The sequence below is a fragment of the Magnolia sinica genome, chromosome 3 (genome assembly GCF_029962835.1).
Source record: "Magnolia sinica isolate HGM2019 chromosome 3, MsV1, whole genome shotgun sequence".
Taxonomy (NCBI): domain Eukaryota; kingdom Viridiplantae; phylum Streptophyta; class Magnoliopsida; order Magnoliales; family Magnoliaceae; genus Magnolia; species Magnolia sinica.
This window is the reverse complement of record NC_080575.1, coordinates 63,766,177-63,838,265: the sequence shown is the minus strand read 5'-3', so window position 1 is coordinate 63,838,265 and position 72,089 is coordinate 63,766,177. Positions and strand designations below refer to the sequence as shown.

Here is a 72,089-nt window from a genome sequence, read left to right as displayed (position 1 = left end):
ATGTGGGTCTACCTCGAGTCTGGCTTAACTTGGAGACCTCATTTTCTCTTCTTTTTCTTTCCTTTTCCTTTCTTTTCTTTCTTTCTTTCTTTTTCTTTTCTTTTCCTTTCCTTTCCTTTCTTTTCTTTCTCTTTCTCTTTCTTCTTTTTTTTCCCTTTCTTTCTTCCTTCTGCTTTTCTTGTTGATATGTCCAGCAGGGGGCTGGTCGTTGCTCTCTCTCTCACATTTCATCTTCTCTCTTTATTACTCTCAATTTTTCTCATGTTGTGAACATCCTCCAGTGGTAGGAGGGAGTGTCTTTTAAAATGTTGGAGGATTCCTAGGCTTCCTACGAAGCTCATACGCAGAGTGCATCGTGTAAGAATGGACTCTGCAATCACGGTGTTGTTGCGCACAAACAGAGCAAGGCTATCGCTATCCATTTCTTGTTGATCACCTCTTTTCCTTCCGAGATCTGGTCGGATCTGCAAGTGTCATTGTCTGGATGATTTAGATCCTATGATGGAGTCAGCATCCCCATTTAGATCGTTACTTTGGATGAGGAAAATGATTCTTCTTCAAAGGCAGATTGTCCCCTGATCTATATTCATTTAAGGAGCTTCTTCTGGATGGTCCAGATTCATCAAGGAAAGCTTGGGATCTGAAAGGGCTGACCTAAAGTCCTAGAGGGGGTGAATAGGACTATGCTAAATTAAAGTTTAAATGCAAAATAAAGAAGGAACTAGAACAAGATAGCACTTAACAATCCCAATTAGCAGAAATAAATAACAACCTCAAATGCACAAGTATTGAGAGGTTGATACAGATGTTGTTTTAAGGACAACCTTACACCAAAAACCAATGGCTTGTGGTAGGACAACCTGATTTCTAGAGTGGTCTGTGTATCAAAATCCCAAACCGATACAGAGGAAAAAAATAATAAAACAGAAATAAATTTCTACTGCTATTACAACATTCACCACATATGCAGAAAGAAAATTACAATCATTCACCACAAATGCACAAAAATAAACATTCACCATAACTCCAGCAATTATAGTGGTTTACTTGTGTGTACACCAACTGTTAGAAAATAGCCACACAACTACTCTACTCTCAATATCCTCACCCACGAGATATTAGCTTTCACTATGAAATAGGTTTTCCAAGGTTCACCCAAAACCTTCACAATTGTGTTTTCAAAGGGCTACTACAATTAAAAACCCCACTCACTGAGATTTTCTGGCTATCTCAGTCAAAACCAAAAATGAAAGATTTTCTGTCAATCTTACAAACCAAGTACAGAAAGTTGAAATGTACTTATATGAAGATTCTCCTTCTGATGAAGCCCGATAGAACCAATTCGATGTAGATGTTTAATGTCCAATCTCACATATGAAAGGGTTCTTAGGTCTAAATGATTTTTAGATTAAAACAATCCTGGGCTAACTTGATTTGATTTTGATCTCACAAAGGGTAAAATCAATATTCCATTTTCAAAAGAAATAAAATTGAATAGAGATCTCAAAATCAATTGCAAAAAAAGCTATTAAAAGAATCTTAAATACTAACCAATTAGCTTCTAGAATGTGGGGACAAGTTTCTCAAAGTTGTGACTTGAATCACTTTGAAATGAATTGAAAAACTCTGAAAATCGTCCTCAATTTATAGGCAAAAATACTGTTCACTCGACTGGCCTAGTGGTCAACTCGACTGGCCTAGTGGTCAACTCGACTAGTCGAAGGACCAACAACTTTTCAAAATTTTTGGCACGATAAGATAAGATCACTACTCGACTGGTCGAGTGGCTTGCTCGACTGGTCGAGTGGCCTGCTAGACTAGTCGAGTAGGACTCAGAAATGTTGTTGAACTTTGAGTCGAGCCTGCTCGATTGGTCTAGTACTGTTCACTCGATTGGCCAAGCAGTCTCCAGGACTGGTCGAGGGTCCAACAAAAAATTCTAAAAATTCACAACAAACCTTGGACTGGTCAAGAGAATTCTTGGACGGGTCGAGCTAGTGTCTGGACTAGTCGAACCATGACTAGGACTGTTCAAAAAATGGCCTATAAAATTATCAAATGATTTATGATATTGTATGACCTATGCTAAGGTCAGTGTAAGGTCAAACAAACCTTACTTGTGAGATTGATTCATCACATATCATTCTCTTGAAGTAGTTGAAGCTTGAAGACTTGATCTAGTACTTGAACTTCTTGTTCTTGAACCTCTTGAACTTGTACTTAAACTTCTTGATGTTTTACTTGTACTTCTTAATGTTGTACTTGTACTTCTTGTTCTTGTACTTGAATGACTTGATCTTGTACTTGAATGTAGATAAGGATGACATAAAGTTAATCTTACAATACCCACTAAACAAGATACAGATTCTAAGAAGTTTTGGCATTATAAAATTTGACAAACCTAGGAGCTAGATAAGATAGCATTTACAGGATCTCCTACAAATGAAGGTTTGGATCACTCCGGTCGATGGGTCCCGCGACAATGCGCAGCCTCCAATTCTAATGCGGGTTGCAGAAGGATTTCGGATGAGGATACATTCATTTTCTTGATTGGTTTCCAATTAACAAAGACCAGGCTCTGGTCGGTTTTGATCCGTTTACAAGATGGATGGTCCAGATCTTTCAATTGGTCGATCATGGTGGGCCATAGTAATCACGATCAGGTGTTGTCTGTTCAAGTTCTTGTAGGTGAAACTTCTTGCAACTGTTGTTGCAGGCATGTGTGCGTGCATGGGTGCACGGGGCCAGCGAGGTTTTGATTGGGTCGAGCTCCTCTATAGGATGGACAGTGTCACGCCCCAAACTCAGAAACCGGGCTCACAAAATTTTCGATCACCGAATCCGATGCCGACAACCTCCGTAGTACCCCATTCTCAGCTCCCAGCGCGCATGCATCAAATTCTGATCCTGGGATCCTACAAGGAGGATTTTCCAACGTGCATTTGTCTCATAAGAAGCATAACCACAAGTATACTAAAATCACAAGAACATCATCATCATCCCATATCCACTAATATAAACATTTGAATATAATGCTGAAAGGGAAATACATATGTCAAAAATCAAAGCTCCAGAAATCCACTGCACGCTCCAATCTCAACGCTGCTACAACCTAACGCCACCTGCACGCATCTATCGTGCATAAGCTTATAGAAAGCTTAGTGGGTGGTGAAAGTGTGTGCACAAGGTAAGTGTCTAGTAAGCAATATCAGAGTAATCAGAGTAAGCGAAAATACTAACAAGTTCCTGAAGCATACAAGATCAAAAATACTAGCAAGTTTATAAATCATACGATATCAAAGTAATGCGAAGACATGCTAATAGGCCCATAAATACCATCAGCCTTATCCAGGCTATGTGCAAAAATATAATAAACCAATATCATATATTGATAAAAGAATGTAGATCAGCTAGGCAATGTGGAGGCAGTAAGCTAAATACTATGTGTTGAGGATGCAATGCAATATGCAATATGAATGAAATGAACAAGCTGAACTGTGAAGTCGGGATGGTAGTACGTAGTATCGCAAGCTACGGGGTCCATCACAAGAGACTTCTATCCAAACTAGTCTCATACCTAAATTTGGATAGTCAGACTCAATGTGGTAAACTCCTAGTCTCAGGTTAGTTGCGCGCCCAACTGAAATCCTGGCCATACGAAGTACACGTAATAAATAGTTACGCACCACCAGCCCGAGTGGATAGTGAATAAATAAATGAATGAATATGCAATTTATGCTCAATAAGTCCACATATCAGTACGGTTCCTCTCTGGAAAATCACCGGGGTCTATTACACTCCAAACCAGATTGCCGCCCCATCACGCGCAACAAGGTGAGTGGAAGAGACCTCACTATCCACCTGCCAATATCGGGCCCGGCTCGTAGATAGCGGACCCATTCCTCGAGCTGGTCAGACTCAGCCTAGCATTGCCCCCTCCTCTCGGGCAGGTAAGGTCGTACCCCCTTTCAACGGACAACGACACAGTAGGAGACATGGCCTAATGGTATATGACCCTCATGCGCTCATGCATCCACTCGGTCTAGATGTTGAAGCAACCTCTGGAACCAAGAGGGTTTAGGGACTTTCACCTAGGGATATCTATAGCACCCCATGTAGAACAGATTTTTGGTGTCCCATCTGGCCATCCACAAAATACCTGTGGAGGCTATGGCCCTAATGTCGCTAGGGCGTACGGTGGTCATGTCACACAAATGCGAGATGCATGAGTCACACAGTCCAATCATGCATCAATCCTGCACATGTCGTGCTCTCATGTGGGGCAACTGCTCCTATCAGGAAGCCCCATGAACAACCTACCCTATAGCATATGCAATGGTCAATCACATCTCATAACAAACATGCAGATGATGCGTATGGGCATGTATCATGATGCTATGTTGTCATATACTCATAATCGGTATCAAGAACCAGCATCGACAATCGATCTCGACAATGTGGACATTTAACCAGCATTACCCTCAAGGAATGACCCGCATAAAGCCTAATATATAGTAGACTCATGGCCTCACACAAGGACCTAATATATAACACCATGGGCCTTACTCAAGGGCCATATATACAGAACAGGTGGGCCCTGCTCATGGGCTTCAAATACATGAAATGTGAACCCTATACATGGGTCACGAATACATCAAATGCGTCATACATCATGGGCCTAATACATATCACAATGGCCTTGCCCATAGGCCACGAATACACCACAATGGGCCTTGCCCATGGGCTATGAATACATCACAGTAAGCCTCGACCATGGTTCGCATATACATCATATAGGTCTTGACAATCGGAATTGACACTTGGAATCGGCCTCAACAATCGGAGTCGGCCTATACAATCGACCTTGACAATCGAAATCGGCTTCAATACTCGACATCGACAATCGGGATCGATCGATAATCAAAATCAGTAAATCGGTCACGATAATTAGCCTCGATAGCTAATCAGAATCGGTAAATCGGTCACGACAATCGGATCGATCGATAATCAGAATCGGCAAATCGGTCACGACAATCAGGATCGATCGATAATCAGAATCAGCAGATCGGTCACGATAATAGGTTCGATCAATAATCAGAATCGGTAAATCGGTCACGACAATCGGATCGATCGATAATCAGAATCGGCAAATCGGTCACGACAATCGGATCGATCGATAATCAGAATCGGCAAATCGGTCACGACAATTGGATTAATTGATAATCAGAATCGACAAATTGGTCATGACAATCGAGATCAATCGATAATCAGAATCAGTAAATCGGTCACGACAATCGGATCGATCGGTAATCAGAATCGGCAAATGGGTCAAGACAATTAGGATCGATCAATAATCAGAGTCGGCAAATCAGTCACGACAAACGGATCGATCGATAATCAGAATCGTCAAATTGGTCACGACAATCGAATCGATCGATAATCAGAGTCGGCAAATCGGTCACGATAATCAGATCGATCGATAATCAGAATCAAAAAATCGGTCACGACAATCAGGATCGATCGATAGTCAGAGTCGGCAAATCGGTCACAACAATCAGATCGATCGATAATCAGAATCGACAAATCGGTCACGACAGTCGGGATCGATCGATAATCAGAGTCGGCAAATCGGTCACGACAATCAGATCGATCGATAATCAGAATCCGCAAATCGGTCACGACAATCAGGATCGATCGATAATCAGAGTCGGCAAATTGGTCACGACAATCAGATCGATCGATAATCAGAATCGCTAAATCGGTCACGACAATTGGTATCGATCGATAGTCAGAGTCGGCAAATCGGTCACGACAATCAGATCGATCGATAATCAGAATCGGCAAATCGGTCACGACAATCGGGATCGATAGATAATCAGAGTCGGCAAATCGGTCACGACAATCAAAATCAATAATCGGTCATGATAAACGGCATCGATCGGTAATCTACCTCGAGACTCAGAATCGACAATCGGTCATGATAATCAGCCTCGATCGCAAAACGGGGTCCATATGTGAACGACCGATGATGGACTAAGTAATATCAATGAGGCTCATTCGTTTGGGTTAACCCACTAGAGAATGATGAGGATGGGCCTTATCAGGCCTAAGGAAAAGTCACAATGTAGAATTTAACCATCACTACTCAACAATGTGGACATCTAACCAACATTGCTCCTAAGGAGTGACCCACATAGGGTTAAACATATAGTGGGCCTATGGTCTCTTACACAACATAGAGGGCTACATACAATTTCAATGGGCTACATGCATGTGCCTCATATACAACACATCGGGCCTTATCCATGGGCCGAAAATACATCGCGATGGGCCTTATCACATAGGCTGGAAAATACATCACATCAAGCCTTGCCCATGAGCCTCGAATACATCACAGTGGACCACATTCAAAAAGGGCCATATGTCCATCAAAATGGACAGACGACGTAGTTATAGAATACGTACAATCAAGGTGAGCCCGTCCTTCAAATGATATGGAAAACTGGATGGACGGCATAGATGTACAATACATAAATCACGGCGGATTTCGCATATAGCCGGCATGGATGCAAAACAGGTGGATGGCATTGATGAATTCAAAAATCATGGTGGGTCCCACTGATCTGGATAGATGGATGGGGTGGTCTTAGAGTAAACACATCAAGGTGGAGATCTAAAATATACACATCACGTGGGTCCATGTGTACAACAGATATACCAAAGTGGGACCCACACGAATGGACAGTTAGGATATAATTCGTACATTAAGGTGGCCCATACGGTGGACAGATGGGCGGTATGGATATATGGAACATGCTTTAAGGTGGCCCACGTCCCTGTAATGGACAGTGAATAAAACCCATACGTCAGTGGGTCCCACACGGATAGACAGTGGGATAAAACCTGTACAATCAAGGTGGGACCAACGGAACTTTGTGATCTATTATTATTATTATTATTATTTTATTTTTTTATTTTTTTTTATTTTTTTTAAAGGAAAACCACTCCAGCGTCCAGGTCTGTATCAGGGTGGAATTCATTGTTTCCAAACGGACGGACGGCTAGGATGTAAGGCATGTAAATCAAGGTGGGTCCCATCCCACACGTACAGCACGTGTGGGATGGCCCCACATGAATTAAAAATAGATGGACGGTGTGTGTGAAACACATACATCACCCAGGCGTCCACCGTCCTGGACAAGGATGGAGTGGATATAAAATAAATACATCATGTTGAGTTCCACAGAACTTGATAACGTCACCACCTGCTCCACCTGTCAGTAGCTAATCTGGTGGGTCCCACATGATCTGGACGGTCTGGATCATAGTACGTGGGACCCATGGAAAGTATGGATGGAACGTACATGGTATGGTGCATCCAGCATCGTCCCACGTTGGACCATGTGGTTGTGAAAACACATACATGAAATGACGACCCCACCGTCCAGGGGTCTGAACGATGTGGTAAAACACATGCATTCCAGTGGTGCCACGTGTGCAACTAGCACGATGCCAAGTGGGCCCCACATCCCATGTAAGGACGAGGTGGCTTTCATCTCAGTAACGACTCACCGTCCAGCAACTGCTGGACGGTGCAAGATACGGTCACACATCAAGTAGGCCCCACACGTGTGGCCTACACCACGGTGATAAAACCCCAACATCACAATGCGTCTCTCACGTATGGACGGCGTGGATTCTCCACACGTGTATGATGGTAGATCACGTGGATGGGATCCATAGACCACCACTTCCATATATATATATATATATATATATATATATATATATATATATATATATATTATCATCTGTACTATCATTATTATATTATTATTATATTATACATATAACAAGAAAATCAATCATCCAGATGGTTTGATGGCTGGACGTACTGATGGAGGGGTGGAGCCCAAAGAACTCGCTGACGGTCCAGCGGCTGCATACTGGACGTCCAATTGATGTACGGCCCGGATTCAATGCTCGCACGAGGTGGGTCCATGGGGCCCACCAGTAGCTTTAGATAAGCTGATATTTATGTCTTCCTCCAATCAGGCTTGTCCAAACGGTGGGCCCACTCGGAAGGCGGCATTGATAAAAATACATTCATCATGGTGGGATCCATCCGGGTAGGCCACACGGCCACATCACCGCTAAAGAAATGAAAGAGAGGGAGAGAGAGAGAACGGTGGAGATGGGAGGGACCCCCGCCACTATGGGTCCCTCTTTAATACAAGACATACATCAAGATGGGTTCCGCCATATGTAGGCCTTCAAATCATTAATATTACACAAATCAAATCATAACATGCACCCACCTTTGATCTTCTCGGACTCGTCCTTTCACCGATGCAATCTAGAGTTCCAAGGGTTGGATTTTAACCGTTGAGATGGACTTTGGAGGGTGGGGATGAGAGATATGAAGGTGGGCCACACCAATGTTCTCCATAGAAGCCATGGACGTTGGAGTTGCTTGTCTTTAGAGAATGAGAAAGAGATGGGTGATGGGAGAGAAGTGATGGGAGAGAGGGATGGTGGAGTGACATGAGAGGTGAGGTGCTTGTTGACTTTTTAGGGTTGCTTTTGTACTTGGGCATGGAGAGAGTAATGGGTTGAGTGATGGGTGTACTTTTGACAAGTGATGTGATTGATGTGATGGATTTGATAGACTCTCTTGAAATTACAACGTGCGGTATTTTTCTCGAACTGAACGCAGGCTTACATCTTCTTGCCTGGGTATCGCCTTGGCGCACGAGACGTAGCATCGGAACCGCGGCGACGGCGCGGTCGCACGGGTATAAGTCTTGGGTCAAGCCGACTCTGAATAATGGGATATGACTCAGGGTTGTTCGTAAACCCCGATAATAGAATGCGGGTCGCCGGAATTTGACTAGGAGGACCGCGAAAGCCTACAGAACGGTACAGGTTAGGATACGAGCCTTACAGACAGTCCTGATCTTTCATGTAGGCAACGATGGTGGCCCCTAGATCGTCACAGTAGACGATCGTCCGATGTTGGCCGGAGAAAGGAAACTAGTTTCCTTTCCTTTTCACAAGAATTGTCAGGTCAAACCTTGTTTAACCTGACTTCTTGCTTAGTGCACTACAAGTGCATGTGCGATATGCACATGCATTGCAAGAGGGCCTTCATACCTCATGTTTAGTCCATATAATGTCAAATCCAAGTTGTCCAGGTGACTAGAAACATCCTACTATGTCCACATACTGGCTTTTCTCACTATATGTAGCTCAAAATCAACAGTCAATGGCTGATTTTCCAATTGGGCCACTACTACGATGATCCAACGGCTGAAAATCGACATGTATGGTTAATCTATGCTAATTAGGCCTGATATAAGGTTTCACATGAATTGGATCATGGGAACCATGTGATTCGGAATTAAGGGTCAAGGTTAATGGCATTTTCATAATTATTGTTGATATGAGAGTTTTGGGAAATCTAATAGTTCTACATGGTTGTAGGAACATTTCTAAATAATTCTTATAAATGAACTTATGTTTAAATCATTATGGATGAAAGGCTATTCATTGATTTAGTTAGGGGACTGTACATGTATCAAACCATTAACACCTCGTCCATTCCGTACCATTTTCTATACTTATGTACACAATGATCTATGCCCTTAGCCAAACCTGGACTAGTCGTGCATAGTGTACACCCAGTTGGCCGGAACCACAAGGCCTCAAAACCTATTTCATATCGACCGCCTCGTCATCAAGATCATGTAGGTACCACCCGTGCATCTGTATGATGCTCCGTTAGTGAGATACGCCGCGAAGTATCGTTAGTGTATCATGTGCGAGTGGCATCATGTACTCCATTCCACACATGTACACAACAAATGCCATGCACACATGCACATGCCACACATCGGTGAGAAAATCTTTACCCATGTGTGTGATGTCACACACCCATACCTCCCCTCTCTCATGTGCATGCGAGGTCAGCTCTTCTCCATTCCATACCCCATGTATGACATCCTCACACCATGCCATCCCATGTCCTTTTAATCCACCATTAATTACAAATCATGAATTAATTGCCATAATCCGAGTCTAAGCTAACTAAGATCACATTAATTGAATATAACCACATTTTAACAATTTCTCTACAAATAGTCCTTCATCCCTTAGCATTTCACCATTTTTCTACACAAGGAGAGAGAGAGAGAGAGAGAGAGAGAGAGAGAGGAGTGATTTTGGTGGACCATCAACTTTAACAATCCCATCCCTTCCATCCATCTCAACCATCGAATCCATCAAGGTGAGTACACCCCTCCACTCTTATGATTTGTTTTCTTTCTTAATTATTCGGATGGTTAATTGTGGGGATGATGTGAGAATAATGATGATGATGATGTAGGACCTGTTGATGGTAGGACCCATTACACACTATAGATGATGGGATGAAACAAATATTAGCTTGATCTAAAACTTCTGTGGGACCCACTAGCTGTGGGCCCAGCGTGATGTTTACTAACCATTATAAATGGGTATACAGTCACAATGACCTGGATGAAGAGAAAACATAAATACCAGCTTATTTAGGGCCAAGGTCCACTATGATGTCCAGGCACAATCCAAGCCATCTATCCATTTTCCTTGATCATTTTAGGTGGGACACACTGAAAACCAAGCCAATCAAAGATCGGTTGAGCCACGCTTTTAAAAATAGTAGGGACAGTGGCACCACCGTTGGAACCATGGGAACCCACCTTGTTGTTTGTCAAAAAAAAAAACAACAAAGAAAAAATAATAAATAATTAAATAATTAAAAATAAATAAATAAAATATATATGTGGACGCTACAGCAAGCAGCATCCTAGTTGCTTCACAACAGGGGCTGGGGTGTGGGTCCACAACGGGCCCCACCCATGACGTAGATATTTAATCTATGCCATCCATCCGATTCCCCAGCTCATTTTAGGCATTGAGCCGAAAAATGAAGCCAATCCAAATCTCTGGTAGGCCACACCATCAAAGAGACTATTTTAATAGTGATAAATTGTTAGGGACCGTTATGATGTTTCTGTACGTCAAAAAATTCTGAATATTGGGCTTGTTATATCCGTACCGGGCCATAGAATCTAATAGATGGAATGGATCATCCTAATGTGCACCCCACCTATGAAAAACTATTAAAAAATAAAATAAATAAATAAATAAATAACAACTGACGCTGTTACTGCCAACGTCCTGCTGCTTGGAATGTAGGCAAGGACGGTGGGTCCCACCACAGGCCCCACCATGATACATGTCGACCATCTACACCGTGCATTTGATAGGTCCCCTTTAAAAATGGGTCAGTCCAAAAAATCAGCCATACATGGAACTCAGGTGGCCCACACCATCAAAAATCACATGAAGACATGCCTAAAATATATAAAGGCACTTGTTGGGGCCCACCTGAAATTTGGATGCATCTGAAACTTGGACTAACCCCTCAACCAAGTAGGACACACATAATAGATGGGCTGGATTCATGAACCACGTCCCGGTGGCCCAATAAATGATTGTGAATGTTTTAATGGAGGATAACCCTCTCAACCTTTGTATGTGGTGTGGCCCACAAGACCCACAGATTGACTTGATTTTAAGCCCCAGGCCCCACCATGATGTATGTACTAAATCCTCACCATTCATCCATCTTACCAGCCCTATCCATTGCATGGTATCAAAAATCAGACTCATTAAAAGCTCATGCAAGCCATGTCACTTGGATACTGGAAATAGTACTCAAAATGCTAAGATTTTTCTGGGGCCCACCTTGGTGATGAAAAGTATATCTGGGCCATTCATCCACTCCTTTAGACCATTTTAAGACATGAGTAAAAGAATGAGGCAAATCCACGCCTTAGGTGGACCACACTATAAGAAACAGTGGGAATAAAAATCCCTACCATTAAATCCCTTGAGTTCTATGGTGATGTGTAACTGCCACCAAAGTTAGGTCGGTCATTGGACAGCAGAGTCAACTCGTTACATATATTTTATATCCAGGTCATCCATCATTTAGACCATCCATGTGTTGTGTTATGGGCCCCTCCCGAAGCATGTACCTTATAGCCATGTCATTCATCTAGTGGGTGGTATCAATTATGATGTTGTTTGTTGTACAAAATGTTCATGGGGTGGACCCCACCATGTCAATGGGACCCACAATTATATAAAATATAATAATAATAATAATAATAATAATAATAATAATAATAATAATAATAATAATAATAAGGAAAGAGAATTGCATGCTTACCAATGAAAACTTATGTGTGACATAACATGGTGCATGTGGAGCCCACCTAGGTGCATGTGTTGTATACCCACACCGCCTATATTTTCTAGTCACTTGGGAAGTGGGCCCACTCCTGCCCATGGACACAAGATAGAGTAGAATTCAATTTTAAGTGGGCCATGCTGACCATTGGAAATTCTTAGGCTCTAGTGTGGCCCCTATATGATGGGACGCTTCCTTAACCATAGACTTCACCTTGTAGTATGATGTAGATCCATGCTATTCATCGGTTCATCCTTATCATTTTAGGGTATGGTCCCATAGACTAGTTAGATCCAAATCTCATGCCACAGGAGCAATATTGATCACTTGTCCACCATTAAATATTTCGTAGAGCTGCAGTGATGTTTGTGAGAAATTTATCCATCCTTTTTAACCGATCATGGGCCACCTAATATACATGTTTTACCAAGCCATTCATCTATTTTGTTAAATCATTTTAGAGTGTGGGGCTGCCTATATATTTATTGTAATCTAAGTCATTTTCATGGTACCCATTGTAATGGTTATTCCTCATTTAGACCGTTAGTTGGTAGAAATCATGCGGATCACTACACCATAGGAATTTGGGATTTTGGGTGGCCCAACTAGTTATGTGGATTGGTGGAAGTTGTGTGGACCACCACACCATATGAGTGCATGTTTTTTATAGCCCACCTAACTGTATGAAATTGGGGCAATTGTGTGACTACTTGTCTAAGTAAATTTATAATTGTTGTAGCCCTTAACCATATGCTCATTAACAGGATGAATGGCAACTAGATTTAGCAAAATGGTGTTGAATATGCAGCTCATAAATCTTGTAATCATGCGTGACATGGATAGCCGTAAATCATGTGGGTATTTGGGGAATGTGTGGCCCAACCATATGATCATGAGGTGCTTAGGTGACTGCTAAACTAAGTGAAATTGTAGTACTGGCCGCCTGACTATGTGAAAGTTTAGTAAAGTGGTTGCCCCATTATGCGAGCTATGATATAAAATAATAATAATAATGATAAGTAACCATCTCACCTTAAGTCCCTTATTATGACAAGTAGAGTGACATTTGTGTGGCCACTCAACTATATGGACTTCTGATAATGGAGTGGCCATAAGACTATGTGGGCATATGGGAATTGTGTGATTACTCAAACTCGTGGACTATGCTGATGGTGTAACCTCATGGGTATGTGAACTTAGGACGCGTGTCAAATTGACTATGGACCCTACCTTAATGTAAGTATTGCATATTTCACCATTTATCCATTAGGCTAGCTAATTCTAAAACTTGATTCCAAAATGACCTAGATCCAATTCCTAAATAAGTTAGACGATATGAAATAGTGTTAATTGAACGTATAACTTTTGAACACTTGTAAACCCACTCAATGTTCATATTTATCTGCACTATTCAATTGTTTTACCAACCAAATAGTTCGATCATGGAACCCGCTAACATGTGCCTTGTACATCTGAACTGTTCTTCCTTATACTACCTTAATGTATGTGAGTTACCTATACTATCTACTTGTTGGGACCCACTATAATGTTTATTTATGAACCCATCTGCTTGCAGTACAACTTGGAAGTAGGACCCACTACGTTATATGAGACAAACCCACGTCATCCAACCATGATTAACTCTTATGTGTATATTATATACCTAAGTCGTCAACTTAAGACTCAATGTATCTTATGACGTTTACCCGTGTCTTCCAAACCATTGTAAAACTACTATGATAATTATTTACAAATCCAACCTACTAATAACCCACTTAAAGGTGAAGCCCACTACATTATATGAGTTTCACCAGCACCATCCATCATGTAGCTCATTTACTATATGTTATATCTATGCCTTTCATCTCATAACCACTTAGTGCATGTACTTTGCGTCATCACCACTCGTTAACCATAAGGCCCTGTTAGGGTATAATCATGTGGTTCTAATAGAAAAAAAAATCATGTTGGGCCAAAGCCGCTAATGGAATATCTATCTTGTGAAGGATATGGTGTAATTCTTAATACAATTAATGCTTGTGATTATGATAGCTATGGATGATATTAGTGATGTTAGTGATTACGGTTAATAGAAGTATATGATTTAATATCTTGATTAATGTTGTTCCACTTCCTAGTATACTAAATTCATCTACTTAATCATGTTGATATTGATCATACTCATGCACCATAGAATGATGGTATGTGCAAGTGTACTTCAATACATTTGTTCATGTGTAAGATATGTCCTCTTCAGTTTAATCACATGATTATGGATTGATATAGTTGATAGTGGCACATGATGATTATATGTCATTTTTAGCTTAAAGGTTAAGCAGACCCTAAACTCATGACATTATATGCATACCACATGCCCTTGAACGTATGCCTTATCATAATTGCTTGAATTCATGCATAATCATAATATACATGATGATCGAAATACCACAATCATGTCGTATAACATGAGTTGGATCTTGACAATGAAATGTACATCTATGATGATGACTTGGGTTATCCCTAAAAATGAACCAGACACCGGAAGTGTGGAAATAGTAGGGGATGATGTGCCCCTTGGGTTGAAAGTCCCTAAACCCCGATGCTAGCTAGGGATATCTCACCATCGGACTGAGTGGATACATGGGTCATGGATTTGACTCCCATTAATGAGGTTGGGTTGAGAAGAGGTGGGTCCAGCCTGCTTAAGGGTTGAGGTGCAAACAGGGACCGGTCTGACTCGCTAGTGAGGAGAAGCATGAATGAGGTCCGCTACTGGCATACCGGGTGGAAGTCCACCGCAGGGCGGGTATGCGAGGTTGATTACTGGTGTCTGGTGCATAGGTGTCGACCACGGTGTTTTCCATGATATACAGTTGGTGGAAGTTCACCGCAGGACGGGTATGCGAGGTCGATTACTAGTATCTGGTGCATGGGTGTCAACCACGGTGTTTCCCGAGATATACAATTATGATATGGCATGACAATATGATGATGATGTGACTACGGATGTGTGTAATATGGTTATGACTGTGGTATAGGAGAAATGAAAATATGAATTGGTAATGCTGGTAGCATTGACTTGGAGTATTACTATGTTGCATATGTATTGCATTGGCATTGACATCATACCTTACGTACTACACGCCTTTCACCATAGATGAATTTTTTGTGGTATATTTATCTTACTTGCATGTAGGACACACTTCACATGTATGTGTACTCACTAGGCTTTTTGCCTAAGCTTCCTATTTCTCATTTTTTTTCATGGCAGGAGTAACTCGGAAGACTTAGCTTTCTCGATGCATTGTATCTATTTTTCGATTTGGCAATGTTGACGTTATGTACCTTTTGGAAAGCATTATACTTATAACCATCAGGATTTATAATGGAGAGTATTGCTTAGTGTTTTAATCATATATCTTCATGCTTAGGTATTATTATTATTATATATATATATTAAAAAAATTAGTCAAAAATCTTCCTTGTGGTGTGCTAAACTCGGGACTTGGTGTATGAAAGTCGAGTGCTGAATTCGGAGCATCACGGAAGTTGTCAGTCCTTGGATTTGGGGCGTGACAAACCGCGTGATCAACGGTCGGATGACTTGATTTATGAATGGAGACTATTCTCAAGGGTTAGATTCATGTCAGGGAATAGACGTAAAGTTATGATAGTTAGCTTGGTATCGTACACATGTACATATTAAATTAACTTTATGGTAACACTCAAGAACTTTCAATACTCGAGTATTGAAATGTTCGGGGTGTTACACTATTATTCAAACGAAAGGGCCAACGCCATCCCCATACTGGTCGTCACGAGACCTCTCTTAGATTGTTTAGGTTAAGATCGACCCTTAACAGCAACTGATTTCTCATATTTTCCATGACCACATTGACCTTGAGGGTGAATGGGAATGGGTTTGTATCGATCAACATGTCTATCTCACATTTTTCAAGAAATTTCAGCAATTTGTGGTCAATGTAATCCTGGATGACGTTCTTGAAGACAACACATTTATTAGTTGAATGAGATTGAGTTTCATGCCATTTGTAATATTTTGTCATTTGCAACTCGTCAGTCGAGGGTTTCTTGTGATTCACAAGATTTTTGATAAACTTCCCGGTCAACAGAATGTCAAATATTTCATTAGCTCTTGCGATGTCAAAGTGTAAACCTTTTGAGCTTTCTGTGCGGTCGATACGGTTGATTCTGCTTTGATGAATGCCGAACATACCAGTGGCTTCATAGCCACCACTTTAACAATTATAACCTCATAATTTAAGTCATGGTAATACGTCCCTAATGACAAGTTCTTTTCTCTAGTTCCTTCTTCTAGTCCCTTCTTCATATTGAGAGACGTTTTTGGTTAAGTCGTATAAATCTGTGAACTCCGTGCCTATAAAATTCTTACGAAGTTTATACTCAAGCCCATCTTGTGCAAGTTGCACAAATTCTACCACAGTCGTGACTACCATATGTGGGCTCATCACCCATTTGAACCATGTGATGTAACTCTCACATGTCTCTCCAGGCAACTGCTGAAAGCAGGCAAGATCAACTATCGTTATCTCTCTACTTTTAGAGAAAAACTGAGTGTGAAACTTCTCCTCCATCTCTTGCCAAGTGTGTACTGAGTCTGGCAGTAGGTTTAAGTATATATCATGTGAAGGCTATTGCTTTTAGGGAATGACTAAACAATTGTAATTTATAATAGTTAATATTCACCAATTATCCGCATTGCATTGTAAATCGGCTGACGTCTTTGATAGTTGACTGACCAGGTTCACCTGAAAATAAGGCAAAATCCAGTCAATAGTTCCTTGGCAATGAGTGTTACTGATCTATCCATTCAGGGTATGGTTTATGATACATCGGGATAGTATTGTGGCGAGTACTTGACCAACAACTTTTTAGATGATTTGTACAATCTAGTCGCGCTTCATCCACTGAGGTTCAAAGACCAACGGCGGGTCGGAGCCGAATCGGTTCAAATTATCTTGGAATATAGGTTTCCTTGGAAATTGCTAAGGGTTAAATCCTTCAAGTAACCCTAAATTTTGATTCTTAGGTACAAAGTTCCTAACCTCTCGCTCCAGTTGCCTAGCCTCCATAGGAGGTAGAACATTTCTCAGCTCCTAAACTAGGTCTGGTGGTGGATTTCGTTATGAAGGCGGCATCAATGGCAGTGGAGCTGCATTATCAATAGAAACTCCCTTAGCATTGTACTGCATTACCGATGGCATTCGCTCGACCATCATAGTCATCAATCAATACATGGCCTCGATCTAGCTAGCCATATATCAATTAGTATTTTCAACTTAAATACGAATTGCTCTAATTGGGCCCTTCCATATTCTTATACAAGCTGAATGCTCAGTTGTACATATCGAAGTATGACAGCTATCTCGTTTGGAAGGACAGTCTGAGAAGTCGATGCTCCTCCCCAATCTCTAGTACCAGGCGTTGGACTATTATTTAGATTTAACGCCTCAAGGGCCGCTGGAACCAGTACGTTCTCAACTGGAGGTGGTGTGGTTGACGTAGAGGGATCGATCCGAGCAGTGTTAGCACTTCTTATACTTATAGTTAGCAATATTACGCTGGTAAGTTAGAGAGAGGTTCCCACCAGACGTGTTAAAAACTGTTTACGTGGTTCTATTTTTGGCTGTTCATGTGCAGGCGTGCCAGAATTGGAATTGTGTCTCAATTCAAACCGCTATGACCCCAAATGCCAAGATAGGTAGACACATGGTGTATGACCGAGATCTAATGAGATCGGCCACCTATTCAGCCATTCACTCAATGTATAAACATGATGGGTTGCACCTTTACCTTCCGTACAAAATAACTTTTCAATACAAATAAAGTGAAATGAAAAGGGGATTCTTATGGTCGGTCGTGGAGAACAACTGCAAAATATCTTTTTGAGTGAAGAACTGAATCCAGCATGCAAGCGTAGACTCAAATTATAGCTAAAATTACTAGCTACTTAATTAATGCTATGGATTACACTACGGAATGTAAACATAAAATTGAAAGTAAAAAAATTACACTAAAAAAATGTAATTTCCTTGGCGTGTTTGGACAGGCCCATCCCACGGGATTAGATTGTAATAGGGTGGATTGCATTCAATGATGGCTGTGTCAGTGGATTGCAGGCAATCCGATGGGATTGCTAAATCCAGGGGATCTACCACCAAGTATGTTCGGCCGGCCTGGTTAATCCCGGGATTACGCCCAGTCAATCCCTTCCAATTTGTTCATCCAAACATGTCCCAGGCAAAAATCATGGGATTAGGTGGGATTAGGAGGGATTGGGTGGATTTCAAGGTAATGATGGTGATGCCAGTGGATTGCTGGCAATCCTATGGGATTGCTCCAATCCAGGCAAAATTTCAACGTGCTTGTTTGGCACGCCTGGCCAATCCCGGGATTACTCCTTCCAATCCCTTCTAATACAATCTAATCCAATCCAGCCTGCCCAGCCAAACAGGCCCTAATGGTTCGGCGTCCGAAGCTTTTTTTTTTATTTTTTTAGTGAGCCGTGACGTGGACCAATGAGGATTAGGGTATCAGGAAATCTCAGTTGACCAGAGATCCGGACTCATTAAACGTCTCGAGCTCTTATGCATTGGCCATACTCTCTCTCTCTCTCTCTCTCTCAGATGGGAAAAAGCACAGCTTCTGATGTTTCCATGGCGCCAACGGCAACAGAGAGGCCTCGAAGGAACAAATACGCATTTGCATGCACCATGCTAGCTTCCATGGCTTCAATTCTCTTGGGTTATGGTGAGATCCTTGCATCTTTATCTTTTGTCTTTACCTCAAAGGAAATGGTGGAAGACTCACGGCTTTCTATCTTCCGTCTTTTCGTCTTTTTTTTTTTTGGTGGGGAGAGGTTTGAGGGGACCGGGCACGACTTAGCTGGAAATCCGGAACCGGCGATGGCGGTGGTACCTTGACTGTGGGCCCACGTCGATCTATGCCTTGTATATCTACACCGTCCATCAGTTTTTACAACTGATTTGATGGCCCCTGCCCAAAATGAAGCAGATACAGTTCTAAGTGAACCACACCATGGGAAACAATGATCATCGAACGCCTACCATTAAAAACTTCATAAAGCCCACTAGAATGTTTATTTGCCATCCAACCTGTGGATAAGGTCACACATGCATGGATGAAGGAAAAAACATAAATATTAGATCGATCCAAAACTTTATGGCCTACAAAAAGTTTTTAATAATCACTTGCCTTTTTTACTGTGGTGTGGTCCACCTGAGATTTTGATATTGTTCATTTTCGGGATCGTGCAATAAAATGAGTTCATAAAACCGATGGACGGGATAGATATACAACACATCTTCGAAGTAGGCCACACGGTCAGGCCCACATCACTGGTTGCGAGGTACCGGCCAAGTCGAGCCCTGAAAGACCACCACATGTCATCTCCTTTTTGGAGCGCAGAGCAGGGAGTCCGGTGTAATAGTTTAGTGGTTGATTCCCTGACCGTGGATCCAACCTCGATATATATGCTGTATATCTACGCTGTCCATCGGTTTTTCCGTATCATTTTAAGGCATGTGCCCAGAAATAGAGGAGATATAAATGTCATGTGCGCCACACCACACGAAACATTGGTGATTAACCGTTAGAAACATCTGTGGTACACCAAAGTTTCGGATCAATCTCATATTTTCGTTTTCCCTTCATCCATGCCCGTGCGACCTTATCAACAGGTTAGATGGCAAATAAACATTACGTGGATTCTAAGAAGTTTTTAATGGTGGGCGTTCAACTACGACTGTTTCGTTTGGTGTTGTCCGCCTGAGAATTCTATCTAAATAATTTTAGTTCCATTTCCTTAAATGAGCTAGCCAAACGAATGAACGGCATGGATATACAACATATACATTAAGGTGGGTCCCGGTTAGAGGATCTACCACTAAGCTTTTACCCCGGACAATTAATCCGCGCCCCTCATTTTTAGGAAGCCGATTGCGACCTACCTCCGTCCGTCACTAGCCTGGAACAGGCCTATCTGTTTTGGAGGCCACCGTGATCACTCTGTTTATCAACACCGTCCAACCCTTTTCTCGGAATGAGACCAAAGATGAGGTAGATCTAACTCTCGAATGGATCACACCAAATAAGTAAGCCTGGGTTGTATTAAATGCAAGAGTCATCTATAGTGTCGTCCACTTGAGCATTCGTTCTGCCTCACTTTTGAGCTCGTATCTTAGAATGATATGAGAAAAGGGATGGACGGCATGGACGAACAGATACGTCATGGTGGGCGTCACACAAATCTGCCTGTTCCGGGTTAGGACGGGGTAGGACGCAAAACCGCTTCCTCAGTTTCAATGTGATTTGGTTTCTTTTAATTTTTAATGTTTTTTTTATTCATTTTTTTTTCCTTCTATATTGAATGAGGCTCCCCGGAGATTCCTTGATTCTCTAACATAAAACAAAGACGGGCTGTTTTTTATTTTTTAGGTTTTATCCTTATTTTGGTTTTAGCACTCACAGACCGTAGATTTGCACACCTTAATAATTGTGGAGAGTTTTCTAACCATACGCTTGGCATAGTGGTGCACCAATCTAGGCTGTCTAACTCGCGGACGCAACTGTGGAGCATGGCCAAAAACTTATACCGAGAAGATATTATTAACAATTTGGCTTTTATCTTAGAATTTGGACCACTCACTATTAAATGGTTAGGATTGTCTAATAATTACTTGATCCATGTGATTTGAGATGTACTCCATCCACAATGGGACCCATAATTTCGATGGTTTGGATAGCCGTGAATCAGTGTCACCTACGAGGGGATGAATCACAACCATTTTTTTATGAACTGTGCAAAACTAACATAAGAGTCTAGCCCTTAATAGTTTATTCCTGTTTATGCAGTCTTCTGATGGTAAAGAGAGAGAACCTCTTTTTAGTGTCATTTGTAAGAACTCTGTAAGGTAGGCCTTATTGATCAACGGTCTAGATTGTCCTATTGTTGGACTGGATGATTGGTTAAACCAGTGGGCACAGTGTATCTGCGCAGGTATGCGTCTAAGGGTTGGAATGTTGTTGTTGTATTACGCAGACAACAATTTGTGTTGTGCTGGGATTGTGAATGTGTGGAGCCGGATGAAGAGTGTTGTGATGGGTTTCAAACTCTCTTCACTTCAATCATTATTTAAGAGAGCTGGGTCCCCGATCCTACACCACGGCGAATTCGAGTCCCATCTTTTGAGTTGCAAAAAGGGTGTGAAGGAGAGGAAGATCCTAAGCTATATGGATATTCTGGTATTCTTATTCTCAGCAATGGCGTCCCACTTAAGTAAGCCACCCTAACCGTTCGATCTCTATGTCCTATGCACAATCAGATCCTTGTGATTTCCGCATTAAGCTATTTTACAGTTGGTATCAGAGCCAACGTACATAGGAATGGATGATCGAATTCATCTATTTCAGATATAGATTCATTCACATAACTAGGGATTTTGGATTTTGATCCCCAAATCAGGATAATTAGGGATTTCAGAATCCAGATCCCCAAAATTAAGAAAATTAGGGATTTAGATTCGAATCCCCAAATCCAGATTCAGAAATTAGAGTTTCCAATCGAAACCCACATCTAATTAGGGATTTTGGTTTCCAACCCCCATATACATGCAGTTAGGGATTTGAATCCCAAATCAGGATATCAGGGATTTTTCATCTAATTTGGGATTTCGGATTTGCATCCCCAAATTCGATTAATAAGGATATCAAACCCAAATTCGGAATATGAGATTTCAGATTTCAGATCTCAATTTGGGATTAAGATTCCTTAGTTCTTACCTACGTCTTCAATGGAGCAGCTAAGGTCATCCCATTCACTGCCGGAGTTGTGCATCATCTTTTACACCAGCAGATCCGAGGTTACAACCTCCATTCATGGCCGAATGGATTCTTGTATCCACCATCTTCCATCCATGGCTGAGCGAGTGTAGATCTTGTTCAAACCCTCATGATGCTTCATTGAACACTGGTAGCGTTCTTCCCTAGCTGCGGTAGCCATCATCACGACTGGAGATTTCTCAAATCTATCTTGTGATGGATGTCGGTCGTTCGGTCCCAAGGATGGATGGCAGCGGCGACTGCTTCGAAAAACCATGAGGCTAGAGCGAGCAGCAACATCTGTTTTTAGAACAGCTATTAGAGGCAGGGATTTAATCTACCCGAATTTTTGGTGACGGGTTTGCGAACCCAATTGAATGTTAGCCGGGTCTGCAATGCAGGACCCGAACCGGATATATTAGGATCCATATTTCAATCAGTGGGCCTTGATATCATTCAAGGCCCATTGATCTGATAATCTGGTCCACTTGATATCATTCTATTATAATTTTTGGTCTGGGCCATATATGGGTTCAATCATGAATGTATAGTCTAACTCATTAAGGAGGATATGGACCATCTATTATGATCTGACCGTTTATTAGTTTGATCAGGAACTTTCATCTGACTTTTAACTCATCTGTTCAACTTATGGACAGCCATACATAGATCTGCCCATCAAATTATTCAGTCCATGCTATCTATCTATCATAAGAATGTCAGGAGCTCAATTTAATTATGCTCATTTGAACAAGTACATATCAAATAAGAGTCCTGATTCGGCCCTATTATTGGCCCTTCATCCATCTTTAAGTGTTGATATGGACCATTGGAATATAAGGTGTGAAACCTATTTATATGTTTCACTTTAAGGATTTCCAAAAGGTCAGTATCAACTAACTTATGGACAGCATTGGGCTAATTAATTTATAATCCATTGAGAGGTGGGATTGTAATTGTGATCCTAAGTCTATATTTGTAGTAATGGATTCGGTTGTGTTAGCCACCATAGTGACCTCAATCGATGAAAATTCTACAAGTACAAACTTGTAACATTGGGATAAGAAGGATTACATATAGTTGCGTTCACATTTTCCTGCATACGGTAATGAAAACACAGACGATTACCATTTGGCAGTCACATGAACGGGTGAAGTAAATGGTGATGGTAATGTAAGGCTGAAAGACTCATCTCACCCATAGGTGTCGCGTGTCTCAGATTTACATGACTGACATCACTTAGCTTTATGTTCAGGAGGATCACTGGCATGTCATTATTACCACCCACAGGAGGAATGATGATGATGTAACAGATCCTCACTAGGATGTGATGGTTGGGCCCATTTTCATCGTAGATAATTCAGTTGATGCCTCCCTTAACAACTGAATTGATTAATTTTGTCTGATATTTGTTTACATTCACGAAATTGTTTTGTGAAATTACGAACTAATGTGAGTGTATGTGTGTCTCTTTTATTTCAGTCTCAATTCCAACTAATCCGAATCAAGTCCCTACCCTAAATGGATCTAATTACACTCAATGGAAGAACGTCATTGAAGTTGTACTGGGCTATTTTCAATTAGATCTGGCCCTAATAACACCAAAACCACCAGAACCATCTGATAATGCAACTGAAGCTGAATATAATCGATGGGTTGCATGGTTTAGATCAAATGATACATGCTTGAAAGTCATAAAGTATTCGATTTATGAATCTATGAAGGGAGCCATGCCTGAAACAAATAAGGCCAAAGTTTTCCTAACTAAAATGGGAAAGCGATTTAAGAAATCTGATAAATCTTAAGTGGGTATTCTTTTGAATAAATTGACTCGCTCATCCTACGAAGGAAAAAATAATATCCATGAATACATGTGGACAAAGTTGTATCTAAGATCCGTTCTCTAGGGCTTATACTCACTGATGATTAACTAGTTCATTTAATCATGAACAACTTACCTCCCCAATTTGGTATGTTCCTGGTAAACTATAACACTCTGAATGACATGTGGACATCGGATGAACTTATCACCTAGTGCATCCAAGAAGAAGACATAATCAGGCAGATGGTTAAAGTTCAAAATGTTAATATGGTGACCTCCAATCATGGGCATGGGCAAGGGAATAAAGGTAAAAGGAAAAGGAAACAAAGTTCTATTAATGGATTCTCTGGTCCTCTATTTGGAAATCATGAGAATTAATATGGAAATGGATCTAAACGCAAACGGGTTAAAGGCAAACCGTGCTTCTTTTACAAGAAGGTGAGACATCTAAAGAAAGACTGCGAAGGGTTTAAGAATTGGCTAATAAAGAAAGGTAATCATTCTGTTCTTGTATGTTTTGAATCTAATCTAACCAATGTGTCAGTGGATTCCTGGTAGATAGATTCAGGAACTACTATTCACATATGCACTTCTATGCAGGAATTACTACAGGCCAGGCCACCAACTGATGCAGAGCGCTCAGTATATGTAGGCAATGGTGTCAAGGTAGACGTGGAGGCAATAGGAGTCTATAGGCTTAAGTTGAAGTCTGGTTATTTTTTAGATTTACTAGATATATTTGTGTACCGTCTATAAGACGCAATTTAGTTTTAATTTCCTGTTTGGATAAATTGGGATATTCATTTCAATTTGAAAATAAAAGTTTAGTATTTACTTTAATTTGATTAAAGTTGGGACTGGCTCTATAGTAAACAACTTATACCAGTTAGACTTGATTGCCTTTCACGTTTATAATATTAATACCTTGCATGGAAATAAAGTGGGATCCAAGCGAAAGCTAGACTATAAGAATTCCTTTATGTTGTGGCATAGGCGGCTATACTATATATCTCATGAGAGATTAGATAGGCTTGTGCGAGAAGGAATTTGACATTCTCTAGACTTTTCTGACTATAAATTGTGCAATGATTGCATAAAAGGAAAACAGACCAAAACTAGAAAGAAAGGTGCAACCAGGAGTATAGGTCTATTAGAGGTGATACATACAGACATTTGTGGATCATTTCCTATAGCTTCATGGAGTAGATGCAAATATTTTATTACCTTTATAGATGACTACTCTCGTTTCGGATACCTCTACCTTATTAATGAGAAATCAGATGCCCCGGATGCTTTTAAAATCTATAAGGCCGAAGTTGAAAATCAAGTTGATAAGAGGATTAAAGTTGTCAGATCTGACCGTGGTGGTGAATATTATGGCAGATATGACGAATTAGGATGTAATCCAGGGCCATTCGCTAGATACTTATAGGATTGTGGCATTGTCGCACAGTACACTATGCCTGACACTCCAAAGCAAAATGGTGTAGCTGAGAGGCGTAATCACACCCTTATAGATATGGTGTGAAGCATGGTCAGCAATTCGACATTGCCAGAATCTCTGTGGGGTGATGCGATCAAAACCACAATTCATATACTAAATAAGGTTCCCACCAAAGCAGTAAGCAAAACTCCTTTTGAGTTGTGGAATGAGAGAAAATCAAGTCTCCGATATCTACATGTTTGGGGTTGTCCTGCTGAGGCTAAAATTTATCACCCGCATGAAAAGAAGCTTGATCCTAGAACAGTAAGCTGTTTCTTCATTGGATACCCAGAAAGATCAAAAGGCTATCGATTCTACTGTCATTCCCACTCTATTAGGATTGTTGAGACTGAGAATGCCAGACTCATTGAGGACACTGAAAACAGTGGGAGCAAAAACATAAGAAATTTTATATTTGAGGAACAAAGGACTGTGACTCCTGTCATAGTTAATCCAGATCACGTGGATATTAATAATGCAACCGATTTTATAGTCACTACAGAACACCACGTAGAACCTCATATACCAACCACTGATGAGGAAAATAAAGATAACACCTAACAAGAAGAACCATTGAGAAGATCTGAAAGAGAGAGATGACATGTAAATCGAGAGGATTACATCGTATACTTATAAGAGCGCGACTTTGACATAGGGGTAGAAAAGGATCTTGAATCCTTTACACAAGTCAAACAAAGTGTTAATCCTTCTTGTTGGTTTGATGCCATGGAAGATGAGTTGAAATCCATGAGGGACAATAAAGTATGGGATCTTGTAGAGTTACCCACTGGAATAAGGCTGATTAGTTGTAAATGGATATTTAAAACCAAAAGGGACTCCAAGGGTAATGTCGAAAGATATAAAGCCAGACTTGTTGCCAAGGGTTTTAACCAATATGAGGGCATTGACTTTAAGGAGACGTTCTCACCAGTATCTAAGAAAAACTCATTCAGGATCATAATGACTCTTGTAGCTCATATGAATTTAGAGTTACATAAGATAGATGTAAAGACTGCATTTCTCAATGGGGATCTAAATGAGAATGTGTACATGTTGCAACCCGAAGGTTTTGTAGCTACTGGCTCAGAACATTTGGTTTGCAAACTAAAGAAATCCATCTATGGGTTGAAACAAGCATCGTGATAGTGGTACCTAAAGTTTCATGAAGTAATTTCCTCATACGACTTTGTAGAAAACACTGCTGATGAATGTATCTACATTAAAATCAGTGGGAGTAAGTTCATTATGATGATTTTGTATGTTGATGACATTCTGTTGGCTAGCAGTGATATCATGATGTTGAGCGACATAAAGAAATTCTTATCTCAAAGATTTGAAATGAAAGATCTTGGTGAAGCTTCTTATGTCATTGGTATTGAGATTCACCGTGACAGAACACTTGGACTGCTTAGCCCGTCATAGAAGGCTTATATTACTAGGGTACTCAAAAGGTATGGCATACAAAATTGTGCTTCCTGGCAGTCGCCCATTGTGAAGGACAACAAATTTGGCCTATTTCAGTGTCCAAAGAATGATCTGAAAAAAATCAAATGAAAGAATTTTCGTACGCATTAGTAGTGGGGAGCATTATGTATGCTCAAGTCTGTACACGACCGGATCTTGCCTTTGTCACTGGAATGTTGGGAAGATACATATCTAATTTAGGAATGCAACATTAGATAGCTATAAAGAAAGTATTACAGTATTTACAGAGAACGAAAGACTTCGGACTCACATATAGAAGATCTGATCAGTTGAAGTTGATCGGATATTCAGATGCAGACTTCGCAGGCTGTGTTGACACTAAAAAGTCTACTTCAGGATACATTTTCATGATGGTGGAAGGAGTTATGTCGTGGAAAAGCATGAAACAGTCACCACAACCTCATCCACCATGGAAGCTGAATTTATTGTCTGCCATGAGACATCTAATCAGGCATTATGGTTATAGAGTTTCTTCTCAGGTTTACGAGTACTGAAGCATATCTTGAAACCATTGAGTATATTTTACGATATTTCAGCTAATATTTCCTTCTCTAGTAACAACAAGCATTCGTCAAGGTCGAGGCATATCAACATCAAATATCTTGTTGTAAAGGAAAGAGTTCAGAATCATCAAGTGTCCGTTGAATTTGTCGGCATTAAGCAGATGATTGCAAATCCGCTCACTAAAGGGCTCCCTATCACGCCATTTTAGGAGCATGTGACATCCATGGGAGTCATTAATCCCACAGATGTTTTCAGTTAGTGGGAGTTGAGCGTGTTCTGATTTTCACAGACATTTAAAGATCTCATTTTATGCAGTTTGTTTTTTGGATGATTTTGATATAAAGATTTATTTCTGCTTCTCTATATATATTGTAAATTTTTGAGTTAGTAAAACTATAGTCGCGTCTTATATGAGACATGTAAATGCTTCAGGACCTCTTAAGGATTGACACATATTATCACACTGAGTGTGTAATCCTTATACCACATTTCCTAGCATCAGATCTATGTCGCCAAGGTTGTTGATATTTGTGACCGTGCTTAGCCTCACTTTGCCTAAATTAAATGTTGTGACGACTATCGCGATTCGATACTGACAACTTTGATGGACCAACTGAACAGCATAACCCATATTGTCCAACAATTCATTGGTTAACCATTTGGATTTTTTCTTAAAATCAAAACTTGTTTTCAAAATTGTTCTATATACGACAATCATTGACATTACTCAAAGAGGCCCAAGTGGGCCTTATTGATCAACGGTCTGGATTGTCCTATTGTTGGACTGGATGATTGGGTAAACTGGTGGGACCTATTTCATGTGATATGCTCGCAGTGTATCTGGGAAGGTATGCGTATAAGGGCTGGAATGTTGATCTTGTATTACGCAAACAGCAATTTGCATTGTGCTAGGATTGTGAAAGCGTGGAGCCAGATGAAGAGAGTTGTGATGAGTTTCAAACTCTCTTCACCTCAATCATTATTTAAGAGAGCTGGGTCCCCGATCCTACACCACGGTAGAATTCGAGTCCCATCTTTTAAGTTACAGAAAGGGTGTGAAGGAGAGGAAGATCCTAAGCTCTATAGGTATTCTGGTATTCTTATTCTTAGCAATGGCATCCCACTTAGGTAAGCCATCCTGACCATTCGATCTCTATGTCCTATGCACAATCAGATCCTTGTGATTTCCACATTAAGCTATTTTACATACATTAGATTGATAGGCTGTATCTCTAAGGGACGGTTTGGATCATAAGTTGCTTAAGATAAGTTACTTATCCTACAAATAACTTATATTAGTTTCTACTTATTAAAAAGATAATTATGTTTAGTAAACAACTACTTATCAACTTCTCCTCTCTTTTCTCTCCTATGCCACTCTTCAGGAACTTATAAAAAGTCAATAAGCTAAAAAATAATAATTGAAGTTGTTGACTACTTTCAAGTAAAAAAAAAAATACTTATAATTGTTGTTGATGTCTTAAATCTGTCAGTAACAGGGTCTCTTAATGTCATTGACAGACCACTAGATATCATTGAGCAGATGTAAATGCCATCGACAAATGCTCGATCCCATCAAGAAAATCCATGTTGATTGCTGAAAAGTTTTGGTGTTGCTACTCAATAGCATCGAATGAGTTCAATGCTATCAATAAATCCTCAATGGGATGTCGATGCCATTAAAGGTCTCATCAAATAAATGCGCAGAATTGCATAAGAGCATAAGTTGTTTCATATTACGGTTGTAACACTATATATATCAAGTATAATAAGGATTTAAAGGGGGCAGAGAGAGAGAGAGAGGTGTTCTGTAGCATTCTAATTCATTCCTAAGGGTTCAAGGGAAAATTCAAGGCTTGTTCGAATTAGTAAGATACTATCTCTTGTAATTTCTGCTTTCATGGTGCATTACTTGTCACTTTGTGCCATGGTTTTTTCTCGCAAGGATTTTTTCACATAAAATTTGGATTGTTCTAGTTTGGAATCAGTTGTACGATTGTGTGTACTTTGCTTGATTTGTCTTTGGGAGTTTCTGTGGTTTCTAACAATTGCTATCAGAATTAACATTGGGAAGCAAATCAAATTTGAAAGCATGGTATCAATGGTATCTAACCTGAAGTTCGATGTAAACAAATACTCAGGTAAAAAAAAATTGAACTATGGAAAGTTAAGATGAACGGTATCCTAATTCAGCAAGGATTAGACGAAGTTCTCCATGAAAAACGACATGAATCTATGACAGAAAAAGAATGGAACATAATGGATAAGAAAGTTAGGACCTTTATTTAATTATGCTTAGCGGATGAGGTTCTTTATAATGTTATGAGAGAGAAAATTGTAACAAGTGCGTGTGAAATTAGAGAATATCTATGTGAAAAAATCTCTTAAAAATCATTTGTTCTTAAAGCTATAGTTGTTCAATCTAAAGATGACAGTGGGGGCTGATGTTAAGTCCCACATTAGTAACTTCAATAGGTTGATTTGTAAATTGTTTGATATAGAAGAGATTAATGTATATTATTAAATTCTCTCCTAGCATTATATGAGTTGTTCAAGGACTCTTTGTGCACCAGTAAAACAACCATTAGTGTTGAGACTACTATCTCAACTCTTCAATTTAAGGCGATGAGAAAGAAAAATAGTGATCTGTGTTGCTTCTAGAGATGCACTAGTTACATGGGGGGAAATTATGAGCGTGATAGTGGATCTTCATGATAAAGGTCCAAACCTAAGGGCAAGGGCTGAAGGTAAGTTGAAGTGCTAGAACTGTGTGGCATGACCAGGCACATGAAGAAGAATTGTCAAAATCCTAAGATGAAGAATGAGAATTTAGATAGTTCTTCTAGGGAGGCCAATACTGTGGAATCTAATGAGGAAACAAATGGTAGTGACATGCTGAGCGCATTAAAATCTGGGTACTTTGACAAAGAATAGATTTTGGATATGGGGGCTTCATACCACATGACCCCTCATCGGAGCTGGTTTGCTAGTTATAATGAGTGTGATGATGGCCAGGTGTTTATGGGCAATGATAATGCATGTAAAGTGGTAGGTGTTGAATCTGTGCGCATCAAGATATTTGAGGCATTGAGAGTATCTTGACTGAAGTGAGACACGTTCTTAATTTAAGGAAGAGTTGGATATCTCTGGGAGCACTCGAGGCACTGTGGTGCAAATTCATTGATTTCGATCATATCTTCAAAGTTTCAAAGAGGGCACTCATAGTCATAAAGGCATGGAGGAATGGAAACCTTTACAGGTTGGTCAAGAGTACTTTATCGGGTGGAGTTGTTGCATTTATAGTGAATTTCACGTCTACACGTATGTGTCATATATGCTTAAGTCACATGAGAGAACAAGGTATGAAGGTACTTTATGACTGTTGTTTAATTCTAGCTTTTAAAAAGCATTGATTTGAGTATATATAGACATTGTATATATAGTAAACAATCAATGTTATCTTTTAAGTCTATGAAACATGTTTTTAAGAGGATTCTAGATTATGTGCATTCTAATGTATAAGGGTTGACGCCGGTGGTTTCTGGTGGAGGGTCGTCATGGTTTATCACATTCATCGATGACTACTTCAGAAAATTATGGGTTTATTTCATGAAAAATAAATCTGATGTTTTCACCAACTTCAAGCAGTGGAAGGTGATGGTAGAAAAATATTTAGGGTGAAAGGTGAAAGTGTTAAGGATAGGTAACGGGGGAAAATTCACTTCTGGGGATTTTAACCAGTATCGTAAAGATGAAGGGATTGAGAGGTATAACATAGTGCGTCACTGTAACGCCCTGAAATTCGGGAGTCGAGCATAACTCAGCTCTCGAGTTCCAAAACATCACTTATGCAACATATTTAATGATGGATGTATGTTGTCTGTATTAGTGCATAAAACATGGAATAGATTAAGCCAAATAGCAAATATAATTCAGGGATAAGTGAAGAACGCAAGCGAAAGACTTAAAGAAATATATGTGTACATGTGTAAATCCCTGAAGTACATATACATACCGGGTCGTAATACAAGTGTTGCTATCAAAATTACAAGTATCAAATTACATCATTTAATTCCCAAAAGAAATCCCAACATCCCGCGCATCAGAACAAGGCTCACTAGAACCCATCTGAAAACTACATAAAAGAGAAAGCAGCCTCATCATCCTCGATCTCCGGCTCTGCCTCAAAGGTTGCATCAACATCTGCAACATCAGCAACTAAGACAGAGTCTGGTAGGTGTTTAACACCGCCCCAGAACGTGGGAGTGAGTGATCAACTCAGTGGAACAATAAAGCAAAGGTTAACATGTTATCAATTCAATCAAGCAGTAATGATAAAGCAGAACAATCAAACATGTCCTAAGTACTCTTGTTAATACAAGAATGTATGAAGAATGATGCGTGCCCTCACACGTACACCCTCAGCGTCTTCATCTTACGTTACGTATGACATCGCCTCAAAGTGTGCCACATCTACAAAGCACATGCAAATGCGGTGTATGAACATGATTACCAAGTTGTTATTAGTCCTTTTCATATAGCAGGATTGGGAAGCTAAAGTACCTTCCTCATATCACCATCCAAACAGTAATCCATTCTAGGGTCGTCAGTCCTAGACAATCTCATATGATCATATGTTTTTAGGTCGTTGCAAAGGGCTCGTCACCAATCAATGCACGCCTATCACACCTTCGTTACTACACTAAGGCTCGTCACCTCAATGCGGCATCCAGGCATACTCGAGGTCACTACAAAGGGCTCGTCACCAATCAATCTAGGCCGACAGCACGAATATAGTGTCCCATACCACCATAATCGGCTCACGAGTTTGGTTGCTCACTGGTCACTACGGGGAGGCTCGTCACCCCAGCGTAGGCCAACAACTCGACCACGGTGTCCCATACCACCATGTCCGGCTCATGAGTCGTAGCGGATCAAGGTACTATGGTTAATAGGATTTCATCGGTAAGTTTGGTACCCTAGATTCAAACAGTAGCGTCTATACATGGTGAACATACATCGGACAATCGGGTTACTTGACGAACTCGACTAGCACGAGTGCACGTTGGGTTGAACGACATAGAGTGCACAAACACCCCGCGTAGTCAAACCACTACCGACAACTCTAATACGACTCGGGTTCGTCTAATCACGTCCTACGTGGCGAATGCAACCTCAGCCATGAACTTAAGGCCAATTACCGATTTCCTGGACTAACTCATAGTCCCACACACATTCCACTACAACAGATATTCATATCTACAATTTAGAATAGTAATGGAACAACAACTCAAATCATATGGTATGTAAGCATCTGAAGAATATCAACTTAACATGGATTTAAGCATAAGTAAGACTTGAAATTAAACAACAAGGAATGTAACTTGCATGAAGGAAATCATACACACTAGTGGGAGAGTTGAGAATCGCTTCTCAACGCCCATACTAGGTTGATATATCACACTTTAGATCATTCAGACATTTCTACAAACACTTAGAATACATAATACAACATACATGACGTATGTTGAAATACACGCATTTGGACAATTCCTTTTACCAAGGAGTTGCCGCACTTACAATAAGCATAAGTACACGACAAATAATCATGGCAATCACATGTTCATATTTTATACGCATACGGTACTTCCTACATACACATAGAATACATAAATCTCAATGTAATACATGCATATCAGGAACGCAAAATAAACATAACATTTGGCATGTGAAATCTCATCCATATCAAGAATAAACCATTCACTGGCATTGAAAGCCTTGAAAACCATAACCTATACGATTAAAGTCCGCACCTTAATCCAGAAAAGAACACCGAACTGATTTTAGACGATTTGTCTTCGTCAATGGCGACAAGATAACCTAAGGCAAGAATAGAAATGAGCTACAACAACACAAAGACTCTTCTAAGCTCTAACACAGATTAGGGTTAGGTTAACTTACCCAAGGATGAACTCAGAATCGCCGGAATAACGATTCAAAAGTAAAGGTTTAAGGATGAAGAAGAACAGGAAAGAATCTAAAATGATTCACCAACTTCTCTCTCACTTTCTCTCTCTGTTCCTCTCTCTTTCTTAGCTAGGGTTAGGAAATTCGTATGGAAAAGAGAGTTAGGGTTTTAAGGTCTATATATAGGCCTAACATTGATGAAAATAACCCCAGGGCCAAGGTATACTTAGGTTATAACCAAAACAGGCCTCTCTCGGTCTAACGAAGCACTTCCGGTGAGCCTATTACCACGAAAGGTCGGACTTAAGCTCACTGACCATGGATCTAGGTCAAGCTGAGTTTTCGTACCGATCGGATCTTCAGATCAGCCGTGGCTGACCACACTCAAATCAACGGTCACCGAATCTCGATCAGGTCCACAAGCACAAGGACATGCCTGGGCCACCTTTCCTGATCAGAGGGTGAAATTGGGTTAGAATTCAACGGTCAGATTGCTTAAAATCGTCGCGCAAGCGACATGACTCAGATTTCATAAAATCTCATTTAATTTCCAACCGTTCTCACACTCTTCATTCCGGACTCAATCAAATCGACCTAGAACATCACATGGACTTGAATTTTGAGGTGATGGCCAAGTCCAACATGGTGACCGCAACAGCCTAAGATCATTGCTATCGGACTTTCGACGCGTGGTCCAGGTCCGATCTAGAACTTCCAAAAATTCCCAAGAGCAACTAGCTTTAGCGATGAATCCCAGATTTCAGAGTAACCTAGCGCTAACTATTCTACAGATTTTGAGTCATGCAGATCCAATTTAAAGTGATTGATGCAAATTTCACAAGCAATCGAGTTTAGCGCTAATTACCCCAAAAAGCTTCTAAAGAAAACAGAGGTAATACTCGGGTGTTAGCACAAAATTTTCAGGGTCATTACAATCTACCCCCCTTAAAGAAAATTTCGTCCTCAAAATTCATACCTTCTCATATTCCTCAAGGATCTGAGGGTAGCTCTTTCTAACCTCAGCTTCAGATTCCCAAGTAGCCTCTTCCTCACTATGATGCGTCCATAGCACCTTCACATGAGGGATAACCTTGCTACGCAATACCTGCTCCTTCCTGTCTAGAATACGCGTCGGTCGCAGTACATATGTAGCATCCTCGCTCAACTGCACCTGCTCCCAACTGATAATATGCGAAGGATCAGGAACATACTTCTTCAGCATAGAAACATGAAATACGTTATGCACGCCCGCAAGAGGTGTGGGCAAAGTAAGGCGGTATACTACCGCTCCCACTCGATCCAGAACTTGAAATGGACCAATAAATCTCGGCGTAAGCTTCCCCTTCTTACCGAACCGCAGAACTCCCTTCATAGGAGAGACCTTCAGAAATACATGGTTTCCAACCTCAAACTCAAACGGTCGCCGCCTCGTATCAGCGTAACTCTTCTGCATACTCTGGGCTGTCAGAAGTCGACGTCGAATAATGTCAACTTTCTCTGAAGTTGCGTGCACCAACTCTAGGCCAATTAAACTACGCTCGCCAACTTCTGCCCAGCAATGCGGTGCTCTGCACGGGCGACCATATGACGCCTCATAGGGAGTTATACCAATACTCGCCTGGAAACTGTTATTATACGCAAAATCTGCATACTGGAGAAAATCATCCCAACTGTCTTTGAAATCCAAAACACAAGCTCGCAACATGTCTTCCAGGACCTGATTCACGCGTTCCGTCTGCCCATCTGTCTGCGGATGAAACGCGGTGCTGAACTTCAATTTCACACTCATCGCTTCCTGGATACGAGTCCAGAAGATAGATGTGAAACACGTGTCTCTATCAGACACAATCTCCAAGGGAACTCCATGTAGACGTACAATCTCCTTGATATACAGCCTAGCCAACTCGTCTGCAGAGTTTGTGACTCTGATCGGTAAGAAATGAGTCGACTTCGTCAATCGGTCGATGATCACCCAAATAGAGTCATATCCCTTCCTCGTTATCGGCAACCCAGAAATAAAGTTCATAGAGATGAAGTCCCACTTCCATTCTACTATAGGCATGGGCTGAAGCAACCCAGGAGGTCGGTGATGCTCTGCCTTGACCTACTGGCACGTGAGACAACGAGAGACAAACTCAGCAATATGGACATTCATGTTGTCCCACCAATAAGATCTTCTCATATCCTGATACATCTTCGTGCTACCTGGATGCATCGCAAGTTTAGAACTATAGGCTAACTCGAGAACCTCCCGTCTCAAGTCAGGGATGTCAGGAACACATAACCGACCACGAAATCGTAGGCCCCCATCAAAATTAACACTCCAGTCAGAGTTCTCATCTGTACCAACCCGCTTCCTCATCTTCGCCAAAAGCTCATCATCTGCCTGAGCTGCAACGATCTTCTCGTCGATAAGGGGCTGTACACGAATGTGTACGATAACCTCATACGGCTCTTCCACCATAAGCTTCTGCTCAAAGTCTCGCACAAACTCCAACATATCCCACTCTGCTATCATCAGCGGAGCCACAAACTCAATAGCCTTCTTGCGACTCAACGCATCTGCCACAAGGTTCGCCTTGCCTGGATGGTAAGAAACATCGAATTTAAAGTCTTTCAATGTTTCCATCCATCGGCGCTACCTCATATTCAAGTCACGCTGCGTGAAAATATACTTAAGGCTCTTGTGGTCGCAAAAGAGCTTGAACTCCTCTCCATAGAGGTAATGTCTCCAGAGCTTTAATGCAAAAATGACAGCTGCTAACTACAGGTCGTGCGTAGGGTAATTCTCTTCATGTTTCCTTTACTGACACGAAGCATAAGCAATCACCCTGTCCTTCTGCATAAGGACACAACCTAGACCAACGCGAGAGGCATTAGTATAAATAATATACTTAACCCCTTGCTCTGGCAATACTAGCATAGGGGCGGACGTCAACTTGTCCTTCAGCTCTTGAAAAGCTTCCTCCGCCCTCTCATTCCAAGCAAACTTCAAATCTTTCCGTGTCAACTGCGACAACGGTCTGGCGATCTTCGAGAAGTCTTGAATGAAGTGTCGATAATAGCCTGCAAGACCCAGAAAGCTCCTTACCTCAGTAACTGAACCAGGCTGCTTCCAGTCCTACACTGCAGCTACCTTAGCAAGATCGACAGCTATCCCTTCCTTGGACACCACATGTCCCAGGAACTTGACTTCCTCTTTCCAGAAATCACACTTCTTGAATTGCGCAAAAAGCTGATTCTTCCTGAGAGTATCCAAAACTGCTCTTAAGTGCTCCTTGTGCTCTTCCTGACTCGCAGAATATATCAAGATGTCATCGATAAAGACAATGACGAATCGAAATAAGAATGGCCGAAACACCCTGTTCATCAGATCCATGAACACAGCCGGTGCGTTCGTAAGACCGAACGACATCACAAGGAACTCATAATGACCGAAGCTAGTCCTGAAAGCAGTCTTCTGCACGTCCTCATTCTTGATGCGCAACTGGTGATACCCTGACTGCAGATCAACCTTCGAAAAGTACCGTGCCCCCTTCAACTGATCAAACAGATTATCAATCCTGGGCAAAGGGTACTTATTCTTCACAGTTACTAGATTCAACCTGCGATAATCAATACATAATCGCAAGGAACCATCTTTCTTCTTCACAGACAAGACAGGTGCTCCCCAAGAAGACACACTAGGCCGAATAAAACCCAAATTCAACAAACCATCTATCTGCTTCCTCAACTCCTCCATTTCACTCGGAGGCATACGATAGGTGGGCAAAGAAATGGGCGCTGCACCAGGCATGAGATCGATAGTAAAATCAATCTCGCGCTGAGGAGGTAATATAGGAATCGACTCAAACACATCTTCAAACTCCCGAACTACCGGCGTGCTATCAAACTCCGAATCAGCCATACTCTCTAACAGAGAAGTATAATAATCAAGACGAAAAGGGTGACTGACCTGAACTGGGAAAGTAACTGTCTCGCCCTCAGGTCTATGGATTGTCACCGACCTTGCTTCACAATCGATCTCTGCTCGCATCCTCGTGAGCTAATCCATACCCATAATAACATCGTAATGATATAGAGGTGCGACAAAGAAATCAACACGGATCGATCCACTTCCTAGATCGACCAAACAATCCATACAACGCTTGTTCATAGCAGAGGAAATCCCCGTAGCGGTAGTAAGCATCACTCCTTGCATAGAAACAGTGCTCAAACCCAAACGCCTAACTGCCGCATATGATATAAAAGAGGTAGTGGACCCCGTATCCACCAATATAGAAACGGGAATACCTTCAATGTGTGCTGTAAGCTCGAAGGATCTCGGCACCAAGTCAGACATAGGCGCTTCAGCTGAGAGCGCATGAACTCGAGCCTACTGCTGATGATTCAGCGGAGGAACCATGGGCCGCTGAGGTGGCCTGAAGCTAGGTACTGCAGGTCTGAAGGATGGATGAGCTGGCGCTAAACGAAGAGGTGGAGGTGAAATAACTTGAGGCATCGGACGGCTAATCCTCTGTGGTAGAGTAAAACCACTGGCCCGCATACGCGAAAAGCAAAAACGATCCAAATGCCCCATCTTCCCACAATACGAACAGCGAAGATCAGCTCGCATCTGCTGAGCGGGCGGCACTAAACGCCTAGGAGGAGAATCTGCTCGTGGCCTCTTGTCGAGAAAAGGTGCACCCTGAAAGTCAGGTCGTGGCCTCGGAACCATAGGTGCTCGCATACGGGACGACCTGTCCCCATCCTGCTCTGCTCGCAAGGGCATGCTCACCAACTCTGCATAGGAAGAAATGCTAGCACAGCATATCTTCGATCGGATCTCAGGCCTCAATCCCTCAAAAAAGTGCCGCATCCTCATCGGCTGATCGCCCAGGATCAAAGGAACATACCGACCAAGCTCAGTGAACCGATTCTCATACTTCGTCACCGACAACCCTCCCTAGCGGAGGCGAAGGAACTCACTCTCCTTCTCATGTCGGTACGTAACCGAAAAATACTTCTCGTGGAAGCATGCCTCAAACGCCTGCCACGACCACTCAAATCCTTTCTCGATAGTGTGAAGAACACTGTCCCACCATAGACTGACCTCCTTCTCAAACATGAAGGAGGCAAGCTCGACCTGCTCAACCTCTGAACAATGCAGCGATCTCAGCATCTTCGAGATGCGATCGATCCAATACTTGGCCTCCTCGGGTCTATGAGAACCCGCAAACGTGGGAGGTCGTAAGCGCTGGAATCGCTCAAAAGTGCCGCTCGCACTGGCGCTCTCAGATGGGGGCATAGGTGAAGCAGGAGGAGTTGCCCCCACTAACTGAGCAAAGATGCCAGCCATGGAAGATAGGAACTGCTGGTGCTGCTGCTGCTGTTGGTGGTGGTGCTGCTGAATCTGCTACTACTGCATCAACAGCATCATCTGCTCAAACCTATCAAACGGTGGAGCAGACGAAGATGCACGGCTCGGCTCAGGAACCGAAGGCGTGACTGGAGGAGCCATAGGTGTCGGCCCAACACCAGCATGAGACGGGCCCGTCTGTGGATCCGTCTGGCTATCGCTCAAGGGAGGAACCCCAGCAAGCGACTCAACCAAGGAGAGACGGGCTGAAGTCTTCAAACCCTTAGGAGGCATACCCTACATTCAACAGAGGATGCAACCTGTAAGATTCTGCGTCCACATAATCCATCCACACAGCATTCACAGCACACTCCAAAGATAAACAACATGCATTCCATTAGATAAAATTGTCGCAATACAAGTAGTGCAGCATTACATGAATCACGACAGGGAAAGCATGTGAACTACAACATCTAAAACTTCAAACAACAACAAATAACTCCAATTACAAGCCAGCAACGGCTACACACAGAAAGAAATAACAAACAAAGCAAAGGACGACCACAACGACAACTACTCGTCGGAATCAGGAGATGGAGGCGGGGCACCCTTATCCTGCAAGCAACACAGGATAGACTTCAGAGTTCGAGTCACCTTCTTAAACTTATGCTTCACAAGGCCTCGAAAATCCATGATATCCTGGCGTAGAACAACCTGCCCTTCCTCAAGCCGAGCAATACGGGCATCCCTGGCAGCCTGATCTGCGCTTTGCTCTGGTGCCACAGGAGGAGAGCTCTCACTCGTATCCTGTGCCTCAACCTCTTCCTCGTCCTGCTCTGTTTCTTCTTCAATCTCAGCACCACCTTCAACATAACTCTCATCCTCATCACTCTCTGACTCATCCTCACTCTCTGAGGCCTATCGACGAGGACCAATCTCCATCTGCTTAAGGGTCGTCAGATTAATATGACGAACAGGAACCGACTTCTCTGCTCCAAGCCTATAGCCAAACTCATGTGCAAGCTTACAGATGAGTCAGCCAAAAGGAAGCGATTCGGTCCTCCTAGTCGAACGAGCGATAAGGATAATCTGACGCAAGATGTACGTCGGCACACATAACTTCGCTCCTTGCCCCACCTGATATAGAAAATCTACCATCAGGCGCGTACACTCGCTGTGATTACTCCACCTCGGATATACATTAAACGTACACATGTGGTGAGGTAAGCGAAAGTCGTCCGTCATGTTGGTAGCTAGAAGACTTCTATTAGGCTGCCATTCGACCAGACGACCACAAAGGAACCGGATGCGACGATCCCTCTCGTGCATACTGTTTAAATTCTTCTCACTGGCATGCACCTCACCAAGTGGCACATTCAGGAGTCGGGATATCAAAGCGACGTTGACCGTGGCCTCCCGACCGTTACCACAAGGAATCTTGAACTGCAGAGGCTCCAACGAAGGATCACAAATATTGGCATAAAAAGCTTGAACAGTACTTACATTCGCGCGATACTCACCCTCAAACAAGGGACACCAACTAGCTTCTTCCAGGCGCTTCAACAACAGAAACTCGTCATATAGCCGCGGATCGACATGAGCCTTAAAAAGGACCCTACGGCCTTCATAGACTCCATGCGATAACTCTGCAAATAAGGTTCTACCAATGGGAGCTCGAGGATTAAGGTCCCGCTTAGTCTGGAATTCACGAGCGACGGTCGTGCTCGCGGCAGCACCTCTCGGCCTCCGTGCACGGGTTGGGTGGCTAGGCTCGGCTTCATCCACGGGCGCTCTCTTCTTCCCCATCAAAGAAAGAAGGGTAGAGATGGAAAAGATGGTCGTGATAAACTCAAAGAGGGCCATGAGAAATGAGAGAAAGAGAGAAATAGGAAGAATGGTGAACCTTCCACACACTTGAGATCCCAAAAGAGGATTTGAGAGACCAAATGAGAAGAAAAGGAGATGTAAACAGCAATGGGAGGTGAGGTTTTGAGATGGGTTGGTAGGGTGTGCACGAAAATGTAAGAAGAAGAAGATTTGGAAGAGATTTGGTGAAGTTTGGAGAAGAACTTGAAGGAAAGGAGAGCTTGGGAGGGAGGATTGTGAAGGAAGTAGGGTTTAGAAGAGGTTTTAATCAACAAACTGTGGAAGGGTGGGCCACACTAGGCCATAAACTCGTTGGCCCGAGCCGGCCCCCCCGACCTGGCCCGCTGATCGGCGAGGCCTCGCCGAACCGGCGAGGACATCGCCGGTCTCTGGACCGTCCGGCGATGGCTCACCGTTCAGGCGAGGTCCTCCTGGTCCCTTAGCTCCAAAATGATGTGGGTCCCCCTTGGGCCCCACTGGAAATGCCCCGATCGGCCCCATTGCATGATTCGATGCCTATCGGGCCATTCAGGCAGAAATCTGATACAAACAGAGATTTTTTAAAGATTGAAAGGTTAAAATGGGATGATAAACCATCTAATCTCATTAATAGATGGTCTAGGAGAGGTTTCGGGTCACTGTGTGTGATCAGGAGAGAGCACAGACTCGATCTCGGCGATCTTTTCAGTAAACTTTCGCCGATAGAAGCAGCGGAACACAAACACACAATCTACGATAAACTCGCACCCAAATACACTAAGGTGGCGACAACGTGCAGTGTGTAACCCAGGTCCGGTTTAATCCAATTCATGCTCTGATACCAACTTGTAACACCCTGAAATTTGAGGGTTGAGCATAACTCAGCTCCCGAGTTCCAAAACATCACTTATGCAACATATTTAAAGATAGATGTATGTTGTCTGTATTAGTGCATAAAACATGGAATAGATTAAGCCAAATAGCAAATATAATTCAGGGATAAGTGAAGAACGCAAGCGGAAGACTTAAAGAAATATATGTGTACATGTGTAAATCCCTAAAGTACATATACATACCGGGTCATAATACAAGTGTTGCTATCAAAATTACAAGTATCAAATTACATCATTTAATTCTCAAAAGAAATCCTAACATCCCGCGCATCGGAACAAGGCTCACTAGAACCCATCTGAAAACTACATAAAAGAGAAAGCAGCCTCATCATCCTCGATCTTCTGCTCTGCCTCAAAGGTTGCATCAACATCTGCAACATCAGCAACTAAGACAGAGTCTGATGGGTGTTTAACATCGCCCCAGAACTTGGGAGTGAGTGATCAACTCACTGGAACAATAAAGCAAAGGTTAACACGTTATCAATTCAATCAAGCAGTAATGATAAAGCAGAACAATCAAACATGTCCTAAGTATTCTTGTTAATGCAAGAATGTATGAAGAATGATGCGTGCCCTCACGCATACACCCTCAGCGTCTTCATCTTACGTTATGGATAACATCACCTCAAAGTGCACCACGTCTACAAAGCACATGCAAATGCGGTGCATGAACATGATTACCAAGTTGTTATTAGTCCTTTTCATACAGTAGGATTGGGAAGCTAAGGTACCTTCCTCATATCACCATCCAAACAGTGATCCATTCTAGGGTCGTCAGTCCTAGACAATCTCATACGATCATATGTTTTCAAGTCGTTGCAAAGGGCTCGTCACCAATCAATGCACGCCTATTACACCTTCGTTACTACACTAAGGCACGTCACCTCAATGCGGCATCCAGGCATGCTCGAGGTCACTACAAAGGGCTCGTCACCAATCAATGTAGACCAACAGCATGAATATAGTGTCCCATACCACCATAATCGGCTCACGAGTTTGGTTGCTCACTGGTCATTATGGGGAGGCTCGTCACCCTAGCGTAGGCCGACAGCTCGACCACGGTATCTCATACCACCACGTCTGGCTCATGAGTCTTAGCGGATAAAGGTACCATGGTTAATAGGATTTCATCGGTAAGTTTGGTACCCTAGATTCAAACAGTAGCATCCATACATGGTGAATATACATCAGACAATCGGGTTACTTGACGAACTCGACTAGCACGAGCGCACATTAGGTTGAACGACATAGAGTGTGCAAACACCCCACATGGCCAAATCATTGCCGATAACTCTAATACGACTTGGGTTCGTCTAATCACGTCCTACGTGGCGAACGCAACCTCAACCATGAATTTAAGGCCGATTACCGATTTTCTGGACAAACTCATAGTCCCACACATATTCCACTACAACAGATATTCATATCTACAATTTAGAATAGTAATGGAACAACAACTCAAATCATATGGTATGTAAGCATCTGAAGAATATCAACTTAACATGGATTTAAGCATAAGTAAGACTTGAAATTAAACAACAAGGAATATAACTTGCATGAAAGAAATCATACACACTAGTGGGAGAGTTGAGAATCACTTCTCAACGCCCATACTAGGTTGATATATCACACTTTAGATCATTCAGACATTTCTACAAACACTTAGAATACATAATACAACATACATGACGTATGTTGAAATACACGCATTTGGACAATTCCTTTTACCAAGGAGTTGCCGCACTTACAATAAGCATAAGTACACGACAAATAATCATGGCAATCACATGTTCATATTTTATACGCATACGGTACTTCCTACATACACATAGAATACACAAATCTCAATGTAACACATGCATATCAGGAACGTAAAATAAACATAACATTTGACATGTGAAATCTCATCCATAGAAAGAATAAACCATTCACTGGCATGGAAAGCCTTGAAAACCATAACCTATACGATTAAAGTCCGCACCTTAATCCAGAAAAGAACACCGAACTGATTTCAGATGATTTGTCTTTGTCAACGGCGACAAGATAACCTAAGGCAAGAATAGAAATGAGCTACAACAACACAAAGACTCTTCTAAGCTCTAACATAGATTAGGGTTAGGTTAACTTACCCAAGGATGAACTCAGAATCGCCGGAATAACGATTCAAAAGTAAAGGTTTAAGGATGAAGAAGAACAGGAAAGAATCTAAAATGATTCACCAACTTCTCTCTCACTTTCTCTCTCTTTTCCTCTCTCTTTCTTAGCTAGGGTTAGGAAATTCGTATGGAAAAGAGAGTTAGGGTTTTAAGGTCTATATATAGGCCTAACATTGATGAAAATAACCCCAGGGCCAAGGTATACTTAGGTTATAACCAAAACAGGCCTCTCTCGGTCCAACGAAGCACTTCCGGTGGGCCTATTACCATAAAAGGTCGGACTTAAGCTCACTGACCATGGATCTAGGTCAAGCTGAGTTTTCGTACCGATCGGATCTTCAGATCAGCCGTGGCGGACCACACTTAAATCAACGGTCACCGAATCTCGATCAGGTCCACAAGCACAAGGACATGCCTGGGCCACCTTTCCTGATCAGAGGGTGAAATTGGGTCAGAATCTAATGGTCAGATTGCTTAAAATTTTCGCGCAAGCGACACGACTCAGATTTCATAAAATCTCATTTAATTTCCAACCGTTCTCACACTCTTCATTCCGGACTCAATCAAATCGACCTAGAACATCACATGGACTTGATTTTTGAGGTGATGGTTAAGTCCAACATGGTGACCGCAACAGCCTAAGATCATTGCTATCGGACTTTCGACGCATGGTCCAGGTCCGATCCAGAACTTCCAAAAATTCCCAAGACCAACTGGCTTTAGCGATGAATCCCAGATTTCAGAGTAACCTAGCGCTAACTATTCTACAGATTTTGAGTCATGCAGATCCAATTTAAAGTGATTGATGCAAATTTCACATGCAATCGAGTTTAGCGCTAATTACCCCAAAAAGCTTCTAAGGAAAACAGAGGTAGTACTCGGGTCTTGGCACAAAATTTTCAGGGTCATTACAGTCACACATCAGAGTAAAATGGTATGGCCAAGCAAATGAATCAGACTCTCTTAGAGATGGCTCGATGTATGATGAGCAATGTTTGGTTGAGTAAGGAATTATGAATTGAGATCATTAACATACCTTGTTACTTGGTAAATTGATCCCCTTTTATGGTTATTGAAATTAAAATTCTAGAGGAAGTGTGGAGTAGTAAGTAAGTAAATTATTGCATGTATTTGGTTGCGATGCTTACTCTCACATACCATCAGTTGAAAGAGATAAGCTAAACCAAAGGGCTAAAAAGTATGTTTTTATTGGCTATGGTAATGGTGTGAAGGGGTATCAGCTATACGAGTGAACCACGCAAAAAATTATCCTTTGTTGCAATATCTAATTCAACGAAGGATCCTTATTCCGAAAGGATGAACACAAGAAAGCTGAAAGGTTGGTTATGGATGTTCAGTAAGACATTGATGAGAGATGGGCTGATATTAAGATGCTGATATACATATAAGAGCAGGTGGAGTAACTAACTATGGAGAAGGAATCTGTCACAGGATTGCAAGTTATCCACGAGATATAGGGATGACTCAAATGTTGCATTCGCTCTCATTACAGATGGGGGATATCTGTCTACTTTTAAAGAGGCTCTTATTGAGGTAGAAACTGAAAAGTGGAAAGCAGCTATGAATGATGAGATAGACTTCTTGTACAAGAATGAGACATGAGAACTAATGGAGCTTCTTGTTGACCGTAAAGTGATTGGGTGCGAGTGGATCTTCAAGAAGAAACATGATAAGTACAAGACAAAGTTGGTAGTGAAGAGATATGCTCAGAGAGAAGGTATGGACTTCACTAAGATATCCGTGCGAGTAGTAAAGAAATATCTACCATATTCATATTGGCACTAGTTGTCCAATACAATTTCGAGCCGAAACAGATGGATGTGAAGACTGATTTCCTGTACGGGGAATTAGAAAAGTAGATTTACATAAAGTAACCAAAAGATTTCAAAATACAAGGGGTGGAGAACAAGGTTTGCAGGTTGAAGAAGTCATTGTACGGCATGAAACAATCACCTAGGCAGTGATATAAAAATTTGATTATTTCATGATGAGTAAGAGGTTTACTTGGAATGAGTATGATCATTATGTTTATTACAAGACATTGAGTGATAGAAAGTTCATTATCTTAGTATTATACGTCAATGGCATGCTTATCGTCAGTCGTAGCATGTCTGAGATCGACATATTGAAGACTCAATTATTAGGGATATTCGAGGTGAAAGATCTGGGAGCTGCAAAGAGGGTTCTTGGCATTGACATATATAGAGATAGGAAGACGAGCAGGCTATGGCTATCCCAGGTTGAATACCTTGAGAAGGTATTGATGAAGTATAGAATGGACAAGGCAAAGCCGGTCAATGTTCCCCGCACAGCTTATTTTAAGCTATCTTCTGAACAGTGTCATAAAACAGATGAAGAAAAACAGGATATGTGGATTCTGATTATGCGGGTAGTGTTATAACGCCTTGGATTTCGGAGGTCGAGAAAAACTTTACTCCCGAGATCCAGCACATCACTTTATGCAATATGGATGATAATATTCAAATTTCGCCCATATTAATGGGTTAAGCATGAGTGGGATTACACTAAAACAACATATTATACTCCAGAGATAATGTAATTTAGTAAGCAAAAGACTGAAATATATGTATTGAGATAAGTAAGCGGTTATCTACCTCCAGAGTATGATAATGTAATAGGGTTGAATACATACATGTTTTATTTCAAAATATACAAAATGTCAAAATGTAAAGTATTAGACTAAATCATATATCCTTGTGATCCCGTCGAAGCAGCACGAGGTCTACATAGACCCGCCTGAGAGCTGGACGTAGGAGAATTCTTCCTCCTCGTCTACGAAGTCCAACTCCGCTGCATAGACTTCCCCATCACCTGTATCTACAATAGTGTCTGGTTGGTGTTTTAAAACACCATCCCAGGTGGGAATGAGTAGATAATTCAGTGGAACTATAAAGCAAAGGTTAACATGTTATCAATTCAGTCAAGCAGTAATGATAAAGCAATACATAAGCAATCTTAGCTACTCTTATTAATGTAGAGATGATATGTGGAAATGATGCATGCCCTTGCCTGCACTCCCTTAGTGACTTCATCTCACGATCACGCATGATAAATTCCCTAAATGTGCTCTTCCTCGCCAAAGCACATGTAATGCGGTGCATGGTCATGTTAGCTAAGTAATTAATTAGGATTATTCACACAGCAAATTCAGGAAGCTAAAGCATCTCCCTTTATATCATTAACCCAAACGGGGATCCATCTAGGGTCGTCAATCCTATTTAATCACATACGATAGACAAGTTGTAGGGCATCACCCCTAATGAAAGCAGTAGATAAGAAAATTCAATTGATTATACTCGAGGTCATTATGGGAGGCTCGTCACCTGAACGTAGGCCGACAGCTTGAATACAGTGTCTCATACACCACCATATTCAGCTCACGAGTTTGGATTGCTCACTAGTCACTACGGGGAGGTTCGTCACCCCAGCGTAGGCCGACAGCTCGACCACGGTGTCTTATACACCACCATGCCCGACTCATGAGTCTTAGCGAATCGTGTTACCATGGTTGAGACAGGTTTTACATTGGTAAGTGGTACTTTAGATTCAAGCAGTAGTGTCCATACATGGTAAACACACAATAGGCCAATTGGGTTATTTGACAAGTTTGATTGGTACGAGCGCACGCTAAATTAATCGATATAGAGTGTATAAGCACTCCACGTGGCCTAACCACTGTCGACAATCACTGTACGACTCAATTCATCGAACTTATCCAATGTGGCGAGACTAGTTCAGCCACTCAATGGGAATCGTTACCGATTGCCTGGACTACGTATTAGTCCCAATCATGATCAAATACAATAGGTATTCATATGTGATAGTCATAACAACATTTAACAAACAATTCAAATATAAATCTCATTTTAGCATTTTAATAAATATATTGAACATGTTATTATACATATGCATTTCATCCATAAACCACATAGTAGCAATTTAGATTACATGAAGAAAAATATAAATACTGATAAGGTAGTTGAGAATCCTATCTCAACACCCTTACTAAATACATTTTATCAAGTAATTTCTCATTCAGACATTTTATCAAACACTTAGACTACACGTTACTTTATACGTAGACTAAATTAGTTATGGCATATATTATGGCAAATCCTTTCACAGGGGGATTGTCATACATATAACAAACATGAATCCTAGTTTAATAGTCATGACAAACACAAATCAGGATTTCACACTCATTCAAACAATTTATCAAACACTTAGGCTACCCTTTTACCCAATATACAGACTAGGTTAGTTACAACACTTATCTTAGCAAATCCTTACACAGAGAGGTCAGCATGCATAAGACAACGATGAATCATAGTTTAATAGTCATAGTGAACATAAATCATATTTACATGTTCATACAAACATTTCAACAAACACGTGGAATGCATAATATATTCAACATAGTTTACACATGTATAATTCATAGAAAATGTCGTAACTAAGATCATATGGCAGTAATCAAGTCAGACATAAATCATTAGCTGACATTGAAAGCCTTGAAAACCATAACCTAAACGTTTATAGTCCACACCTTTCGTTGGATTGCTTGTTTCGAACTTGGTTCAAAACCTACGCTCTCGTCTACAGAACAATGGTTACCTAAATCACGAAATAGGTTAGTTATTTCGTCGATTCCTCTATTTGGATTCCTAAAACAAGATTAGGGTTAGAGTTTCTTACCAAAATTGTAGCCGAAAGAGGGTCGGATAGTGAAAGAAAATGACGATCTAGCACGTAGAGTCGTGTGGGAGGATTCCTGCAATGATCTCCCAGAACCACTCTTCTCTCCTTCCTCTTTTCTCTCTCTCTCTCTCTCTCTCTCTCTCTCTCTTAGGGTTTTGAGCAAATTCGTATATGAGAGAGGTGGGGTGAGATAAGGGCTTTATATATGCCCATAACTGATGCAAATGGCCCTAAGGCCATGGTATACCTGGTTTGTATCCAATGGGCGCTTATTTCCGACGAATGGGGCTCATCTGGAGGTCCATTACCTGTCTATATCACAGAGTAAGTTCCCTGACAATGCATCTAGGCCAGGTTATGATTTTGGTATGATCGGATTAGTGGATTGACCGTGGAGGACCCGTATTAGATCAACGGTCGTTGTCACTCGATCAGGGCCATAAGTACACGGACAGGAGCAGAGAAATTTTCCTGATCCATGGGTGAAGTTTGGTCAGAATCTGACTGTCTGAAGTCTTCAATTTCATCTACAAGCGAAAGACCTAATTCATTTAAGTTCTGGTTCATTTTCTAAAGATATTCACGTTTCTCACACACTTCCCTCAGGGCCTAAGTTGTGCGTTTCTGAACACTATTTGGGCTCGATTCCCGCAATGGTTGTCAAGCCCAATAAGATGGTCATAAGCCTATAGTTTCGCGGTAATCGGACTTTCAACGGGCGGTCCAGGCCCGATACGGAGTTTCAATATGCTCTCGAGGGCAACTGGGTTTTGAGATTGCTCTTAGGTTTTTAAGTAATGTTGAGTTAACGATTTTAATGGTTTTGAATCTTGCCATTTGTATAGATAGTGGTTCAAGTTAAATTCAGAAATTATTTAATTTAGTACTTAACTAAATTCCACACTAATTATGACAGAATAAGGTCCTAGGGTAGTTCTATGCCCTTTTTTGGCACCTTTAGTTAGTATATTATTTTAATTTTCTAGTAGTTCGTTATCAAGTCTACTTTATCTCTACAAAATTTCAGTATATTTCATATTCTAGAAAAATTCTAAAAATTCTAAAAGTAACAATTGTCCGAACTAATAATTTTTGGATAGTTGTCACATCAACCTAGATTTAATTATATTAAAATTTTTATTATATTTTTGACTTATTTTTATATGAAACTAGACTTATCAAGCTTCAATCTAACTTTTAAATCACTTAAATCGGACTGTATTGAGGGAGATATGACTTTTTGAAGTCGGTCAAAAGGTGCAGAAAATCGTAGTGAGGGTCCACCGAAATCCGGTGCACTGGTGGCGCGCCTCAGTCAGGGCGGTGGCGCCACGCCCCGCTGTGCTATCTGGTGGTGGTTTTGCCATGCAGATTTTGAAACAAGCGTATCTTGCAAATTGGAATGAGTTATTCAACATGCAATATATGATTTTGGGGTAGGAGAAGTTGTTCTATACAAATAACCTATTTATTTTGTGATATTCCATAAGGTTAATGGTCAAAAACCTATTTTATTTATATATTTACTATTTATAGTAAATTTAGTTTAAGTATTGTTCTTCATTATTTAAACTTTAGGATTAATGTCTAATATGAAAGTACTTAGAAAAATTTAAAGAATAAGGTGGTGAAAGGTGAGATTAAGGAAATTGGTTGAAAGGGGATTTGAGACTTTAAGATTGAGTTTTGAGAAGTCGATAAGGTGTTATGATAGACCCATTACCCAAGGACGTTTAACTCCAAGTTGGTAAAAATTTGGGACGTTACAAGTGTGAACAATAGAACGTCAACTTTCGATTACTCATTTGTACTAGCGGATAGAACGATCAATTGAATGTTGAAGCTTTAGTCTGTGATGGGTCTTTCCACTATTGAAGCTGAGTATATGGTAGTGACAGAAACATTCAAGGAAGTTACTTAGTTGGAGGGGATAATAAATCAATTAGGACTTCAGCAAGAGGTTGTGTCAATCAATTGTGACAATGAAAGCGTGGTCAATTTGGCTAAAAACTCCATTTATCACTTGCGTACTAAACATATTAATATGCATCATCATTTTATCTGACAAGTGCTTGAGGAATGAGATGTGTATTTAGAAAAGATCCACACAAGCATGTATCCAGTTGAGATGCTTACTAAGGAGGTCCCCGTAGAGAAGTTCAAGTTCTGTACAACTTCTCTGGGCTTGACGAAAGTGTAAATGGAAGACAAAGTGTGCATGAGAATCAATGGTAGAGATATGATACAAGGAAAAATTAGAAATGGTGATTGATAAGGAGCCATGATGAATAGAGATGGAAGGCATGGTGATGATTGTTGTTGATGTCTTAAATCTGTCAGTAAGAGGGTCTGTCGATCCCATTAACAGAGTACTTGATGCCATTAAGAAGATGTCGATGCCATCGATAGATGCTTCATCCCATTGAGAAAATTCAAAAAATCCATGTCAGTTACTGGAACATTTTGGTGTTGCTACTCGATGGCATCGAACGAGGTCAATGCCACCTCAATGGGGTGCCGATGTCATCAAAGTTCCCATCGAAGATGGGCACAGAATTGTCTAAGTGCATAAGTTGTTTCCTATTTTGGTTGTAACACCATATATATATCAAGATTAATTGGGATTTGAGAGAGAGAGAGAGAAAGAGAGGTGTTGTGAGAGAGAGAGAGAGAGAGGTGTTCTACGGCTTTCTAATTCATTCCTAAGGGTTCAATGGCATAGTTAGGGCTTGTGTAAAGAAATTCGAGGCTTGTTGGAATCGATAAGCTACTATCTCTTGTAAATTATGCTTTCATAGTTCATTACTTGTCGCTTTGTGACGATTTTTTCCTGCAAGGGATTTTCTACATAAAATTTGGATTGTTCTTATTTAGACTTTGTTGTACGATTGCTTGTACTTTGCTTGATTTGTTTCTAGGTGTTTATGCGGTTTTGAACAATTACTCATCATAAACCAAGCTTACTTATCTAAAATAAGTTACTTATCTACTGTTGTATGTACAAAATGTAAGTTATTTGGTGGTATCCAAATGGGCCCTAAGCCGACATTTGGATCTTAAGTTATTTAAGATAAGCTACTTATGCCTCTCAAGTAACTTATGTTGATTTTTACTTATTAAGTTGAAGTAATTAAATAATTTTAAGTAAAAGTTACTTATAATTGATCATAAACCAAACTTATTTATCTTAAATAAGTTACTTATCTACTATTGTAAGTAGAAAAAGTAACTTATTTGGCGGTATCCAAATGGGCCTTAAAAAGAGAGTTTTTTATTTCACAAACAATAATAATAGTAATGTGCTCTCTCTCTCTCTCTCTCTCTCTCTCTCTCTCTCTCTTGTTCATTTTTTTTTCTTTTAGATAAAAGGGTTTTTTTTTTCTTTATTTGTGGGATAAATAATTGTAGTAATACTGTGAATATTGAAATGGTTGAATGATTATGAGAAATTCAAATACCCAAAAGGTGGGTATACATCTTTTCTCTTTTCTTGGTAAGAAATATTTTTTGGAAAAGAAAAGGAAAAGGTTAGAAACAGACAGACCAGATGAATGAAACCACAAAACACACACACACACACACACACACACACACACACACACCCCTAAATGCTCAACTGCGCACTAGTTCGCACCGAACTCATGCGAACTTTTTGAGAACTCATCATACGTGATATGAGTCCAAAATCTGAATGGCCGACATGATGCAGCACCCCATGAAACCCCCCGGTCCCAACTTTTACTTTTGATTCAAAACATTGGTTGGCCATGGAAAAAGAAAACAGCTTTCTCCCTTGATTTGCATCTCTCTTTTTTGTGGCCCACCAGAGATTTAGATCAAGGTAAAAATTAGTCCCATGGTTTTTCATGGGATGCCGCATTATATAGACTATTTAGATTAGATGCCCATGACATGTGCAAAGGTGTGCATGTGCACAGGTGAGCATACCTCTTAATATACGTTTGTATGTATGTATATATACACACATATACACACATACATATATGTACATACATATGTATGTATATATGTATATGCATATACATATATATATATCTACACACACACACACATATAGGAAATGCTCACCTGCGCACTAGTTCGCATGAAATTGGTGCGAACTTTTTTGAGAACCCATCACACGTGATGTGGTTCCAAAATTTGAACTGTCCATGTGAAGCAGCACCTCATGAAACCCCCCGGGCCCAAGTTTTACTTTGATCCAAAACTTTGGTGGGCCATGAAAAATGAAAATAGTTTCCTCTCTTGATTTGCATTTCTCTTTACTATGGCCCACCAGAATTTTAGATCGGGGTGAAAATTTGTCCCTGGGGGATTCATGGGATTCTGCATCACATGGATCGTTCATATTAGACACCCATGACATGTGTACAAAGGTGTGCACGTGCGTAGGTGCATAGGTGAGCATGACTCTACATATGTATACATATATACATATGTACATACATACATATATGTATATGTATATATATGTATGTATATGTGTATGTATGTATGTATGTATGTATGTATACAGACGCGCGCGCGCACACAGAGCGCATATATATATATATATATATATATATATATATATATATATATATATATATATATATATATATATATATATATATAGCCAATGAGCTTACACAAAGGCCCAAAGCTAAATACAAACAAACACAACCTAGGCCATGTGATCATACAAAACAAGTTCATTGTTTCCCTCAGACAGACCAAGTGGTGATGAGTTGTTATTACATCTTTTGAAAGTGAAATTCTCATTGAGAAATGCTACAGTTCTCTCAGAGCACAAGTACTTATAGTGCACCTAGTTGCATTGGTTCACTTTGGACAGTCCGGTTGATTGATCTGAACTGTCCACTGGGTCCAGAACACATTTAATAGATGCATACATTGCACTGATCGATGATCCAATGCATCTTTGATTTGGCCTTATTTTCTCCAGCCATCTGTTTTGAAGCCATGGGTGTTACAATTGCCTAACAACAGTGATTTTTTAGAATCATTAGCGATTTATGACGTCCCTGGCAAATAGAAGGATCAAATTGTCGATTGGACCTATATTTGGAAATGATTTTTACCGTCCACATTAATTACCATTGATCAAATGGTTCCTATTTCAAAGATCGGTGCAAGTTTGCTTGATTGCCCATGAAATGTATGTTGGACCTAATGAACACTCTACAAGAAAGGGTGGGATTAAGTGTTCCCGTGCAACTAGGTCCGCTATAATTTAGTGTGCTCTTAGAGAGCCGGAGCATTTCTCCTCGGAGAAAGCGGAAAGATTCTGAGAGCAATGGAGCATTTCACTACAAAGAATTAGGAAAGATAGGTTTCTGTTTTTGCAAAGTTGCCCTCTATGGTTGGCTTTCTGACGCGGGGATAAACTGATGAGCTAGATCACGGTCTTTCTCAAGGATAACTACTCTGAAATCCGAGAGCTTCTTACTCCCCACAGAGATTGTTCGAATTCACGAGGAATGAAAGCAAGAAAAATAGAAACAAATTCTATAAAATTCGTAATTTGATTGATGAATGAAATAAACTAGTTCACAACCCTTTAAATAGGGATACTAAGCAATGGAAGAAATTTTAAAATCAAACTACAACTAAAACTCCTAGAGTCGTGATGTCTACTAGTGCACAAGTTTTTCCGCCAAAAATAGTACGTGTCCTGTCTGGCTTCACTACGCTATTATTCTAATTATTCTAAGCTCTTTTCACATCGGGCGCAACTTTTAAAGCCCAACGGATGTAGAGTTATAATCAAACTAAGACTTACTATTTATAGTAAAAACGGAATTAAAACAGGGAAAGGACCGTTAATGTGATGGTATTTTGTAAATCCAGCTTACGCAACCTGTCATATTGGGGTTGGGTGGCTAAAGTAGCTTGTCCTAACCCAAAATCATAAATGGTTCGTCGAATAACTCATTCTGGACTCCAAGATACGGCCGATTTAATGTCCGATAGTCTTGATTACTTCTGCCATCGACCGGGCATCTTTTGATCCATCTTGGCCATGAAACTGTCTATGATCCACTTTATATCACTTTCCTACTCTCTCTCTCTCTCTCTCTCTCTCTCTCTCTCTCATGTTAATTACTTTTGTATTCATTATATAGAAATCTTATGGTTTCTTTGTTCTTCTTTTACTTAGGATAAGCGGTATTTTGCTTCTAACTACTTACAGTTTAATGTGGATTAAGTATAAACTGTGGATTAAGTACTTATCTCTCTCTCTCTCTCTCTCTCTCTCTCTCTCTCTCAGATATATCGGTAATTAGTGGAGCCGCACTGTTCATCAAGGATGATCTTAAGCTGAGTGATACAAAGATAGAAATATTGATGGGGATTCTCAGTCTCTATTCTCTCATTGGGTCTGCCCTTGCCGGAAGAACATCCGATTGGATTGGCCGGCGATACACACTCATCCTTGCCGCCATGATCTTTTTTGTGGGCGCATTAGTGATGGGCCTTGCACCTAATTACGCAACCCTCATGGTCGGAAGGTTTGTGGCCGGGATCGGTGTGGGCTATGCCCTTATGATCGCTCCGGTCTACACTGCTGAGGTTGCACCCGCCTCATGTCGAGGCTTCCTCACCTCCTTCCCAGAAGTTTTCATCAATGTAGGAATCTTGATTGGATACATATCAAATTTTGCCTTTGCCAAGCTCCCAGAGCACCTCAGTTGGAGATTGATGCTTGGGGTCGGAGTGGTGCCGCCCATCTTCTTAGTCATTGGAGCACTTGCTATGCCAGAATCACCACGATGGCTGGTCATGCAAGGACGGCTTGGTGAAGCAAGAAAGGTACTGGCCAAGACCTCTGATAGTGAGGAAGAGTCCGAAATCCGGCTCTCGGATATCAAGGAAGCAGTAGGAATCCCCAAGCATTGCACGGATGATGTCGTCCAAGTATCTAAACGTAGTCATGGGGAAGGTGTGTGGAAGGAGCTGTTGATTAGGCCAACACCATCCATCCGTAGGATCCTAATTGCAGCAATTGGGATCCATTTCTTTCAACAAGCTTCTGGCATCAGTGTTGTGGTCCTCTATAGCCCTAAAATATTTCAGAAGGCCGGAATTAAGACAAGGAAGGGCCTTCTAGGAGCAACCGTAGCCGTTGGATTTACCAAAACTATCTTCATCTTGGTTGCAACATTCCTTCTGGACAAGATCGGAAGGCGGCCACTCCTACTGAGTAGTTCGTTTGGCATGATCATGTCGCTCTTGGGATTAGGGTTTGGTTTGACGATGGTCAATCATAATACTGAAAAGAAGCGCGTCTGGGCGATCGACCTCTGCATCGCGACGGTCCTATCTTTCGTGGGATCGTTCTCGATCGGGATGGGTCCACTCCCATGGGTGTACAGTCCAGAGATCTTACCGATGAAGCTGCGAGCTCAGGGCATGAGCTTGGCAGTGGCGGCGAACTGTGTAACGAGCGGCGTTATCTCAATGACATTCCTATCATTGTCCAAAGCCATCACTATCGGTGGGACCTTCTTCCTGTTTGCCGGATTCGCGACATTGTCGTGGATCTTCTTCTACACCTTCTTGCCGGAGACTCGAGGAAGAACCCTTGAAGAGATGGAGAACCTCTTTTTTAAGCCTAAGGATGAAAAGGACGGAAACAATCAACATGTTGAGTTATTAGGGAATGGTAGAGGAGCAATCAGCGGTCGTGATCAGCTGTGAGGGAACCAAGCTTGTTAAGTGGGCCGACTACTACAAATACCCCTCAGACTTTGATTAGCATAGCAATTCCCAAAAACAAGACAGGACTCCGATAAAAAGCACTTCTACAAAAATGTAACTGAGAATGGGTGAGAATACTCAATCTAGTGCACTTACATCACACGTGGAAAATTGAACTCGTGTTTAAGATCGGAGTCGCTCATCAAGTTATCCCTACTTTTCAAATAACAACATTAAAAACTATTCCTTGTTATCATCCGGTGAATTGTACACGCAGCAATCATCTGTACCGTTATTCGGATTTCTCTTCATGGATATAGTACAATTCGTGCATGCGTTTCATCGAGTGATCAGGTCCATGTGCTATGTATGATGTGTTAGGCATGCCATAGCTAATGGGGACACAACTCAAAATGAACACTTTGTAACCCTAACCACCGAATAGTCAGATTAAGACTCAATCCATAAAAACCGGCTTACTTAGCTACCATTATGTAGAATCAAGCGATTTACCATAGAATAATTAGCTTGCTCTTTGATGTGTAGCCAGTAATCATATTATATTACGTGTCTCTATTGATCACGGCCTTAACTATACTGTACTTGTACATTAGAACTTTTCTCTCGTGTCTTAACTCTCTTATGGCTTCACGTGTGTCAGGTGCATCACAATTAAAGCAACTGTCCTTACTTCTAGACTATAGCATTTCTTGTATTACCCTGTGTCATTTAAAAACTTTTGCCCAGGCACAATGACACGCGACCCATGGTACCACGCTGCTTATGCTTCAGGATTTCCTCCCGTTAATTACATTATTTGTGAGGATCTGGGCTTAATCTTCCGTGCAATACTGTCGCCATATGTCAAACATGTCCAATCTAGCGCGTTCAAACCAGGTGGAAACACAACTGACCCCCAATTCTGAGACTTGGTGTATCCAGTGATTCAATTCTACGCACATGCATGCTTCCCCACTCGTGAGGAAGTAGACTTTTGAAGTGCACTCGAGCGAGTATGGTATACCTCAAGTGTAACATCTACTCATGCACGTGCATTACATCAGTTGTGCACGAGAAATTTACCACTGTACGACCCATTTATGGCCCATTTACCCGCTTAAGCCCACCCCATTTTACCTGACCAGAATAAAGCCCCATCTGTACGGACGACTTGCCAAAGGTCCAAAAGGCCCATGCTTTTTCAGCTTTTTGAAAAAGCAGTAGCTACGGATTATAACCGTAGCTATAACCGCAGCAATAATTGGGGGGTCAATGTGCCAAGGTCGACCGGGTTAGAGTTTCGCGTATCGCTACGGATTATAACCATATCGATAACCGTAGTGCTATGCACTTTTTTCTTTTTTTTCTTTTTTTCTTTTTTTTTTTACATGGAAAATTTTATTCTACCTACATTTTTCTCTAATACTTATTTATATAAATATGTATATACAAGCATATAAAAAAAAATTTCTCTCTTTTTTTTTCATTTCTTTCTTTATTCATTTAACAAGAATATTTTCTAAACCAAAATTAGTTACTTAACGTACCACATATGATTTTGGGGTAGGAGAAGCTACTTTAGCCAACCAACCTGGTTATTTTTCAAGATTCCATCAGGTCGATGGTCAAAAATCCATTTCATTCACTTCGCGATCAACTCAATTCATTTCACGGTCAATTCCCTTCACTTCACGGTGAATTCCAAGCATTTCACGATCAATTCGCTTCACTTCACGGTCAGTTCCATTCATTTCATGGTCAATTCTGTTCACTTCACAGTCAATTCGATACATTTCACGGTCAATTCCGGTGATTACGTTTCATTTCATGGTAATTTCCATGCATTTCACGGTCAATTCCCTTCACTTTACGGTCATTTCCATGCATTTCACGATCAATTCCGGCGATTTTGTTTCATTTAACGATCATTTCCATGCATTTCATGGTCAATTCCGGGGATTCCGTTTCATTTCACGGTCATTTTCATGTATTTCATAGTCAATTCCCTTCACTTCACGGTCATTTCCATGCATTTCATGATCAATTTCCTTCACTTCACAGTCATTTTCATGCATTTCACGGTCAATTCTGGTGATTCTGTTTCACTTCACAGTCATTTCCATGCATTTCACGGTCAATTCCCTTCACTTCATGGTCATTTCCATGCATTTCACAGTCAATTCCCTTCACTTCATGGTCATTACCATGCATTTCATGGTCAATTCCGGGGATTTCGTTTCATTTCATGGTCATTTCCATGCATTTCACGGTCAATTCCCTTTACTTCACGGTCATTTCCATGCATTTCACGGTCATTTCCATGAAATGCACGTGAAATGCATGGAATTGACCGTGAAGTGAAGGGAATTGACCGTGAAATGCATGGAATTGACCATGAAGTGAAGGGGAATTGCCGGGATTGACCGTGAAATGCATGGAATTGATCGCAAAGTAAATGAAATTGACCACGAACTGATTGAAATTGACCGCAAAGTGAATGAAATGGATTTTCAACCATCAACCTGATGGAATCTTGGAAAATAACCAGGTTGGTTGGCTAAAGTAGCTTCTCCTACCCCAAAATCATATAGGGTATGTCAACTAACTAATTTTGATTTAGAAGATATTCTTGTTAAATGAATAAAGAAAGAAATGAAAAAAGGAGAGATTTTTTTTTATATGCTTACATATACATATTTATATAAATATGTGTTAGAGAAAATTGTAGGTAGAATAAAGTTCTCCACGTAAAAAAAATAAATTATATAAACGGTTGTTGTGGCAGTCGGTCTATGGCTACGATTATAATCCATAGCCATAGGGGCTGCCAGATCGGCGTGGTCTAGCCGAACAGGCCGCTAGTTTGGCAAGCCCACCCCGGACAGTCCTCTATGGTTATGGATTATAGTATCTATGGCTATGGTTATAATCCGTAGCCATAGATTTGACCATAGCATACGACATTACCATTCTGCTTTGAACATCTACCGTTGAAACCCTTTTAGGGGTCATAGAAGTTTTGGATCATTATGAAATTTGTTTGTCCTCTTCATCTAGGTCTTTGTGACCTTATGAATAGATTGGATGGAAAATAAATGTTATGGTGGGCCCTACAAAACTTTCAATGGTGAAAATTAATTTTTTGCTGCTCTTTGTGGTGTGGTCTAGTTGATCTTTCTATGATTTTTTTTTTATTGATAATGCTCCGAAATGATCTCGAAATATGGATGAACATTGTGGATATAATAAATACATAACTGTGGGACCATGTAACTTTGATCTCTTTTGAACCGTTCGTACAATTGGGAGTTCGAGGAGCATCAGCGCTCGTCTTCAAGCACCAGCCAATCCGCTTGAAGGAAAAAGCAGGGGCATTTTCGAGCTTTGGCAAGTCGTCCATACAGCTGGGGCTTATTCTGGTCAGGTAAAATGGGGTGGGCTTAAGCGGGTAAATGGGCCATAAATGGGTCGTACAGTGGTAAATTTCTCGTTGTGCGCATTTCTTCTGTACCTTTGAAAACTAAAGCATGTCTTCTTGAAGTCATTCGTCAGATGACCAACACACACCATACATTATGGGAGAGAGGAAGCACATAATTCAAATAGGGACAGAGTTTCGGACAAAACATGCCCTTCAACACAGAGCAAGAGCCCCACGGAATCGACTACAACCTCTAAAATGGGTCACATGCATGTAAACAATATAAATTGCCACTAAAATCTCCAAATCTATATATCTTGGCCCACTTGAACTTTTGGACTAGGCAGATTTTCGAACATTCCCTTCATCCTTCTGAATCACACCTGATGAACGGATTTGATGAGAGATAAAGATCATGGTGGTATAAAAAATGAACCTGTGGTTAGCTTCCATCATCTCTACTTGTCCTGTGGTTGGTCCCACCTAAGTTTGGATCTGGATGATTTTTTTCCTTATCAATTAGCATAGAGGATTACTCCTTATGAACGTATTGGATATCACAGATGTAACATGGTGGCCCCAAACAACATGGGTGTTGTAGACGCTGCGTAAAATAGGTGTAGCAGAGGATTCCCATCCATCCTCTCGAGGGAGAGGTGGACGTCCATTATGCTTTCTTTCAATGTGGCTTACTGCATGCTACTGTGCGAGAGGTAGTGCATTGCCTTAGGCTCGCTCTAGTCAGCTCAACCCTAATATGTGGCTAGCCATTTTTAATAGTTATATTTTGTAATATCAGCTGGGGCATACCAAGCTAACCATGGACGAGCTCCTGTATTTGTAAAGGGCTAAGAGCAGCTCAAGTGCTCAGGGTTGGTATTATTTCTCTTCTTGACTGAACAAGGGTCAGGCCCTCATCACCAATAATCCTTCCTCTAATAAGGGCTGAAAGGACAAAGGTTCTTCGCTTTAGGGGAGTGGGAAGCCTTGACGATGGAGCTGGGCAGATTTTGTTCTCGGGTCCCTACCGAGTTTGCTTTCCCAGGTCGGAATTCCTGAGCTGAAGCTTTGTTCATTGATTTCATTCTTCATTCTTTTTTCTTTTTTTTTTTTGGTTCTAGTTGATACTAACTATAGTTGCTCCTTTTTGCAGCTTTGTCCTGATGCTAGCTCAAGCTCATCTAGTTGTAGCTCCGCCAGGTTAGGATCGCTTGGGAGTGTAGTCTAACCAGAGAAATTGGAGGAAGCTGATCACTCCGACTCACTTGAAGCAATCTAGCTTGGTAGTAGTCGGGTCGTAGGGTATGCAACTTTTGCTTTATTTTTTCTTTTCTTTCTTTTTCTTTTTTACTTGAAGTGCTAACTGTCCCCCTTCTATGCATTGTAGAGATGGTAGACCATCCCCGAGCGAAGAGGTTGAGGCTTCCCTCCACGGCTGAGTTGGAGCAGTTGAGGAGGAACGCCAAGAAGGACGCCTCTTCATCCTCAGTCTGCCCGGTCAAGGTTACGGAGATTGGCACTGACGTCTTGTCGTTCGCCCTTGGGACCCTTCCCTAGGTTGGGCAGCCCGCATATACGGAGGAGGCTGCCTAAGCTGGTGTTGAGGGACCCCTAGAGGCTACCCTAGATGGTTCAATTTGGGGCGCCCCCCTTCAGATTCAGCCCCGAGGAAGGTTGTCGACCTTAAGTCATCCCCAACCCATGCAGAGGCAGAAGGGCGGATAGGGGCCGAAGGTTGGAGCTAGGAGCAACTCCTGGAAGCAAGTGCTTATAAGGGTTGCAGGGTCAGAAGCTCCCACTCCTTTTCCCTGGCATATGGCAGTGTTGGCCACTGAAATCATCGTAAAGTGAGTGAGGAGGAGATCAAATTTATGCTCACCCTACGTAACACCCCGTACTTTCCAGTACTCAAGTGTTACCATGTAACCTAACTTAGTGTAAATACAAGCTTGGCTTAAGGGGAACGTTCACCCTCACTCTAATCTAAATTCGACCATCGAAAGTAATCCCAATTCACATATCAAACCATCCATCTAATTGATCCTCAATACGGTCCACTACAACTTCAGAGACATCTATTCTAGGATCTCAATCACTTTGGTACACCAATTAAACTGATCACCTTCGACTTCAGGACATAAACATAAAGAGATCCACAATCCATCAAGCATGTGGCATCTTGTTCAACGATCCAATACTAAATGATGTGAATCCGACTATCAGATGGTAGTGTTGACTATACGGAGACACCTAGATTAGTTTAGGGCCCTTAGATCATTGGAAGGAATCACCACATCTTTAAATCAAGTGATACATCTGCTAATCTTAAAGATGGACCATCACATCATAATGGGATCAACACCAAACATCAAAAGACCTAGTTATGAGAATCTGATCATGACAAAACTTCACATAATGCTCTATAAAAATAATTAAAACCTACATCGTCAATTTTTTGGACCCAACTCAGCAAATCCACCGCACATCAAGTCTACATAACTTTAGATTGCATTTGTAGACCATATGCTAGTGAATTTAACCGATGAATTTCAATGTAGACTTTAGATTGCATTTGTAGACCATATGCTAGTGAATTTAACCGATGAATTTCAATCGGGCAGCCTTAGGAGCCCTTAAAATCAATAAAGATTTTAATTAGAAATGAATTAGTCATCAGAACAAAGGATAGTCACAATCTACGTTGGAATTCAATAGTGTGGCTACCTGGACCTTTTGATCGGCCACACATATATTCCCTTTCCCTAACTAACCCTGCTAAATGAATGAATGGACTAGATTTGCTGACATACCACCATGGGCCCCCACATCTCACTAACCAAATATGAAATTAGTAAGCACGACCCACCTAAACTTTGGATCTGCCTGAATTTCGGTTAGGGGCCCTGGTAGTGACCACCAAGCAAAATGGACGGAGCGGATTTATCACAAACATTCATGTGGACCCCACACTTGAGTGCAGGTGCACCTGAGTGCATCTTCTCTCGTTGTACACGGGATCAGCCAGTTAGGTCAAACGGCCGCTGACCCGGCATTTCCAAAAATGGGAAAGCATCTCCCACCTGCTGCCGTTCAAAAATGGCACGTTTGTGCTTTCTCCTTCCTTCCTGTTTGATAGAGATGTGGCCCACCATCTGTCCCCATCCCAACAATCCGCCCATCTGATAGAGCATCCACGGTTGACCAAAACCATGGTTGGTCTACCCAATGAAGTGCGTACATGTGCTCACAAATACCAGCGCAAGAAGGCTGTTTGCGCTGCCATTTTTGCCAAAAACAGAGAGATCTATTTTTCTTCCAGCTCAGCGATCTGTGTGAGGGAGATATGTGCGATCTCAGCCCTTCCTGTTATAACACCTGGGCCGTCCAATACCAGCAGATTTCTAGCTGGGTGGATAAGAGAAAAAGAAAAAGAGAAAGAAAGAAAGAAAATGTCGTTTCCTTCTCCACCAAAACCCACCGCCGGAAGTTTTTCTAACCTCCATTCCAACGCATTCAGAAGCTTCGTAGGGTCTATCTAGACCATCCATAAAATCTAGATCGAAGAAAACAACACCATCTAGAAGACACCATTATAGCTCCAACATCTTCCTCGGCCAAGCGCACCGGGTCTATCCGAATTTGACGTTGTTGGACATTTCTAACAGCAGCAGGAGGAAAGAAGAAGAAAGAAAGAAGAAAAATGTGTTTGACATAGGCCAGTGGGGCCCACTGGTGAGCAATCACTAGTGGGTGGGTCCCACATGTTTAGGCTTCTTCTTGCCTTTTCCATTCAGTTGAGATTTCAAATTCAACTTTGAATTTGAAATATGATAGGAGATAAGGATTTGACCGGATGATATGGTTTCATCCTATCTCATCCGATCTCTCCTTCCTTTCCTATAAAAAGGGATGCACTCTCTCTCGCATTGGATCATCAGAAATACCGAGGGTATACGGAGAGAGATAGTGTACAACAGAGTCTGTCCATTTTGGCTTATCCTTGGGACGATCTAATCCATAGATCATGATCCGGGGCCACTTATACTGTAGGATCAGAGGTGTGAATAAATCCATTTGCTCCAGTAGTAGATAGGCGGGCCGTTGGAGCATCAATCTTCTACTTTGTGAGGGTTCCAAAACTCGTGTAGACCGTCAAATCTTGAGGGCTCACCTTTCGCGCTTCCCTACAGTGGTATCAGAGCAATCAACGGTGGATTTTTGATTATTATCATCTAAAAAGGTAAGTGGCCCATCTTTTCCTTTAGGATTGGAATTATAGCCCAACCCCTAAAATCATATGAGGGAAATGGACAGTTCAGATTTTTCTCAAACAATACGGTGGCCCCATGATCACGACAACCATCTCCTAATAAAATATTACGTGGAGTCAGATATGATAAGCGTCAGTCGTTATCAAATCTTGGTGGGGCCTACTTTCGTGCTGGGTCAGACAAATCCAGCCCCTTTAGTACTTTGGCCATCTAATTTTAGGGTGTGGACTGAAAACAGAGGTAGATCCGATACATAGTTGGGTCCCATAACAAGAAAACGTTGGACGATGGCTTTTAACAGTCCATTGTTTAATGGTCGGTAGCCCACTTAAGTGCTTAATCTTCCTCATCTTTCAGTCCATCTGATAAAATCACAAGGCCAAACTTGTGAACGGGGTGAATTTCTCTCAAACATCACAGTGGGCCCCACGATCATGGAAACCATCTGAATGATATACACACATAAATAACGTGTACAACATGTTTTCACATGGAATCAATGTTGTAATGAAAACATGTTTGAGAAGTACATGTTTTCACATGTTTTCATGTTTGTGATATATTAGTTGTTGTACACGTGCAAATTACCACTTGTACACGTGTTGGATGCACACACGCTGGCATATGTTGATGGCTGCATATCAAGAGTTGTGTTGATAGATATATTATATTACAACACAAATACCTCTTGTAAACGTGCACACGTGTTGGATGATGTATTATAGTACAACATACATTAAAGTGTGGTGGCCTAGTATCCATTACTGACGTGTTGCCAATAACACGTTACTAGGTAACAAGCTATGTTACAAACATAACATGTTACTATGTTACCAAGCTAACGTGTTGCCTATATGTACTATAACTAGAATACAAGCCCTATACTACACGTGATCTGATGCTTACTATACACGTGTGATATACACGTGTGAAGTACATCACATGTGATATGAAAACATGTACATGTCATCATGTTGACGTGTACAGTGACGTATATAGTGAAAACGTGTACAGTGACATGTAATCTTGTCGACGTGTATAGTAAAAACGTATACAGTGACGTGTAATCTTGTTAATGTGTACAATTAGATTGTTGTAACTTGTTACTATACACGTTACTGTTTCATTACAATAACATGTTTCCTAATTATAACAGTAACATGTACTGGTTCTACTGTACACGTGTTGTGGTGTTATACATGTTTCCTAATTATTTGTGATGTACACGTTTACATATTTGTGATGTACACGTTTACTCATGTTGCTATGTGGTTTAAAGCAACACGTTTACACATGTTGACAAGCTACAACACGTTTACTGTACAACTATTGTTATGGTGCAACACGTCACATGTATATTCTGATATGTACATCTGTTGAATAATGGTACACATGTACACGTTACATGTAGAAATCTAAACCATCATTCAACACGTTGATGCACTATAACATGTTGGCTGATATGCATGAGTAGATCTGTAGAAAATCGAGTACACATAACTGATGAATGTTACAACCTGAATCTATAAATCAATGGTGTGGCCCACATTCACATATGTTGCAACCTGAATGTGTTATCCTGTTTTTGGATTTGATCATATATATGAGATGATGGACACATATTTAGAATCCTGTTTCCTTCATACCATCTTCTTCACTGTTGATCTAGAGCTCATTAGTGATCGAAACGATCATCAACCATGATGATCAATGTTGATGAAAGGATCCATCATCAACAATGATTATTAACGGTAATGATTGGATCTATCACTAATGGTCATGATCACAGGTGAAGATTGTACTCTCTTGATATCTTAACACTTGTTTTTTCCTTTCTGATGATGATGTTAATATGTATGAGAATATTTGGCTTGATGTGTTTAAATCTTAGTCCCCTACATTTTTCATTAGAAATTACAAAACTTAGTGCTTAAATGCTCCCTAAAATAAAGGTTGTGCATAACCTGAGTGGGAGTTTAATTCTCCTCCACCAAATGATGCATGCAACCATATAATGGAAGGTTGCATGTTATACAATTGTAATTTTATAAAAGTACCAATTTCATCTTAAATAGAGAACTTGATTGTTCTACACCGCCCATTCGGGTATGTGGACTTTCAGATCTCGTTAAGATGTGTTGACTATTTTTATATTCTAAAAATTTGTATAACACGTAGAAATGCTGATGAATAGTATCAATAGCTTAGATTTTAGCTAAGTAGTGATACTCATGCAATGTAGAGATGGCCACCAAAGCGTTAATCGCTAAACAGCTGAAAGGACAACATTTCGACGGCAACAACTACGAAGACTAGTCCCGTGTGGTGCGATGTTTTTTCAATGAGGACGACATTTCGCACACACTCGATGTAGCTCAAGAGGAACCCATATTAGCTGAAAATGGGAATTTACAAGAACATAGGATTGCGATAACTCGCTACAATAAGTGGCGAAAAAAGAATCGTTTAGCTCGTAATGTCTTTCTTAGCACTATGCACAAAGAACTCATACCTACGTATGAAGTGTATGAAACCGCTAAGGGAATCTGGAAAATACCGACAAATGCCTATGCGCAGAAGTTAGATGCAAGAGTTAGGGCAATAGAATTAGAATTTCAAGAGTATAGGATGCCAGTCGGCTGCCCCATCAAAGATCATATTCGTAAGATGAAGCAAATGATAGGTGCCCTTAGGAATGTTGGGTGTAAATTGACTAAAAATCAAAAGATTATAGTCATGCACTGTTCCTTGCCTGAATCTTTGGCCCAAATCAAAAGAATTATGAACCATACTGATTCTATCAGTACGTTCAGAGACTTTTGTGGCCACTTGGTACGTGAGGTTAAAATGAATGCAATTTAGCCAGGTTCGGCCAAGACCTTTGTAGCAGAGACCCATAAGCGGAAAGCTAACAATAAATGGTTCAAAGCTTGCAAGAAAGCGAAGAAGAATAATTAAGAACAGAAGATCATAACACCTTCTCCAAATCTCAAGAAGGGGAATGGAAAGAAGAAGCAAAAAAAGAAAAATATAGTTTGCTTTATCTATGGAAATTCTGGCCATTATGCTCGGCAGTGTGCCCATAAAAAGACGGTAATTTCTTAGTCACAAGATACTTTGTATGTAGGCATTTGTTCTGAAATCCTTTTCGTTGATACCATATCTAACGAGTAGATTTTGGATTCAGGCGTAACAAAGCACGTGACATAGATTCGTCGAGGACTCGAGGAATTCTAGCCTGTAGCCAAGGAAAGTTACAAGTTGTATATAGGCAATAACGCTGTTGAAGACATACTAGGGATTGGCGTTCTCCATCTCCATACACGCATAGGGCAAATAATAATCCTCCGTGATACTCTTTATGCACCGGGGATGCGTCGGAATTTAATTTCTGTTTCTAGGTTATTATTTGATGGCTTTGATATTCGATTTTTCAGGACAAGAGTTTCTTTGAGACTGAATAACCTCATCTTTGCATGGGAAAATTTAATTTCAGATTTATTTATTCTAGACGTATATTGTGATAATTTTTCTCTTGCTTTATCTGCTATGTCGAATAAAAATGTAGTATCTGAATTTCAAAAATGACACACAAGGTTAGGTCACATCGAAAATGATCGTATGACAAGACTAGTACGTTCTGGTCTGTTAGACTCCGTATCCAAAGTTGATTGTCATTTTGTGAACATTGTGTGTCCGGAAAGACTTCGAAGAAACCATTTCCCAAAGCGGCTAGGTCCAAGGGCAGACTAGAGATAATCCATTCAAATATCTACAGACCCTTTAATGTACATGCTAAAAACGGATGTCAATATTTTGTTACTTTCATTGATGATTACTTACGCTATGGATATGTGTATCTCATCTCACACAAATCTAAGGCTTTTGATTATTTTCTTAATTATAAAGCTGAGGTGAAAAATCAGCTTAAGAAAAAGATTAAAATTCTTTAATCTGATAGAGGTGGCGAGTATACATCTGAAACGTTTAAATCATATTATGAAAACGTTGGAATTGTTCAGCAGTACACAATGACTTACACTCCACAACAAAATGGTATTGTAGAGAGAAGGAATATAACACTATTAGACATGGTTAGATCGATGATAGCAGAACTCAATCTCTCTACCACATTTTGAGGAGACGCACTATTAACAGCCGTCTACATCCTTAATAGAGTCCCATCCAAATCCATTCCTAAGACCCCATATGAGATGTGGTCTGGGAGGATTCCATCTCTAGCCAACCTACGCCCTTGGGGATCTTTGGGATATGTTTTGCTGCCTACTCCGCATAGAGATAAACTTGATAGTAAAACTATTGAATGCGTGTTCATAAGGTACCCTATGCATTCAAAGGGATACGTTCTAGTTTATGAGGACCATGGATGATGGATTGAGATAGAATTCCGGGACGTGACCTTCGTTGAAGATAGATACTCGAGCCGAATGCAGCTAAAGGTTCTCATAGAACTCTTTGAAATACCTGATATATCTCAGGAGAGTGGGAGTTCTGCTTCTCCAGATGATGATACTTCTATGATTCATCAGGACAGTGGGAGGACATCTCAGCAGGCTCCTGAGTTACGTCGAAGTGAAAGAGGACTGATTCCTCGAAGATACTTCGATATTGAGGGACAAACATTCTCTTACATTGCAGTTGATGATGATGAACCTGATTCGTATCAGGATGCATTATTATCTTCTAACTCGGCCGATTGGGTGAATGCTATGAACGAAGAAATCGCTTCTATGGAGAAGAATAAAGTCTAAAAACTTGTTGATCTGCCTTCCAATCGCAAAGCGATAGGTAACAAATGGGTACTAAAGATCAAAAGAAAGGCAGATGGTACAATGGACAAGTATAAAGCACGATTAGTTGCTAAAGGTTTTACACAACAAGAAGGCATAGATTACGAGGAGACCTTTTCACCTGTTGTAAAGTTCTCCTCAATCCGCATGATCTTGTCCATTGTCGCAAGTTTAAACTTAGAGTTATATCAGATGGATGTAAAGACCGCATTCTTAAATGGTGACTTAGATGAAGAAATATATATGCAACAGCCCATGGGTTATGTGGACAAAAAGCATCCAAAAAAAGTCTGTAAGTTGTTGAAATCTATCTATGGGCTGAAGCAATCTTCAAGACAGTGGTACATGAGGTTCCACTTGGCCATCACCACTTTTGGATTCATGATGAGTGAAGAAGATGATTGTGTATACATGAAACGGTGTGGAAGATCTTTTCTAATACTATCTCTATATGTAGACGATATCCTGTTAGCTGGTAATGACAAGCCATTGTTGATATTGACCAAAGATTGGCTATTCTCGAACTTTGAGATGAAAGACCTCGGTGAAGCCAACTTTATTCTTGGGGTAAAAATCATCAGTGATCGCCCTAATAAATTTTTAGGCTTGTCTCAAGCAACCTATATACAAAAGATGTTAAAGCGGTTAAGGATGGAAAATTCAAAAGTTGTTGAAACTCCTATGGATATACCTACCAAACTAGACAGGAAATCGTGTCCCCAGACTGAAGCTGAGAAATTAGTTATGTCTTCCGTACCTTGTGTAAGCGCAGTAGGGAGCTTAATGTATGCTATGCTTTGCACCAGACCGGATACTAGCTATGTAGTTGGCATAGTTAGCCATTATCAGAGTAACCCGGGACAGTCTCATTGGCAAGCCGTCAAACATATATTCCGCTATCTCAGAGGAACAAAAGACCTAATATTGTGTTATGAAGGCCCAAGCCTCGAGCTCAAAGGATATTCTAATGCTGGTTGGGGTAATGATGCCGACGAGGGAAAGTCTACTTTAGGATATGTATTCTTACTCAGAGGAGGAGCTATCTCATGGTCGAGTAAGAAACAGACATCCACAGCTCTTTCTTCTATAGAGGCCGAGTACATTGCATGTTGTGCTGCAGTTCAGGAAAGTGTATGGGTTCACAGATTTTTATTGAGTCTAGGTGTTGTATCGAGTGTTCATCAGCCTATATCGCTGAAGATAAACAATACTTCTGCCATTTACTTGGCAAAGGACTCTAAACACCACTAGAAATCTAAGCACATTGAGATCAAGTATCATTACGTCCGTGATCAAGTGAGAGATAAGAAGGTCGCCCTCAGCTACATTTCTATTAAGGAGATGATGGTTGATCCCATGACGAAACCTATAGCAAGAGATCTAATTCATGTTCACGTCAGGCAGATGGGATTGAGGAAAGTTTGACTCAGTACTTATTTTGTAATACATTCGATCTTTCATGAATAATATATTCCATTTATTCAGTATTGAACACTAATATAACTAGGTATGAAGATCATCAGCATTTACCTTGAGATCATGTAGGATTTTTATTTTTGTCAGCAGGTCGGTCACCCACTTGCACGGGTTGACCAACCTTGAATGTACAAGAGAGGTACATTGGGGGTCATGTTTATACATTGAGGTATGAACTTCTCTTTATTTTGAATAATAAAGGATGAGGATATGAGTGAATCGTATCCACCTACAATCTTTTAAGATTGAAGATGAGACTGATAAAGTCGAATAACATAATCGCACCATTCTTTTTATGCGATTAATGTTATGGCCTGAATTTAAAGCCAGGTTATAAGGTTATGAGATGAGTCATACCTCATGTAAAATGACCTGTGTATTGTAGACCCGATATTCACCTAGTATTGTCTACTTTACGACGTAGATTGTAGCCACGTGTTGGGACCTTTTACCTACAGATTGCTTTGATTCGATCTAATCATTGCAATGTGTGAGAAGCAAGTCCCTTAGGTGACTCTTTGTGTCCTTAGCTACCCTCCTCTTGTGCATATGAGGATGAGATTGAGTGTCGCTACTTTAGTGTACTATGACGAAAGGTCCTTGATTGGCCAGACTCAGTTACGCTAGGAAAGCGGCTTGATTAATTCCAAATTAGACATCTGCGTGGAGAAGATCTCCTGATAGCTACACCAAGTTTCTAGAACTATAAATACGCACTTAAAGACTTATCCGCCAGCAGTATCGAGTTGTTTTTATTAGACTTTTACAAACAATATTTTTCTTAGAAAGCATATATATATAAGTATTGTTTTTAATTGGTTTTAGTCGAAGTTTATGAAAAATTAAGTTTTCAAAATAACTCGATAAGTTGAATAAGTGCGTATGTTGGCCGAGTACTCCAGGTCGGGAGTCAACTCCATCTGGTGTGGTCATGTGGACTAGGACAGGCATTGCAAAGCTTGGGTTATTGAGTACTAGTTAGGTGGTCACTTAGTACTTAAGCACCAGTGAGAAGATTATAGTAATCCAACTGGTCCCACACCTCTGATTCTTTTGATTGCGATGTTTGGTCTTTGATTGTTATTAGGCGAGTTAAATAGATAAATTTTTGTGCCTATCCCACAATGTGATTGAGTGGGAGATGTTGGACGTAGGCCAGTGGGGCCCACTGGTGAGCAATCACTAGTGGGTGGGTTCCACATGTTTAGGCTTCTTCTGGCCTTTTCCATTCGGTTGAGATTTCAAATTCAACTTTGAATTTGAAATATGATAGGAGATAGGGATTTGACCGGATGATATGGTTTCATCCTATCTCATCCGATCTCTCCTTGCTTTCCTATAAAAAAGGGATGCGCTCTCTCTCACATTGGATCATCAGAAATACCGAGGGTATACGGAGAGAGATAGTGTGCACCAGAGTCTGTCCATTTTGGCTTGTCCTTGGGACGATCTAATCCATAGATCATGATTTGGGGCCACTTATACCGTAGGATCAGAGGTGTGAATAGATCCATCTGCTCCAGTAGTAGATAGGCAGGCTGTTGGAGCGTCAATCTTCTGCTTTGTGAGGGTTCCAAAATTCGTGTAGACCGCCAGATCTTAAGGGCTCACCTTCCACGCTTCCCTACAAAATGAAGAGAAGACGGAGAGAGGGAGACTGCACTGGGTGGTAACGACTCAAACCGAGCTGACTTAGCTGACGTTGTGGGCTGCCCAGGTAATGCCCTACCCCCTGACCCTTTCATTTTCTTCCAGTCATGGCTACCGTGGCTGGGACCACTACCGTCCTCCAAGCCGTGAGCTGAGCTGAAACAGGCTTTCAGTTGGCCCACAATATGGGCTGAAAATGTTGCTCAGTCAGGCGAAAACGGCTCCTAGACCGGTAGTGTAAATGGGCTGGAGAAATCCTCACCTAGGCAGTGTAATATCTGGACTGAAACAAGACTCTTAGTGGGCTAGAAAAAGGCTGAAAACAGGC

The 72,089-nt window shown here is 41.0% G+C and overlaps 1 protein-coding gene across 1 annotated transcript; it reads left to right on the top strand.

The window, feature by feature from the left end:
* The first annotated feature begins 18,929 nt into the window (after window positions 1–18,929).
* Window positions 18,930–56,478, top strand: LOC131239976 (polyol transporter 5-like). Its single transcript, XM_058237951.1, has 2 exons — window positions 18,930–19,087; window positions 54,703–56,478. Exons 1-2 carry the CDS (start codon window positions 18,964–18,966, stop codon window positions 56,130–56,132), a joined length of 1,554 nt encoding a protein of 517 aa, XP_058093934.1. The 5' UTR covers window positions 18,930–18,963; the 3' UTR covers window positions 56,133–56,478.
* The last annotated feature ends 15,611 nt before the right edge of the window (window positions 56,479–72,089 follow it).

Bases quoted from the DNA above. Each gene is read 5' to 3' on its own strand.
- LOC131239976 (XM_058237951.1), top strand. From the start codon at position 18,964: ATGGGAAAAAGCACAGCTTCTGATGTTTCCATGGCGCCAACGGCAACA. The intron at 19,088-54,702 runs GTGAGATCCTTG...TCTCTCTCTCAG, and splicing joins TTCAATTCTCTTGGGTTATG to ATATATCGGTAATTAGTGGA.